This window comes from Arachis ipaensis, chromosome B5 (assembly GCF_059453495.1).
Source record: "Arachis ipaensis isolate K30076 ecotype BB chromosome B5, ASM5945349v1, whole genome shotgun sequence".
Taxonomy (NCBI): Eukaryota; Viridiplantae; Streptophyta; class Magnoliopsida; order Fabales; family Fabaceae; genus Arachis; species Arachis ipaensis.
Window position 1 is genome coordinate 93,266,973 of NC_142440.1, and position 72,089 is coordinate 93,339,061.

General features: G+C 38.7%; 1 protein-coding gene, 1 non-coding gene and 3 pseudogenes across 4 annotated transcripts; 2 read left to right on the top strand and 3 right to left on the bottom strand.

The window, feature by feature from the left end:
- Nucleotides 1-16,541: 16,541 nt before the first annotated feature.
- Nucleotides 16,542-22,023, bottom strand: LOC148565003 (uncharacterized; annotated as a pseudogene).
- Nucleotides 22,024-37,009: 14,986 nt separating this feature from the next.
- LOC107640710 (receptor-like protein kinase FERONIA pseudogene) lies at nt 37,010-39,737 on the bottom strand (annotated as a pseudogene). Its single transcript, XR_015883126.1, has one exon. The product of XR_015883126.1 is annotated as a receptor-like protein kinase FERONIA pseudogene (transcript).
- An 860-nt stretch (nt 39,738-40,597) lies between these two features.
- On the bottom strand, nt 40,598-43,254 carry LOC107640709 (receptor-like protein kinase FERONIA pseudogene; annotated as a pseudogene). Its single transcript, XR_015883635.1, has one exon. The product of XR_015883635.1 is annotated as a receptor-like protein kinase FERONIA pseudogene (transcript).
- Nucleotides 43,255-44,050: 796 nt separating this feature from the next.
- Nucleotides 44,051-48,307, top strand: LOC148565004 (uncharacterized). Its single transcript, XM_088487115.1, has 4 exons — nt 44,051-44,553; nt 44,879-45,803; nt 46,625-47,514; nt 47,608-48,307. Exons 1-4 carry the CDS (start codon nt 44,051-44,053, stop codon nt 48,305-48,307), a joined length of 3,018 nt encoding a protein of 1,005 aa, XP_088343241.1.
- A 14,958-nt stretch (nt 48,308-63,265) lies between these two features.
- LOC148565005 (small nucleolar RNA R71) lies at nt 63,266-63,369 on the top strand. Its single transcript, XR_015884227.1, has one exon. It is a non-coding gene; the product is annotated as a small nucleolar RNA R71 (small nucleolar RNA).
- Nucleotides 63,370-72,089: the final 8,720 nt, after the last annotated feature.

Genomic DNA, 72,089 nt, shown 5'->3' on the forward strand with positions numbered 1-72,089 from the left:
TTATTTTGGGATAAGTGAGCTAAAATTAAATGATGGCCTCAATCATTCTTTTGATATGTATCTATATTCTATATTCTATATTCTATAATTGGACATATAGATTAAAACAAAGTAAAGAACATCAGAATATAAAAGAAGGGTGCAACACACAGGAATAAAAATTATGGTTTAAATGTAACCATACAATTAAGCTCAAAAACTCACAGGCTATGTGTTCTCTAGCTCAAAAATCATTTATCACTTATGTATGTCATGCAGGTTTAGTTAAAAATTCTCATTATTCTCAATGTAAAAATTATATTGAATGGCTTTAAAGTTATAGTGTTTCTCCTTGATGAAGTGTTGTTAACTTAACTACATGATGTAATGCTATATATACAAGGTTTATGGATTTAAATCTGTTATGTTCAAGTTCCTAGCTTACTTCCTTTTTATATTTTCAATTTAAACTAAGCTATCTTATGATAAAAAGGGTAAACTATACTGAATAATCCACTAATAAGTTAGAATTGCAAACTAAACTAAATAACTAAGATATGAACTAAAGTGCAAGATGCAGAAATAGAGTAAAAATACATAAAAGCAATGTATAAGTACTCAGAAAATAAAAATAAAAATAAAGAGAAAAATACAGAAAAATATTCAAAATAAAAGAAAAAGAGTATGTAGTAGTTCTCCAAAATAATATGCCAGAGATGGCGACCTCCCCACACTTAAAATGTAGCGTCGTCCCCGATGCTCACTCAAGGCGGGTGTGAAGGGTGTCATCACTGGAAGGGATGGTAGCTGGTGTCTCTATGGTAGCTGGCTGAATGTCTGGCTGCTGTAGAGGAGGGGCTGTCTGAGTGGTGGCGCGGTGGTGGCTGGGTGGTGGTGGTTGAGGGTTGGGGAAGAAGAGAGAGAGAAGAGGAAGTGGGGGGGCTGCGTGAATGTAGGGTTTCGCATGACTGGGGGGTTATATTTTTGAATCCACGCGGTCGCGTGGGGCACGCGGTCGCGTGGTTGGGGTGAAAATGGGGTTGACGCGATCGCGTGGGGCGCGCGATCGCATGAAGGGGATAAAAGAAGGGATGACGCGATCGCATGGGGCATGCGATCGCGTCGCTGGAATTTGTGCTAAACGCACGAATCCAGCGTCATTCCAGCGCAACTCTCTGTCTCCTATTGGGAATTGTGCAATCCATGCGACGCAATCGCGTCGCTCACGCGGTCGCGTGGGATTGGTTGTGTGCATGTGACGTGATCGCATGGGGCATGCGATCGCATGGGGCATGCGATCGCATGGGCCATTTTGTGCTAGACGCACAACGGCCGCACGATTCCAGCCTAACTTTCTGGACGTTGGATGTTGACGCCGATCTCCAGGTCACGTGGCCGCGTGGATGATGCGGTCGCGTGGGAAGTGTAGTTCGCCGCGCACCCTTTTTTTTTGGCATATGCAGAATGCGGAATGCAATATGCAGAACACAGTGCTTAATGTGAATGCTATGCATGATTCCAGATTCAATAAAATAAAATAAAATTCAAAAATAAACAAAACTAAATAAAATTAAAATTGCAAAAGAAACGATCATACCACGGTGGGTTGTCTCCCACCTAGCACTTTTAGTTAAAGTCCTTAAGTTGGACATTTGAAGAGCTTCCTGTTATGGTGACTTGTGTTTAAATTCATCTAGAAATCTCCACCAGTGCTTGGAATGCCAATAGCCTCCGGGGTCCCAAACTAGGCATGTAAAGCTTCTGAGCAGCTTCAAACAGATTTTCAGGCTTTCGGGGTAACGAATGTCAGAATAGATTCCAGGATCCCAAGCCTTGGATCTAAATTCGCCTCCGTCTTGATCTATATTTTTCCATTCGGGCAATTTAGAAAGTAGATTCTCACCATAGTGACCAAACGTTTTCTGAGATCCATTCAATTGAGCTTGATACCAATCCGTGCACTTCAAGTTGAAGCGTGGAACCTTATTGAACCTTGTACACCAGCTCTGAGCACGAGCCATTTCCCTCTTGCTCTTAAAGCCACAGAGAGCTCTAAGCTGGCCGTCTGTTTCAAGTAAACCATATTCAAGTGAATAAGTAAAGTTAAAAGTTAAGGATTGTACCCACTTGAAACTTGTATTGGGTGGTAATGGCCTTGGGGAAGGTATTTCTGGTGGTTCTGTAAGTTCTGCTCCCTGGTAATCTTCTGTGAGTTCCTCCACTTCCTTGTAAGGGTCTTCAAACGCATCATCACCCTGGTCAAAGTCTTCTACGTCTTCCTCATCACTTGAGTCATAGATTGGAGGTTGAGAGAAATCTACCTCTGCATCATCCTCGTATTCATTTGGGGAAGATTTGTTGATCTCAGAGAACTCACTTGCAGATGCAAGTTCATTACTAAGAGAACTTGACTTGTGACTATCATCATCAAGAGAATTTGTGTCATGGGTTATTCCGTCTAGTTCTTCATAAATGACTTGCCTTGGGGATTGTGCAATATCCTCCTTAGCATCAATTGTAACGTCCTTGACGGAGTTCTCCTCAGCTCTGGATTCCCATGGAGGTTCAGCGTCTCCTAGATCTTCAACCAACTCTTCTTCTTGTACAATGACAGCTTCTTCTACTTGTTCGAGTACGAATTCCTGCTCTGTCTTGTCCACTGGAGTTTCTAGTGTCTCCTTCATGCTACGCTCTTCATTAGATTGTCCACATGGGGCTGTGGTTGGTCCTTGAATGTTCGTGCGTCTAGAAGCTAATTGAATCACTGCTTGCTCCAGTTGTCGAATGGTTGTTTGAAGTTTATTTACTGTTACCTTGAGGTGAACCTCTGATTCTCGGGGTGATGGATTTGGATATGAAACATAGGGAAGTGGTGGTGCTTGGGAATGATTGGATTGGAACTGTGGTGGAAAAGGATCATACGGTGGCGAATGGTGAAAAGAAGCTTATGAGTGGGGCGGTTCGAGGTTATGTTGAGAGGTTGGTCTATGGGCACGGGGTGAGGCTTGTTGGTAGTTAGAAGGTTATCCACCATATCTATCAGCCGGGTATGTATTGTAGAATGGTCGTTGTCCATGATATCTTGGAGGGTGTTGTTGCCTAAAGGGTTGATTAGATCCTCTTGGCTCCATCCATCCTTGATTGGTCTGACCTTGATGCATATTCCTGCTGTAACTTCTATTTCCTTCAACAAAGTTAGAACCAAACTCAAAGCGAGAGGGGTGAGAGTTCATAGTAGCAAATAAAATTAAAAAGGAAAAACAGAAATAAATAGACAAGTAAAAGAAAAATATTTACAATAACTAATAATAAGGCACACGTTAGCAGTTCCCTAGCAACGGCGCCATTTTGAACGAACGACATTCTTGTCAGTAAAGAATGTCATAAAAACAGTCGCGTTGTAGATATAGTCTCTAACTGACAGAAATCCCTTTCGTGAAAACGTTTTGGTTGTCACAAGTAACAAACCCCTTAAAAATTGATAACCGAAGTATTCAAACCTCGGGTCATCTTCTCAAGGAACTGCAGGGAAGTATGTTCTTATTATTGGTTATGGAGATTGTAGAATTGGGAGTTTTAAGAATGAGGGACAAATATGACAATTGATTTAAATAGCAATTAAAATAAATAAACAAATACTGTAAAGCAAGCTTTCGGCAAGGTATGAGAAATTGGAAGTCCAAATTAGTTATCCTTATCAATAGTAATGAAAGCTGAATCTTAATTCCTCTTAGTTAACCCTTGCTAAAGCAAGGGAAGGTCAAGGGACAAATTGGTTTGATCTTCGAATCTTATTTATTTCCTAAGAAAAGATTGGGATTATTGAAGTTCAATTCAATTGGCAAGATAACAATTATCAATTATGCTGTTGAATTGGATAACTCCTGAGTTACTGATTTCTTAACCAGAACCAAAAGGGAAAAAGTAAATCTACTGGAATAAAAATGCCTTCAGATGTAAAACAACAATAACATAAATTAAAGAAACCAATCATGAATTGAAATACCTCAAATAACATTAATAATTGAAATTGTAATCTAACATGAAGAGTTCATAAACTAAATTGGAAGAATAAATAAAAATAAAGAACCTGGGATTGAGAGTTACTCCTAAAACTAAGAGAAGTCCTAAATCCTAATCCTAAGAGAGAGAGAGAGGAGAGAACCTCTCTCAAAACTAGATCTAAAACATGGAAAATAACTAAATTGGCGAGCTCTCTCTGAATGGATGCATTCCCTCACTTCATAACCTCTGGTCTATGCCTTCTGGACTTGGATTTAGGCCAAAAAGGGCTTCAGAAATCGCTGGGAGCATTTTCTGCAATTTCTGGTGCGTGGCCTCTGTCACGCGTCCGCATGGGTCACGCGGTCGCGTCATTCGGAGCTTTTCCTTGCCGCGCGGTCGCGTCGGTCATGCGGCCGCGTCATATGCGTTCTGCTTAAGGCACGCGGTCGCGTCAGTCATGCGGCCGCGTCGCTGCTGATTCGCGCTTGGCACGCGATCGCGTCATCCATGCGATCCCGTGGATATCAGTTTCTTTAAGGACTCCATTTTACGCTTTCCTTCCATTTTTGTATGTTTCCTTTCCATCCTTTGAGTCATTCCTGCCTTAGAAGATCTGAAACTAATCAACACACTAATCACGGCATCGAATGAAATAAAGGTAATTAAAATAATTAATTTAAAAGCATAGGAAACATGTTTTTCACATACATCACATAATAAAGGAAGGAAAAGTAAAACCATGCAATTAACATGAATAAGTGGGTGAAGGATTGAATAAATCACTCAAACTAAGCACAAAATATATCATAAAATATGAGTTTATCAATGATCCTGCATTTGGTACTTTGAAGCACTAGACTTGCAATATTGAGACTGATCACCTTGATATCACTTGTTTAGTATGAACAGGGACCAGATGGCGACTCGTGGACGCGATCGTGGGCAAGAAAACACCTGAACTTGGTGCAAAACTCTTCCTTCCTTAGGATGGTTGATATGATATGATATTTAATACTACCATCCACAGTTATCAAAACCAGACCAGACCGGATGGTTTGACTGAAAAAATGATGAACCGGTAGTCTAGTCAGTTCAATTAGTGAATTGGATCGGACTTGCTGTTGAACTGGCCAACGGTGGTCAAATCCAATGAAAATCAGTCAGTTTGCGCCTTGCGCTGGATAGTATGATATGAGATTTAACATTAGCATCCATAGTTATCAGAATCGGACCGGACTGGCTAGTTTGGTTGGTTCGGATTGTGAACTGGACCGGACTTGCAGTTGAACCAATTAACGGTGGTCAAGCTCGTTAAAAATTGGTCGGTTTGCATTTCAAACAGCTTTGGATCTACGCGGGTCCTCAATGCACCTGCACGCTACTGAGCCACCGAAGGAGCTTCCATAAGTCCACTACTATACTTTCAAAAATTAAGCTAAAAAATGTTGAAAGTAATGTTGAAAAATTAGTGAACTGGAGATCTGGTCGGTTCAGTTAGTGAATTGGACCGAACTTACAGTTGAACTGGTCAATGGTTGTCAAATTCGTTGAAAATCGACCATGTGCCTCCAAACCACCGAAAGAGCTTCTGCAACTCTACTACTACACCAGCAGAAATTAAACTCAAAAATGTTGAAAGTAAGGTTCAAACAGGGACATTATTAATGCAACGTCTCCCGATTGTCACTCTACCATCAAGCTTCTTAATACTATATGTGACAAAAGATTAGTATATAGTAAACCATAAATGCATTTTTATTTTTACTTTATCCTTTTAAGCATGGATTGACATAGATACTAAATTTGATATCAAACAAGTAACAACACATGATTTACGAATATATTGATATCCTGATTGTGTTATCTTTTTTTCTCTCTCTCTTGTTCATTTAAATTGAGAAAATATTTTGTATTAGTGATTAATTTATTATCTCTTTTTGCATAATAAATTCATAAATTATATCTAAGAATTGATACTTGATTATTTTTTTTTTGAAAGAGGAGCTCAACACAACAAGTGGAGCACTGGTGATAACAACATAGGAACCAAGCTAAAGCAAACAGGTAAAACAAATTTAAATATCCCTTTTGTCATCTCCGGCATTGCCATCAACAACAGAAGAGGTCTGCACCTAACCACTCCTTGTAATTTAGGAAGGACATGTTGATAATCTCCTCAACTCCTTTTCCTTTGTTTTTGAAAATCCTCCGGTTTTGTTCCAACCATATATTCCAAATGATCACACAGAAACACACCATCCATCTCTTGCATTCCTCTTTTCTATTTGAGATCTCAGTCCAACTTTGGAAGTGCTCCTTTATCGCACCCGGACAAGCCCATTGCACACCAACGTATGATAACCAAGCACCCACACCTGCCAAGAGAAGCTACAACCAAGAAACAAGTGATGGCCACATTTTACACCATTGTTACATAAAACACATAAATTATCTTCTTGGTGAATGACCCCAAACCGACTGAGCTTCTCCTTCGTGTTGACCTTGCCAATTAGGACAAACCAGACAAACAACTCCACTCTAGGTGGGACAAGACCTTTCCAGATAGTCCTAGTAAAGCTGTAGCTTGATATTTCCTCCGGGATCATTTCCACCTGCAACACCTGCACAAATGAGTTAGTAGAGAAAATTCCTTGTTTATCATATTTGCAGACAACTCTATCCTCTCTCCCAAATTCAATTTTCACCAGTCTCAAATTATGGTGAAGCTGGTTCACTAGATCCAACTCCCATTGGAATAAATCTCTCCTCCACTGGAAGTTCCATACCCACACTAACCCATCCCAAAACCCACAATCCCCTATCACCGATCCTATTTGGTTTGAAACTGAGAAGAGCCTTGGAAAACGATCTTTCAAAGAACCTCCATGAATCCAGACATCCTCCCAAAACCGAGTTCGTCTCCCATCACCCACTTCCATGGACAGCCCAGTAATCATCTTCTGCTTGATTTCTTGATTCTTGAACTGTATCTGACAAATGTCCTTCCACGGACCCCCTCGAGTAGGTAATTCCTGTGAGGACAGGAGCTCATTTGGATTCAGGTTGTTACAGGAACAGACCACCTTTGTCCACAAAGGACACTCCTCTTTAGAGAACCGCCACCACCATTTAAACAGAAGAGCAGTGTTACGTATCAGAGCATTCCCAACTCCCAAACCTCTTATTTTTTCGGAGCTTGAACTACCTCCCACTTAACCAAAGCCATACCATTTCTCCCATCCTCCTTACTCCATAGGAATCTCCTCTACAAGGAGATCAGTTTCTCTGCTACAGCCTTTGGCATCCTATACAAACTCAAGTAATAAATCGGGAGGCTATTCAACACAGATTTGATTAGCACCAGCTTACCAGCCTTATTGAGGACCTTGGCCTTCCAGATGCTGAGCTTCTCCTCAACTTTGTCTATTACTGGCTTCCACGTCTTAACCAACCTTGGGTTTGCTCCTAGAGAGATGCCCAGATATTTGACTGGAAGAGTGGCTTTCTTATACCCCAACACACGGCACATACGTTGTACCCACCGCTCATCACAGTTGATAGGGATCAAGCTCAATTTATAAAAATTAATACTTAAACCTGACATCAACTCAAAGCACCGAAGCAGCCTCCTGTAATTCTTGATCGTCTCTTCCTTGGGAGGGCAGAATAAAACAGTATCATCTACAATATGATCTCTCCCCACTAACAACGGCGATATGCGGCCATTCCCAACAGCCTCTCCAATCATCCGATGTAGGACGTCAACAACAAGTACAAACAGAAATGGGGACAAAGGGTCCCCTTGTCGTAGGCCCCTTTCCATCTTAAACAGCTTGGACGACGAACCATTTATCAATACTGACATAGAGCACGTGCTGACACATTCCATAACCCATCCCCTCCATCGTCTACTAAAACCCAACTTCTGCAGTACAAGGTCTACAAAACTCCACTTGACTCTGTCGTTTGCTTTATGGAAATCTAGTTTTATTATTGCCGCTTTCTTCTTCCTCTGCTTGATCCACTGAACCGTTTCACATGCGATAAAAGCCCCATCATGAATCTTCCGACCCCTTATAAACGCACTCTGTGTCTCACCTACTAATCTTGGCATAACATCTCTCATTCTTCTAACCAGCACCTTCGAGATTACCTTATATACACACCCCACCATGCTAATCGGACGCAAATCTTTGATTTTCGTAGCACCAGTAAACTTAGGGGCCAGCGCCACCCAAGTGACATTAGCTTCAGGAGGCAACCTTGAAGATTGGAAAAAGCCTAGTACCGCAGCCGTGAATTCCGAACCAATATCATTCCAATATTTCTTTATGAAGTTCATGTTATAACCGTCAATTCCTGGAGCCTTGGATGAATCACAATCCCACACTACCTCTTTAACCTCCTTAGGTGATGGTGGCCTCTCTAAAGCAAGAGCATCCTCCTCACTAATCCTTTTCACCAGCCCATCTCTAAAGCCCACCATAGGAGACCTCTCTTGATGATATAAGCCCTTATAAAACTCCCTGATGGCAATCTTTATCCTCGCTTGATTCCTTATCAATCTTCCATTAATAACCAGCGCGTCAATCCTATTATTTCTCCTTCTCGCAGAAGCCAAGTTGTGGAAATATCTCGTGTTTTTATCCATGTCCCTCACATGCCTCGACCTCGACATCTGCTTCCAATGTAACTCTTTCCTCACATACCATTTCTCACAACAGGTAACTAGCACCTTCTGTCTTGCTTCCACTGTCCCATCATAATTCCCATCACTGACCTTGTCATCAATCTTCCGAATCTCTTCCTCAAACTTCAGAATTTTCTTGTCCATATCACCAAAGTTTTCCCTATGCCATCTTCGCAGAGGAACCGTCAACGCCTTCAGTTTATCAGTGAACTGTATCTCTCTCGGCCCTCTCCATTCCTCCTTGACCATTCTTAAAAACCCTTCATGTGTAAACCACGAATTTAGACTTCGAAACGGCCTCGGTCCGTCTCTTAGCCTCTTTTCTTCCACTATGATAGGGCAGTAATCTAACAAACCCCTTGGACCACCCCTCAACCGAGTCTCTGAAAATGCCTCCAGCCATTCTAAGCTAACCAACGCTCTATCAATACAGCTACAAGACTGGCCTCTGAACCATGTAAACTTACGGTCAGTAATCGGCAAGTCCACCAAACCCATGTCATTTATCCAATTCTTAAAGTCTTGCGCCGACAAAGGTAAACTATCTGAGCCTCGCCTTTCTTCCACCTGTGCAATCTCGTTGAAGTCTCCCAAGAAACAACAGGCGCCTGGGCACAAACCAGCCATGTAACTCAACTCTTCCCACACAACAAGTTTCTCATCTCTAGTATGAGCACCATAAATCAAGAAAACAACACAGTTGATAGAATTCTCCAAGAGGATCCCTTCAACACATAACCATCGCTCACCTTTATAGCAATTTCTTATTTTAAAGAAGCCATCATCCCACATTAACAACAACCCGCCAGATGCACCATCAGACCCCACATACTCCCACCCTGCACAACCATTCCCCCATATTTGCATAACATCGAACTTTGTCACTAACTGTCTTTTAGTCTCTACCAAACCTAACATATTCAACTTATGCCTCCTCTTAAGTTCTTTAACCATTCTCAACTTTCCATCACCCCTTAACCCCCTAACATTCCAAGAGCTAATAATCATTTTAAATTATTACTACACACCTTGTTTTGATTTTTGGGTTTGCTTCGTCTTGCTTTAGCCTTCTGTTTTGCCAATCTTCTTTTCCGCGCAATTTCTTCATTCTGTTCTTGTAGTATAGCCATAATATCCTCTTCTTCGTTGACCAACATTGCTCCTGATTCTTTTGCTAACTTCCAGGTCTTTTGGTTTTCCAACATTTGCTCATCCAAATTTCCACCATCACTACTACTGTCCTTTTCATCATCAGCATGCCCTTGTTCCTCTTTATGGTTGTCTTTGTCAGTGTATCCCTCCTCTACATTCTGAGCCCTCAATCTTCTGTCACTGGACAGACCAATTCCCCGGTCTGCCTTTTTTAAACCAGCATTCACATCACCGAGAAATTGCTCATCGGCATTTTTGTTGTAGGCTTCAGCAGCCTCTGTATCTTTGTGACCTTGCGTGTGCGCGTTCCTTTGGACCTCCTCCAATGACATCACAGCCCCCTGTACCATATCAACATATTTTCCCATCCCATAAACCCCCACCGTCTCCGATTCAGGTCGTCTTCCAGCCCTCCTCGCATCAGCCGCGGCGCCTGACCCCGATGCACTGCCAGCAGGGCATGGGTCACCATTGGTTAATCTCCTCCTCGGGTTATCTCCACTGTCGGGCACATCACAGCCTACTACGACTCGCCTGGCACCATTATTACGTTCCAATTCCACAGCCTCGAACCTGCACAAGTGGCGCCGAGCTTCATCACATGCACCACGCCCGACTCGGTTAGCTCCCCCTTCTTCCTTGTCGGACTTGGTTCCATGAACCTCCAAGACACATGGCCTCCGTAACAGCACTGATTGGGGTGCGCCCAACATTCCTTTCCTTTGCAAAAGTCCAACCCGGCCCACATACTCTCGGTTCAGCCCATGATGGTAAGGAACGGAGCTCCTATTTTCGTTAGGCATTGTACTTGGGCCTTGGTCCATCAGCCTGTTATTGAGGATATTAGCATTTGTGGGCCTATTAGTACCTCCCATGCAGTTTCTAATGTTTTTCTCTCTCATCAGCCCATTATGACTATAGCTATAGCACCAAGGAATGGTAAGTTCCGAGTCCCCCTCATTGCTCTCTTCCAGTCCCACAGAATCCGTCACTCCTTCATTATCAACATTAAATTGCTGATACATTACTAATTTCATTAGATTGAGCTTTAAATTTTCATTACACCATTCGTTTAAAATTGTTTCTGAAATTACTAATCTGTCCTCATCTTCAACCTCCTGTCGAATCATCCCCGTAGCTATTAACGTTGCCTGATCTTCGTTTCCGATTAAATTTGTAGGAGTAGTCACCGTTGCAACATCAGCATCAGAACTTTCAGTTGTTTGATTATTTTGGTGAACGCACTCCACTACTTCAGCCGCCCCTTTTTCCAAATTACATTGTGAACTATAGACCTCTTGCCCCACCTCTTTTACCAATACGTCGAAACCACTTGTACCTAGTGTGATATGAATCCATTCATTGATCTTATCCATCAAACAAGTATCAATTAGTACACGGACAACACTAAAAGAGGCGCACGATTTTGTCCCCTTATCACAACCAACCACCTCTCCCCATTAGCTACCTATCTTCGTGAAAGTTTCCACTGTCCAAACATGTAACGGAATCCCGAAGCACTCTAGCCATACTCTTCGGGATTCACTTCTCTCCGATTCGTCCAACCTCCTTACACTATGAAATATCTGTAGTAAACTATTCACTTTAAACATGTATGTCTCTTCAGCATTCAAAAGGCTGTCAAAAGTCAACAGAGCTTTATATGCTCCCATCTCACGTACTTGAATGACTTGTGGAAAATTCTTAGCAATCATATCCTGTAAAGATCTCAAGTCAATAGCCGTTGTTGTTCCACCTATTAGACTTCTTTGCAACAAGTCCAAATTTTCTTTCGCCATTGCCACTTTCAGTTTCTTCGTCCACCCATTCCCATGTGGATCTTGGATCTTCTTGTCTTTTCTCACATCCTTAGAACTACTAGTTGGAATGACTGGGACAATCTCACATTCCCGTTGTGGCTGATGTGCATTTTCATTTCGGATGTCGCCTCCTTGCTATATCTTCTCTGTGGTATTAACGACCGCTAGTCTCCTGTATTTTGTTTCTCTAACAGACACAATCTTACCTCTCAGTCTCATACGATTTATCTCTGTTATGGCCTTCGAAGCACCTCCCCTCGTAGTGTACCGTATGAACGCAAAGATGTATAAGCTCCCATTTTTTTGCTTACGAGATAGGTAGATGTCGTTAATGCGTCTAGTCCAACTGAAAAGCTGGAACAGTTCTCTCTTTGAAATGTCCTCTGGAAGGTTATCTAAGAAGATCGAGAATGACTCATTCTCCAATCGATGATACTCTTCTCGGTTCCAAACTCTAGGATCTCGGATCTGATTCCTAAAACTACCCCCTCACCGCGTTTCCCACCCACACTCGCTCTCTCTCTCTCTCATTCTCTCAGCAAAAAATAATTGTAATATTATAAACTATTATAATTTTAAAATTGATACTTGATTGTTATTAATATATTTGTGAAGACATGTATTTTAAGTTTTAAGTTTAAATTTTATTTTTATAATTTTATATTTTTTTAATTATGAATGGATTAACCAGGTGAATCAGCGACTCACCGGTTGATCCAATAACCCGTTGTATGAGTGTATGACCGAATCAATTACCGGTTCAGTTAAGATAACTATGCTACCATCCTTTGAAGGTTGTAGTAGGCTTAGAGAAGGGGGGTTGAATCTATGCCTTCCTTTTAAGTTGCTGTTATTACCCTTTTAAAATGAACTTTCAATTCAGGTTCTGTTTGAACTCAGCAGCGAAAATTTATGAGACAATTTATTTTTGTCTCATGAATATCAGAAAACAGAACTCAACAGAGAAGAGAAAAGCTAACACCAGCATGTATCCTGGTTCGGTTGCCTTGTGCTATGCAACCTACGTCCAGTCTCCTCCACAACTATGGAAGAATTTCACTATAGTTAACAGTATTACATATACCAATTTCACAGGATTGACCCAATCCTTTCACACTCAAGTTTTAACCTAACTTGACGTTGGCTATGCTAATACCTAACTATTCCTCTTAGTGCTAACCCAACTAAGAAAGGCATACCTTACAGGTACAAGACACAAGACACTTAACTAACCTAAAGAAATCAGAAAATAAATCTAGGGTTTTCTCTTAAGTGTATCTCTCAGCCTTTTTCCACTCATGGCTTTTTCTTAAGCTTTCTCACAATGCCTTTTCTCTCAAGAAATTATAGAAAGATAAACATAGAAATATACATTACAATCAGTAAAACATGAAGGAGATTGACTTTATCAGCAGCCTCTTTGCTATGTGCAAAACCAGATTCGCAAACCTCAGATGCAGTTCTTCAGTATTGACCGAATACTTCTTTGAAAGAAAGCATTATCTAAGTAGAGGAACTTCTAAACATAACACTGTTCACACACTCTGGTTTTCTCTCCTTGCCTTCTGAATGAGCAGCAAGCTTCTTTTATCTCCTTGCATGTTGCTTGGTTCTTCTTCCAAGGTCAACACCTTGAGCCTTGAGCTTCACCAACCCACATAATCACTTTTTCACCTTAATCCTTAGAGAGGAAACTTTCCTTCTGACTTCCTCATCTTGACCGAAATCCACGAAATAGCAACCATAGAAATCTTCCAAAGGTCAACCTGATCTGAGCCCTTGAAAACCAACTTGGTCCCCAAGTCTTGTTTAAGACCGTAGATACACAGCAGGGAAGAACATAAATCCTCTTTCCCTTGTATCCCATTTCGGATAGAGCAGAGTGTTGGGAAGAAGAGATGTAACCAAGTTGCATGTATGAGGAAAAGATTTACCTATAACCTAAGCTTGATTTGGTTTGGATTTGTTGAGATGACTTCTGCCATTCAAGCTTAGTTTCTCTTTCTTGCTTCTTTGGTGACTATCTTGGTGAAGAAGCTCTTTCTCTCTTTCTCTTTCTTACTTTTCTGAAGCTGATTTGACTTGGCCATAGAGAGATGAACGTTGCACTTTGAAAGAGAGAAGACTTCAATCTTACAAGAGAAGCTTTGTGGGATGGATATGGGCTTGAATTGGTTTTCCATTAAACAACCCGTTGGTGCCTTGCCTTGCTTCTTTGAAGAATTTTTGCTTGAGATGAATGACTTGGGCTTCTCTTTATTTTCACTTACCATTCAGCCCATTAGCATAAATCTTTTGTTTGATGTTGGGCTGCTGTAACACTTGTTTTTAGCCTGCATCACTTATCAAGAATAATCAAAACTAATTGGGTGATTAGCCCACTAATCAAATGTTTGTCATCATCAATTCTATTAATTAATTTCTTAACTCAACAATCTCCCCCTAGATGACAAACATAATCAAGCAATGATCAAAGAAATTAAAGTTTTGATAAAGTTAGAAAACTTCCCTTTGATGTTTCTTGCTTTAGTATTGCTCCCCCTTTCCTTTTCAAGATTAGCTCCCCCTGGATTTATGCTTTCTTCTTTATTCCTTTTTTACATTGTACTTAAAGATAACACAATTTGAGAGCTGTACACAATTATCTTGGCTAAGGGATATCAAACAAACAGCACTATATAATCAGCCCAACATTAAGCTAATATCATCAGCAAGTGAAATCAAGTATTAATGCAGCAAACAGAAAAATGCTAGTAAAAAAAACATCATCCTATTGCTTTTACTCCTCCTTTTGTCATCAAGGGTGGACAATAAGCATGAACAACAAAAACATCACCATAAACCCTGCAAGAAAGGTTAGTGTATAGTCCAAAATACTAACTAAACTACCATAAGTGCATTAGTATTCAAAGTTATTACAGTTATCCAAGACATGAAAAGTAGGGTAAACAGTAGCAAAATAAAACAGAGTTTATGAGACAAAAAATGAGTAGCAGCAGCAGTTTTTATGAGACAAATCCTAGACATCAGAACCATTCCCCTCCGAAGCAGCTTCCTCTTCAACATCAGTGGCAATGTCTTCATCATTGTGAAGGTTATCAATGAAGGTCATGAGCACAGCCACCCTGTCCCTTGATTTTCTCATAAAGTTCTCATGCTTGCTAGCTAGCTTCCTTTGTTCCTTGCTCATGGCAATCATGTGATTTGATTGGGAAATAAACTCTTGAGCGACATCCTTGACCACATTCAGCAGAGCAGATTTCTTCCCAGTGGAGATGGAAGTACCCTCGGTGGAAGGAGGAGGAGAGTCATTTGGAATGAACTCTTCATCATCATCATCTAGAACCACTCTCTCAGATCTAGTTGGTCCTTTTTGCTTTTTCAATGAACCACCCCCTTTTAGGTATGAATGTCTGTTTTCATAAGCCTCATTTGACAGATCAACACCAAAATTCTCAAATATGCAAGTTAAAAACATGCCATAAGGTAGTGCTTTATCTTTCACACTTCTAACAGAATCAAACATGTATCTAGCCATCAAATAGGCAAAAGAGATTTCTGTTTTAGTGATTAGGACATACAAAACAAGTGTGTCCGTGTAAGAGACCCTTTGATATGAACCACTTTGAGGAATCAAGATGTGATTAACAATTCGGTGCAACTAAGCACGTTCATATCCTAGGGCTTTGTGAGTGGGTGTGATGCCATCAATTAGGGAAACATATTCACAAATGTGAGCTAAAGCATCATGGTAAGAGATACCAACCCCATCATCCCACTTTACAGATGTATAAGCACACGGCCCACTATCAGTGTACTTCAAGGAGTCACTGATGGTTTCATTATTCAAGATAATATCTCTACCCTTAACATACGAATACACACTTCCTTCATGGTAAGTCATGTTTGCATAAAATTCTTTGACCAACTGAGGATATACATGTTTTTTGATTTTGAAAAGGTGATTCCAGTCTAAAAATTCCAAATTTTCAACAAAAGGAAAACCTTTCTTTTTCAAATCAGGTAAATCAGCCAGAAAAGATGGACATAGAGTACGATCCTGAATAACTCCCTCATAAAAATCATGGTTCATGGCAGATTTGAAACGATGGGGGTTAAAGTCTGAGTGAGATGTCATGTAGTGTGATTTGTGAGCAAAATGATCAATGTCTGGTTCTCTAACAGATTTGAGAGGGCGATGAGGGTTACCTCTTTGTGATCGAACAGAGACAGACCTTGACTTAGGTTTTGCTGTCTCAGGAACAGGTTCTTCAACAGCAGGACGCTTCCCCTTGGATGAGCCAGGTTTCGAAGAGCTTGGTTTGGAGGGCGTCGTCTTAGGTGGTGGCGTCGGCTTGGCAGGAGCAGGGTACCTTAGATTGGTTTTGGTTCGCACCATGGGAACAGAGCGAGGAGGAGAGGTAGGAGGAGATGGTGAAGATGTGAAGGTTCGGTCTTGGGAGCGAGTGAAGGGTTTGGATGGAAGTTTATACACCTTTTCACGAGGAGGTTTGTGTGCTATGGTTTTCTTCCTCATTTGGTGGTTTTTTTTTATTTAAGAAGAAAAGAGAAATGAGGGTAGTGGTGAAAACCGAAGGGATAGAAAAGGAGTTATGGAGGGAAGAGAGGGAGTGTTGGTAACCGTACCCAAAAAGAAGATTCCAAAACCATGCAACTGCATCACCATTTGAAAAGACTTGAAAAGACATGACCTCATACAAGAAATATTTTATTTGATTTAAAAATTAAAACAGGAAATTAATTTTAAATTTTGAAAAACAACAAAATTAACCTGAAACACTTTTTGGGCAAAAAAAATTAAATCCACTTGAAAACCTTTTGGGCCACAAAACATTAAATGAAAACCTTTCATGAAAACTTAATCACACAAGCCATCAAAAACAATAAACAAAATTGTAACATTCATGTTTGGCCCCAGAGATGGTTGGACTTAAGGAAACACATTTGAGCCACTCATGATCTGAATTTTGAAGTTGGCCCAGATTGATGTTCACTTGAAACAGGCTCAGATCACGCTGATTAAGGGGGAATGCTCTTCTTCTGCCCAGAATTGTCTCATACCTGTTTATGAGACAAAAGGCTCCAGCAAATACATCAGCATTTTTCAAATAAAGAATCATAGCTCAAAATTCCTAGACAAGTCCTAAGCATGCAGAATCTATCCTCAGCTAATGGTTTTGTAAAAATATCTGCTAATTGCTCCTCTGATTTAACAAATTGAATACTAATATCCCCCTTTTGGATATGTTCTCTTATTGAGTGAAATTTCACTTCAATATGCTTAGTCCTAGAGTGCAAAACTGAATTTTTAGAAATATTAATGGCACTCATATTATCACACATTAAGGGAATATTTTCAGCATTTAATTTGTAATCAGCAATCTGTGTTTTTAACCATAAAATCTGAGAACAACAAGAAGAAGTAGCTATATACTCAGCCTCTGCAGTGGATAAGGCCACTGTTGGTTGCTTCTTACTTGACCAAACATTTAAGGACTTCCCAAGGAAGCAACATAAACCAGAAGTGCTCCTTCTATCAACTCTATCACCAGCAAAATCTGCATCACAATAACCAACTGCAGAAAAATCATCAATCTTAGGATACCAAAGACCAAAATTGGATGTGCCATGAACATATCTAATGATCCTCTTAACTGCAGAAATATGTGACTCTTTTGGTTTGGATTGGAACCTAGAACACAATCCAACACTTTGCACAATATCGGGTCTTGAGGAAGTTAAGTACATAAGAGAACTAATCATTCCTCTATACCTAGTCTCATCAACATCTTTCTCAGTTTCTCCCTTATCTAATTTAGAACTAGGATGCATGGGAGTTCCCATGGGTTTGGCATTTTCCATACCAAATTTCTTAACTAATTCCTTGGCATACTTTTCCTGATGAATGAAAATACCTTTTTCAGTTTGTTTAATTTGTAGCCCAAGGAAGAAATTAAGTTCACCCATCATACTCATGTCAAATTCACTTGTCATGAGTTTTCCAAATTCAGAACAAAGGGATTCATTGGCTGATCCAAAAATAATGTCATCAACATATATTTGGACTAGAATAAAAGAATCATTAGAGTTCTTAATAAATAGAGTTGTGTCAGTGGTGCCTCTTTGAAAACCATTTTTCAAAAGAAAAGAGCTAAGTCTCTCATACCAAGCTCTAGGAGCTTGTCTTAAACCATAGAGAGCTTTAGATAATTTGAAAACCTAATCAAAATGCTCTTTATTTTCAAAACTAGGAAGCTGCTCCACATACACTTCTCAATCTATTACTCCATTCAAAAATGCACATTTCGCATCCATTTGATATAATTTAAAACCACAAAATGCAGCATAAGCTAAGAGAAGTCTTATGGCTTCCATTCGGGCAACAGGGGCAAAGGATTCATCAAAGTCTATTCCTTCTTCTTGGTAATATCCTTGTGCCACTAGCCTTGCCTTGTTTCTTGCAATGCTATCATCTTCTCCCAACTTGTTCCGAAAAATCCACTTGGTGCCGGTCACTTTCTTTCCACTTGGCCTTGGAACCAAAGTCCATACTTGGTTCTTTTCAAACTCAAGAAGCTCATCCTCCATAGCTTTAATCCAAGAAGGGTCACTAAGTGCTTCCTTGACGTTTTGAGGCTCTATTTGTGAAAGAAGGGCAATGTTTGATCCTTCATTTGCCTTTCTAGTGGAAGACCTTGTTTGCACTCCATGAGATACACCCCAATGACAAATTTCTCAGGATAATTCTTCAAGAATCTCCATTCACGAGGTCTGGTGGACTTGGAGGCAGATTCAGTCACTAAGGGATTCTGAACGCTGCTGGCTGCAAGATTTCCTTCAGATTCATGAGACAAAATGGAATTGTCTCTTGAATTTTCAGCATTAGCAGTTTCTGGTTCAGCTTGTCCAGAATTTTCTTTTTCATGATTTTGAGCAGCTTCATCTTCCTTTTGATATTGATTTCCTGCATCACAATCTTCCAAAATGCTTTGTACCAAGTTAGTATCACAAAATGTAACATGTATGGACTCCTCAATAATCCTAGCATTTTGATGATAAACCCTATATGCTTTACTAGTTGTAGAATATCCTACAAACAAACACTCATAAGCCTTTGGATCAAATTTACCCAAATTTTCTTTGTTATTTAAGACAAAATATTTACATCCAAAGATGTGTAAGTAATCTAAGTTTGGTGGGTTTTCCAAAGTTCATAAGGGGTTTTCTTCAAAAATTTTCTTATGATTGTTCTATTCAAAATGTGGCAAGCCGTGTTGACCGCTTCAGCCCAAAGGAATTTTGGAACATTACTCTCACAAAGCATAGCTCTTGTCATCTCTTGTATGCTTCTATTTCTTCTTTCCACAACACCATTTTGTTGTGGTGTTCTTGGACAAGAGAAGTTGTGAGATATTCCAAATTCCTCACAAATGGATTCCAACAAATTATTTTCAAATTCAGTTCCATGATCGCTTCTTATAGAGGAGATTTTCAAATCCTTTTTATTTTGAATTTTCTTGCAAAAAGGTTCAAAGACCGAAAATGCTTCATTTTTGTGTGCAAGAAATAAAACCCAACCAAACCTAGTGTAGTCATCCACAATTACTAAACCATAATGTTTACCACCTAGGCTTTGAGTTCTTGTTGGACCAAATAAATCAATGTGTAGCAACTCAAGTGGTCTTTTAGTAGAGATGTCTTCTTTCGGTTTAAAAGAACTTTTTGTTTGTTTTCCAATTTGGCAAGCATCACAAGTAATGTCTTTGTCAAACTTTATCAAGGGAAGACCTCTTACTAATTCTTTCTTTACAAGTTTGTTTATTTGAAACATACTTGCATGGCCCAATCTCTTGTGCCATAACCACTTTTCAGATTCTTTAGAGTGAAGACAAGCTACATTTTGATCCTTTAGTTCATCAAGAGTAAGTCCATACATATTATTGAAATGCTTGGCAACAAACATCACTTCATTTGTCTTTTCATTAACAACATAGCATTCAAGCCTTTTGAAAACAACTAAATATCCTAAATCACACAGCTGACTTATACTCAAAAGATTGTGCTTTAAACCACATACCAAAAGTACATCATCAATGAAAGTAGATTGCTCATTACCTACTTTTCCAACAGCAATGATTTTACCTTTACCATCATCTCCAAAGGTCACAAAACCTCCATCATACTTGTTTAGTTTGATGAAGTAGGTTGACCTTCTAGTCATGTGCATTGAACATCCACTATCCATGTACCACACGTCCTTTTTATTCTTGGATGCTAGGCAAATCTGCATGATGAGTTTCAAGTAGCCTTAGGTATCCAAATTAATTGGGATCCTTTGAAGTTAATCCATCTTGGTTGCCCAAGTGCATTGAAATCACAAACAACATTGTAGACTTTGTTTCCCACAACTCTTTTTTCAATGAAGCATTGTTCATATGAGTGATCAACTTTCTTGCAATTAACACAATGATTTTCTTATGTGTGTCGCTGAAACTTAGGTGAGTTAAATTGCTTGAAGTGATTAAATGGTTGAAATTTTCTGGTTTTTGGAGGAGACGCATTTCCTTTAACAAACTGATTTTTGTTATAATTGTTCTTCTTTGCAAAAATGTTTTCACCAGAATTTTTAAAACTCTTTGGATTTTTCGAAAATGAGGTTTTGTTATAGAAAAATGGTTTCTTGAAAGCAGCCTCATTTTTTGAAATATAACCCAAACCTGGCCGGTTTGAACTCAGATCAGTTCTTGGTGAAGGCTCAGTTTCACTTGTGTATACTTCATCAAATTTTTCTTCAAAAGTTGAAGCATATCCAATACACGATTTGTTTGGTATAGGTTTGGTATTTGATGAAGAAGCCACAAATTTAATAGAGGAAGTGTTGGAAACTGCATCTTCCTTGGCTATGTAGCCTAAACCAGATTTTTCAAACAATGGTCTTTGACTTGCAAGTAATTTGTCCAAGTTACTAGAACCTTGAGTAAATTTTGCTAAGTCACCATTCAGCCTTTTAATCATATCATTTAATCTTTAATTTTTAGCAATTAACTCATGAGAAGGATCCATAATGTGCTTTCCTTTTAATTTTTCAAGTTCAGATTTTAGAAATCTATTTTCTTCAATGATGTCCAAAGCACATTCAGTTTCCTTCACCTTTTCTTTTAAAAAATCATTTTCAGCTCTTAACACATCTCTTTCAGATCTGCATTCATTGTATTTATCAAGCAGTTTTGATGTGTTTAAAGTGAGATCATCAATAATAGCATGCAAGTCCTCAATGGTCAAATCATAATAGTTTACCTCATCAAGATTGTTGTTTCCAGCCATGAAGCAGTCTTTGTCATCTCCTTCAGATTCTTCTTCTTCATTTGAGTCATTCTCAAGATCCTCCCAAGCTGCCATGAGTACTCTCTTCCTTTCCTTCTTTCCTTTGTCCTCCTTTTTGAGCTTTGGACAGTTTAGCTTGAAGTGTCCAGCCTTCTTGCAGTGATGGCACGTCACTTTGCTCAAGTCGATCTTGTGCTCCTTTGAATTTGAACCTTTGTATTTGTCCTTGTTCTTCATCATTCTTCTAAATCTCCTAGCAAAAAGCAAAAGCTCGTCATCTGAAATACCATTACTAGACTCACTCTCTTTTGGTTCTATTTGTGACTTGAGGGCTATTCCCTTTTTCTTTGAGTCTGTGTTTGTGTGTGTGGCTTCATAGGTAAGGAGTTTTCCTCTCAGCTCACCATAGGTTATGGGACTTAGGTTGTTACTTTCAGTTAGGACAGTGGCAGTGGTTTCCCATTCTTTTGTGAGGCTTCTAAGGAGTTTTCTCACCAAGGTTTGTTCTGCATAGTTTGTACCCATAGCATCAAGGTTGTTGATTATGATTGAGAATCTCTCAAACGCTTCATCAATGCTTTCTCCATCCTTCATGCTAAACATCTCGTACTCTTTTCACAGCATATCAATCCTCGTTTCTTTTACTTGTTTGGTGCCTTCGTGTGTAACCTGGAGTTTTTCCCAGATTTCTTTGGCTGTCTTGTATCTAGACACCTTCCGGTACTCTTCAAAGCTGATAGCACAGTGAAGAAGGTTGATTGCTTTGGCATTCAGCTCTATCTTCTTCTTATCATCTTCATTCCATTCAGCTTCTTCTTTTGGAGTCACCACTCCATCAGCACTTGTTTTTGTTGGGATCTTGGGACCGCTCACAACAATCTTCCATATGTTGTAGTCAATAGATTGGATGAAAATCCTTATCCTTTCTTTCCAGTAGGAGTAGTTCTTCCCGTTGAAGAAAGGTGGCCGGTTGTTTGACTGGCCTTCAGTGAGGGTGTAGGCAACTGTGGTTGTGCCCAAGTTGTTCGCCATTGGATCTTTGCTCCAAGCGGTTAAGGTTGATTCTTGAGACCTTAGCTCTGATACCAATTGAAGGTTGTAGTAGGCTTAGAGAAGGGGGGTTGAATCTATGCCTTCCTTTTAAGTTGCTGTTATTACCCTTTTAAAATGAACTTTCAATTCAGGTTCTGTTTGAACTCAGCAGCGGAAATTTATGAGACAATTTATTTTTGTCTCATGAATATCAGAAAACAGAACTCAGCAGAGAAGAGAAAAGCTAACACCAGCATGTATCCTGGTTCGGTTGCCTTGTGCTATGCAACCTACGTCCAGTCTCCTCCACAACTATGGAAGAATTTCACTATAGTTAACAGTATTACATACACCAATTTTACAGGATTGACCCAACCTTCCACACTCAAGTTCTAACCTAACTTGACGTTGGCTATGCTAATACCTAACTATTCCTCTTAGTGCTAACCCAACTAAGAAAGGGATACCTTACAGGTACAAGATACAAGACACTTAACCAACCTAAAGAAATCAGAAAATAACTCTAAGCTTTTCTCTTAAGTGTATCTCTCAGCCTTTTTCCACTCATGGCTTTTTCTTAAGCTTTCTCACAATGCCTTTTCTCTCAAGAAATTACAGAAAGATAAACTTAGAAAAGTACATTACAATCAATAAAACATGAAGGAGATTGACTTCATCAGCAGCCTCTTTGCTATGTGCAAAACCAGATTCGCAAACCTCAGATGCAGTTCTTTAGTATTGGCCGAATGCTTCTTTGAAAGAAAGCATTATCCAAGTAGAGTAACTTCTAAACATAACACTGTTCACACACTCTGGTTTTCTCTCCTTGCCTTCTGAATGAGCAGCAAGCTTCTTTTATCTCCTTGCATGTTGCTTGGTTCTTCTTCCAAGGTCAACACCTTGAGCCTTGAGCTTCACCAACCCACAGAATCACTTTTTCACCTTAATCCTTAGAGAGGAAACTTTCCTTCTAACTTCCTCATCTTGACCGAAATCCATGAAACAGCAACCATAGAAATCTTCCAAAGGTCAACCTGATCTGAGCCCTTGAAAACCAACTTGGTCCCCAAGTCTTGTTTAAGACCGTAGATACACAGCAGGGAAGAACAGAAATTCTCTTTCCCTTGTATCCCATTTTGGATAGAGCAGAGAGTTGGGAAGAAGAGATGTAACCAAGTTGCATGTATGAGGAAAAGATTTACCTATAACCTAAGCTTGATTTGGTTTGGATTTGTTGAGATGACTTTTGCCTTTCAAGCTTAGTTTTTCTTTCTTGCTTCTTTGGTGACTATCTTGGTGAAGAAGCTCTTTCTCTCTTTCTCTTTCTTACTTTTCTGAAGCTGATTTGACTTGGTCATAGAGAGATGAACGTTGCACTTTGAAAGAGAGAAGACTTCAATCTTACAAAAGAAGCTTTGTGGGATGGATACGGGCTTGGATTGGTTTTCCATTAAACAACCCGTTGGTGCCTTGCCTTGCTTCTTTGAAGAATTTTTGCTTGAGATGAATGGCTTGGGCTTCTCTTTATTTTCACTTACCATTCAGCCCATTAGCATAAATCTTTTGTTTGATGTTGGGCTGCGGTAACACTTGTTTTTAGCATGCATCACTTATCAAGAATAATCAAAACTAATTGGTGATTAGCCCACTAATCAAATGTTTGTCATCATCAATTCTATTAATTAATTTCTTAACTCAACAATCTCCCCCTTGATGACAAACATATCAAGCAATGATCAAAGAAATTAAAATTTTGATAAAGTTAGAAAACTTCCCTTTGATGTTTCTTGCTTTAGTGTTGCTCCCCCTGGATTTATGCTTTCTTCTTTATTCCTGTTTTACATTGTACTTAAAGATAACACAATTTGAGAGCTGTACACAATTATCTTGGCTAAGGGATATCAAACAAACAGTACTATATAATCAGCCCAACATTAAGCTAATATCATCAGCAAGTGAAATCAAGTATTAATGTAGCAAACAGAAAAATGCTAGTAAAAAAAACATCATCCTATTGCTTTTACTCCCCCTTTTGTCATCAAGGTGGACAATAAACATGAACAACAAAAACATCACCATAAACCCTGCAAGAAAGGTTAGTGTATAGTCCAAAATACTAACTAAACTACCATAAGTGCATTAGTATTCAAAGTTATTACAGTTATCCAAGACATGAAAAGTAGGGTAAACAGTAGCAAAATAAAACAGAGTTTATGAGACAAAAAATGAGCAGCAGCAGCAGTTTTTATTAGACAAATCCTAGGCATCAGAACCATTCCCCTCCGAAGCAGCTTCCTCTTCAACATCAGTGGCAATGTCTTCATCATTGTGAAGGTTATCAATGAAGGTCATGAGCACAGCCACCCTGTCCCTTGATTTTCTCAGAAGTTCTCATGCTTGCTAGCTAGCTTCCTTTGTTCCTTGCTCATGGCAATCATGTGATTTGATTGGGAAATAAACTCTTGAGTGACATCCTTGACCATATTCAGCAGAGCAGATTTCTTCCCAGTGGAGATGGAAGTACCCTCGGTGGAAGGATGAGGAGAGTCATCTGGAATGAACTCTTCATCATCATCATCTAGAACCACTCTCTCAGATCTAGTTGGTCCTTTTTGCTGTTTCACTGAACCACTGATGCCAAGGCATCTTAGGCTAGTTTCACTAGCATTTTTCTGTTAGTTTTAGTTGTTTTATGCATTTTCTTGAGCTTAAAGTAACCAAGAATGGTTAAAAGAAGAACAAAGCAATGAACCATCCAAACAATATGATTTTGATGCAAATTCCATGAGTTTTAGTTATATTACTTGAATGCTATGAATGGAAGATTTCTCATGAAATTTTGCAAGACTTTGATGCAATTGTTTGGATGATTTCAGGGAAGAAGAGGCTAGGCAAGGAAGCAACAAAGTCAATAAAGGAAGCTTGAATATCACATGTGGAGTTTAAGTTCCAGTTTAAGCCTAAACTGGAGCTTAAACGCCAGAATCATGAAGGCTAAGAAATGCTGAAACTGAAGTTTAACCTCCAGTTTAACCTTAAACTGGAGGTTAAACGCCAGAATGAAAGTCTCACCAAAGAAGCATTTCCACGTTTAACCTCCAGTTTAACCTTAAACTGGAGGTTAAACGCCAGAAGTGAGAAGGGCACCAAGGGGGGCAGTTCCACGTTTAACCTCCAGTTTAACCTTAAACTGGAGGTTAAACGCCAGAAAGGGGAAAAGCACCAGGGAGCCATTTCCACGTTTAAGCTCCAGTTTGACCTTAAACTGGAGCTTAAACGTGTTCGACCAAGTTTCTCCTCCAGGGTTGCTTTCTCCATTTCCACGTTTAAGCTCCAGTTTAACCTTAAACTGGAGCTTAAACGTGTTCGACACCTCCAGGGCTACCTTTCTCAGCTTCCACGTTTAAGCTCCAGTTTAACCTTAAACTGGAGCTTAAACGTGTTCGACCTCCAGGGCTACCTTTCTCAGCTTCCACGTTTAAGCTCCAGTTTAACCTTAAACTGGAGCTTAAACGTGTTCGACCTCCAGGATGGCTTTCTCTATTTCCACGTTTAAGCTCCAGTTTAACCTTAAACTGGAGCTTAAACGTGTTCGACCTCCAGGGCTGCCTTTTCTACCTCCACGTTTAAGCTTCAGTTTAACCTTAAACTGAAGCTTAAACGTGTTCGACTAAGTTACCCTCCAGGGCTGCCTTCTTCCATTTTCACGTTTAAGCTTCAGTTTAACCTTAAACTGAAGCTTAAACGTGCTACCACAAAAGGCATCACTGGAAGTGTCTGGCGTTTAAGCTGCAGTTTAAGCTTAAACTGCAACTTAAACGCCACTCTTGGAAAAGGTTTCTGGGCCAAAAATATTGCGGTTTAAGTTAGTATTTGAGCACAAACATTAACTTAAACTTACTCTGGTATGAAACCCAATTGAATATCATGGTTTATGGGATTGGGCCTGAAGGATTGATGAGTCTGAAATTTCAATTTATTGAGTCATGTGTCATTATTTGATTATCACTAAGTTGGCTCAATGAATGTTACAGAATTTGGATCAACAGCCTCATCAAGATTATGGATCATAAACCCAAGGCAAAAGGAAAGTAGGGAGAGGCCTCAAAGCCCAAGAAACACAACAGAAGCTCAATATAGAAAGTGTATAAATAGGATAGAATTTAAGTTAGGAAGAACTTGGACTTTTTCATTTAGCTAGTTTTCATATCTTTGTAATTGAATTCAGAGCTATGACTCACTAAACCCCCTTTCATTGGGTTAGGGAGCTCTATTGTAATTCAATGAATCAATAATAGTTTATCTTCTTCTTCAATCTTTTCTCTTGAATTTTGTTAGAAAGCTTCTCGATCTAATTCCATTGGGTAGTTGTCTTGGGAAAGAAACTACCCATAATTGGAATCCTTCGGAACCTTGGGAAAGGAATGGAGGATTCATGCTAGAGAAGCTTTCTCACAGTGAATTGGATTGGGGTTTGGATGGATATTGTGACATGTAATCCTACCAAATTGTGGTTCATGAAACTGTGTGGTATAATCAGTGATCGAGCATCATCTCTTCTTATGAACATTTAAACCAAGGGATTGGGAATTTGTTTGTTTTTAGAGAGAATTGGTGAGCCAAGGGATTGGGATCCAATCATATAAGATTGCCAAGCAAAATTCAATGAACGCATTGGTTGAGGAAGAGATAAACATGTTTTGATTCGGAGATCTCAATATCTCCTAACACCCAATGAATTCCCCATTTCTGATTTCCACTTTCTCTTTACATTCTGCAACTCAATTCATGCAATCACACCCATTCCCTTTTAATTTCAGCAATTTAGCTTCTGCTCTTTAATTCATGCAATTTAAGATTCCGCCATTTAAATTTCTTGTCATTTACGTTTCCCGCCAATTTTACATTCCGCAAGTCTCATCTAAATCTTGATTCTGCTCAACTAGAACATACTTCTAATCCGAATTGCTCACTCAACCAATCCTTGTGGGATTCGACCTCACTCTATTGTGAGTTTTTACTTGACGATAACCGGTGCACTTGCCGGAAGGAATTTTGCCGATCGTGCAATTTCCTAAATCGTAGCATAACAAGTTTATGCGCATCAACCACCCCCTTTTAGGTATGAATGTCTGTTTTCATAAGCCTCATTTGACAGATCAACACCAAAATTCTCAAATATGCAAGTTAAAAACATGCCATAAGGTAGTGCTTTATCTTTCACACTTCTAATAGAATCAAACATGTATCTAGCCATCAAATAGGCAAAAGAGATTTCTGTTTTAGTGATTAGGACATACAAAACAAGTGTGTCCGTGTAAGAGACCCTTTGATATGAACCACTTTGAGGAATCAAGATGTGATTAACAATTCGGTGCAACTGAGCACGTTCATATCCTAGGGCTTTGTGAGTGGGTATGATGCCATCAATTAGGGAAACATGTTCACAAATGTGAGCTAAAGCATCATGGTAAGAGATACCAACCCCATCATCCCACTTTACAGATGTATAAGTACACGGCCCAACATCAGTGTACTTCAAGGAGTCACTGATGGTTTCATTATTCAAGATAATATCGCTGCCCTTAACATACGAATGCACACTTCCTTCATCGTAAGTCATGTTTGCATAAAATTCTTTGACCAACTGAGGATATACAGGTTTTTTGATTTTGAAAAGGTGATTCCAGTCTAAAAATTCCAAATTTTCAACAAAAGGAAAACCTTTCTTTTTCAAATTAGGTAAATCAGCCAGAAAAGATGGACATAGAGTACGATCCTGAATAACTCCCTCATAAAAATCGTGATTCATGGCAGATTTGAAACGATGGGGGTTAAAGTCTGAGTGAGATGTCATGTAGTGTGATTTGTGAGCAAAAGGATCAATGTCTGGTTCTCTAACAGATTTGAGAGGGCGATGAGGGTTACCTCTTTGTGATTGAACAGGGACAGACCTTGACTTAGGTTTTGCTATCTCAGGAACAGGTTCTTCAACAGCAGGACGATTCCCCTTGGATGAGCCAGGTTTCGAAGAGCTTGGTTTGGAAGGCGTCGTCTTAGGGGGTGGCGTCGGCTTGGCAGGAGCAAGGTACCTTGGAGTGGTTTTGGTTCGCGCCATGGGAACAGAGCGAGGAGGAAAGGTAGGAGGAGATGGTGAAGGTGTTAAGGTTCGGTCTTGGGAGCGAGTGGAGGGTTTGGATGGAAGTTTATACACCTTTTCACGAGGAGGTTTGTGTGCTATGGTTTTCTTCCTCATTTGGTGGTTTTTTTTTATTTAAGAAGAAAAGAGAAACGAGGGTAGTGGTGAAAACCGAAGGGATAGAGAAGGAGTTATGGAGGGAAGAGAGGGAGTGTTGGTAACCGTACCCAAAAAGAAGATTTCCAAAACCATGCAACTGCATCACCATTTGAAAAGACTTGAAAAGACATGACCTTATACAAGAAAGATTTTATTTAATTTAAAAATTAAAATAGGAAATTAATTTTAAATTTTGAAAAACAACAAAATTAACCTGAAACACTTTTTGGGCAAAAAAAATTAAATCCACTTGAAAACCTTTTGGGCCACAAAACATTAAATGAAAACCTTTCATGAAAACTTAAACACACAAGCCATCAAAAACAATAAACAAAATTGTAACATTCATGTTTGGGCCCCAGAGATGGTTGGACTTAAGGAAACACATTTGAGCCACTCATGATCTAAATTTTGAAGTTGGCCCAGATTGATGTTCACTTGAAACAGGCTCAGATCACACTGATTAAGGGGGAATGCTCTTCTTTTGCCCAGAATTGTGTCATGCCTGTTTATGAGACAAAAGGCTCCAGCAAATACATCAGCATTTTTCAAATAAAGAATCATAGCTCAAAATTCCTAGACAAGTCCTAAGCATGCAGAATCTATCCTCAGCTAATGGTTTTGTAAAAATATCTGCTAATTGCTCCTCTGATTTAACAAATTGAATACTAATATCCCCCTTTTGGACATGTTCTCTTATTGAGTGAAATTTCACTTCAATATGCTTAGTCCTAGAGTGCAAAACTGAATTTTTAGAAATATTAATGGCACTCATATTATCACACATTAAGGGAATATTTTCAGCATTTAATTTGTAATCAGCAAGCTGTGTTTTTAACCATAAAATCTGAGAACAACAAGAAGAAGTAGCTATATACTCAGCCTCTGCAGTGGATAAGGCCACTGTTGGTTGCTTCTTACTTGACCAAACATTTAAAGACTTCCCAAGGAAGCAACATAAACCAGAAGTGCTCCTTCTATCAACTCTATCACCAGCAAAATCTGCATCACAATAACCAACTGCAGAAAAATCATCAATCTTAGGATACCAAAGACCAAAATTGGATGTGCCATGAACATATCTAATGATCCTCTTAACTGCAGAAAGATGTGACTCTTTTGGTTTGGATTGGAACCTAGAACACAATCCAACACTTTGCCCAATATCGGGTTTAGAGGAAGTTAAGTACATAAGAGAACCAATCATTCCTCTATACCTAGTCTCATCAACATCTTTCTCAGTTTCTCCCTTATCTAATTTAGAACTAGGATGCATGGGAGTTCCCATGGGTTTGGCATTTTCCATACCAAATTTCTTAACTAATTCCTTGGCATACTTTTCTTGATGAATGAAAATACCTTTTTCAGTTTGTTTAATTTGTAGCCCAAGGAAGAAATTAAGTTCACCCATCATACTCATGTCAAATTCACTTGTCATGAGTTTTCCAAATTCAGAACAAAGGGATTCATTGGCTGATCCAAAAATAATGTCATCAACATATATTTGGACTAGAATAAAAGAATCATTAGAGTTCTTAATAAATAGAGTTGTGTCAGTGGTGCCTCTTTGAAAACCATTTTTCAAAAGAAAAGAGCTAAGTCTCTCATACCAAGCTCTAGGAGCTTGTCTTAAACCATAGAGAGCTTTAGATAATTTGAAAACATAATCAAAATGCTCTTTATTTTCAAAACTAGGAGGCTGCTCCACATACACTTCTCAATCTATTACTCCATTCAAAAATGCACATTTCGCATCCATTTGATATAATTTAAAACCACAAAATGCAGCATAAGCTAAGAGAAGTCTTATGGCTTCCATTCGGGCAACAGGGGCAAAGGATTCATCAAAGTCTATTCCTTCTTCTTGGTCATATCCTTGTGCCACTAGCCTTGCCTTGTTTCTTGCAATGCTACCATCTTCTCCCAACTTGTTCCGAAAAATCCACTTGGTGCCGGTCACTTTCTTTCCACTTGGCCTTGGAACCAAAGTCCATACTTGGTTCTTTTCAAACTCAAGAAGCTCATCCTCCATAGCTTTAACCCAAGAAGGGTCACTAAGTACTTCCTTGACGTTTGAGGCTCTATTTGTGAAAGAAGGGCAATGTTTGATCCTTCATTTGCCTTTCTAGTGGAAGATCTTGTTTTCACTCCATGAGATACGTCCCCAATGACAAATTTTTCAGGATAATTCTTCAAGAATCTCCATTCACGAGGTCTGGTGGACTTAGAGGCAGATTCAGTCACTAAGGGATTCTGAACACTGCTGGCTACAGGATTTCCTTCAGATTCATGAGACAAAATGGAATTGTCTCTTGAATTTTCAGCATTAGCAGTTTCTGGTTCAGCTTGTCCAGAATTTTCTTTTTCATGATTTTGAGCAGCTTCATCTTCCTTTTGAGATTGATTTCCTGAATCACAATCTTCCAAAATGCTTTGTACCAAGTTAGTATCACAAAATATAACATGTATGGACTCCTCAATAATCCTAGCATCTTGATGATAAACCCTATATGCTTTACTAGTTGTGGAATATCCTACAAACAAACACTCATAAGCCTTTTGATCAAATTTACCCAATTTTTCTTTGTTATTTAAGACAAAACATTTGCATCCAAAGATGTGTAAGTAATCTAACTTTGGTGGGTAGCCTTTCTAAAGTTCATAAGGGGTTTTCTTCAAAAATTTTCTTATGATTGTTCTATTCAAAATGTGGCAAGCCGTGTTGACCGCTTTAGCCCAAAGGAATTTTGGGACATTACTCTCACAAAGCATAGCTCTTGTCATCTCTTGTATGCTTCTATTTCTTCTTTCCACAACACCATTTTGTTGTGGTGTTCTTGGACAAGAGAAATTGTCAGATATTCCAAATTCCTCACAAAAGGATTCAAACAAATTATTTTCAAATTCAGTTCCATGATCGCTTCTTATAGAGGAGATTTTCAAATCCTTTTCATTTTGAATTTTCTTGCAAAAAGGTTCAAAGACCGAAAATGCTTCATTTTTGTGTGCAAGAAATAAAACCCAACCAAACCTAGTGTAGTCATCCACAATTACTAAACCATAATGTTTACCACCTAGGCTTTGAGTTCTTGTTGGACCAAATAAATCAATGTGTAGCAACTCAAGTGGTCTTTTGGTAGAAATGTCTTCTTTTGATTTAAAAGAACTTTTTGTTTGTTTTCCCATTTGGCAAGCATCACAAGTAATGTCTTTGTCAAACTTTATCAAGGGATGACCTCTTACTAATTCTTTTTTTACAAGTTTGTTTATTTGAAACATACTTGCATGGCCCAATCTATTGTGCCATAACCACTTTTCAGATTCTTTAGAGTGAAGACAAGCTACATTTTGATCCTTTAGTTCATCAAGAGTAAGTCCATACATATTATTGAAACGCTTGGCAACAAACATCACTTTATTTGTCTTTTCATTAACAACACAGCATTTAAGCCTTTTTGAAAACAACTAAATATCCTAAATCACACAGCTGACTTATACTCAAAAGATTGAACTTTAAACCACATACCAAAAGTACATCATCAATGAAAGTAGATTGCTCATTACCTACTTTTCCAACAGCAATGATTTTACCTTTACCATCATCTCCAAAGGTCACAAAACCTCCATCATACTTGTTTAGTTTGATGAAGTAGGTTGACCTTCCAGTCATGTGTCTTGAACATCCACTATCCATGTACCACATGTTCTTTTTGTTCTTGGATGCTAGGAAAATCTGCATGATGAGTTTCAAGTAGCCTTAGATATCCAAATTAATTTGGATCCTTTGAAGTTAATCCATCTTGGTTGCCCAAGTGCATTGAAATCACAAACAACATTGTAGACTTTGTTTCCTACAACTCTCTTTTCAATGAAGCATTGTTCATATGAGTGACCAACTTTCTTGCAATTAACACAATTATTTTCTGATGTGTGTCACTGAAACTTAGGTGAGTTAAATTGCTTGAAGTGATTAAATGGTTGAAATTTTCTGATTTTTGGAGGAGACGCATTTCCTTTAACAAACTGATTTTTGTTATAATTGTTCCTCTTTGCAAAAATGTTTTCACCAGAATTTTTAAAACTCTTTGGATTTTTCGAAAATGAGGTTTTGTTATAGAAAAATGGTTTCTTGAAAGCAGCCTCATTTTTTGAAATATAACCCAAACCTGGTCGGTTTGAACTCAGATCAGTTCTTGGTGAAGGCTCAGTTTCACTTGTGTATACTTCATCAAATTTTTCTTCAAAAGTTGAAGCATATCCAATACCCGATTTGTTTTGTATAGGTTTGGTATTTGATGAAGAAGCCACAAATTTTATAGAGGAAGTGTTGGAAACTGCGTCTTCCTTGGCTATGTAGCCTAAACCAGATTTTTCAAACAATGGTCTTTGACTTGCAAGTAATTTGTCCAAGTTACTAGAACCTTGAGCAAATTTTGCTAAGTCACCATTCAGCCTTTTAATCATATCATTTAATCTTTTATTTTCAGCAATTAACTCATGAGAAGGATCCATAATGTGCTTTCCTTTTAATTTTTCAAGTTCAGATTTTTGAAATCTGTTTTCTTCAATGATGTCCAAAGCACATTCAGTTTCCTTCACCTTTTCTTTTAAAAAATCATTTTCAGCTCTTAACACATCTCTTTCAGATCTGTATTCATTGTATTTATCAAGCAGTTTTGATGTGTTTAAAGTGAGATCATCAATAATAGCATGCAAGTCCTCAATGGTCAAATCATAATAGTTTACCTCATCAAGATTGTTGTTTCCAGCCATGAAGCAGTCTTTGTCATCTCCTTCAGATTCTTCTTCTTCATTTGAGTCATTCTCAAGATCCTCCCAAGCTGCCATGAGTACTCTCTTCCTTTCCTTCTTTCCTTTGTCCTCCTTTTTGAGCTTTGGACAGTTTAGCTTGAAGTGTCCAGCCTCCTTGCAGTGATGGCACGTCACTTTCCTCAAGTCGATCTTGTGCTCCTTTGAACTTGAACCTTTGTATTTGCCCTTGTTCTTCATCATCCTTCTAAATCTCCTAGCAAAAAACAAAAGCTCGTCATCTGAAATACCATCACTAGACTCACTCTCTTTCAGTTCTATTTGTGACTTGAGGGCTATTCCCTTTTTCTTTGAGTCTGTGTTTGTGTGTGTGGCTTCATAGGCAAGGAGTTTTCCTCTCAGCTCATCATAGGTTATGGGACTTAGGTTGTTACTTTCGGTTAGGACAGTGGAAATGGTTTTTCATTCTTTTGTGAGGCTTCTAAGGAGTTTTCTCACCAAGGTTTGTTCTGCATAGTTTGTATCCATAGCATCAAGGTTGTTGATTATGATTGAGAATCTCTCAAACGCTTCATCAATGCTTTCTCCATCCTTCATGCTAAACATCTCGTACTCTTTTCGCAGCATATCAATCCTCGTTTATTTTACTTGTTTGGTGCCTTCGTGTGTAACCTAGAGTTTTTCCCAGATTTCTTTGGCTGTCTTGCATCTAGACACCTTCCGGTACTCTTCAAAGCTGATAACACACTGAAGAAGGTTGATTGCTTTGGCATTCAGCTCTATCTTCTTCTTATCATCTTCATTCCATTCAGCTTCTTCTTTTGGAGTCACCACTCCATCAGCACTTGTTTTTGTTGGGATCTTGGGACCGCTCACAACAATCTTCCATATGTTGTAGTCAATGGATTGGAAGAAAATCCTTATCCTTTCTTTCCAGTAGGACTAGTTCTTCCCGTTGAAGAAAGGTGGTCGGTTGTTTGACTGGCCTTTAGTGAGGGTGTAGGCAACTGTGGTTGTGCCCATGTTATTCGTCATTGGATCTTTGCTCCAAGCGGTTAAGGTTGATTCTTGAGACCTTAGCTCTGATACCAATTGAAGGTTGTAGTAGGCTTAGAGAAGGGGGGTTGAATCTATGTCTTCCTTTTAAGTTGCTGTTATTACCCTTTTAAAATGAACTTTCAACTCAGGTTCTGTTTGAACTCAGCAGCGGAAATTTATGAGACAATTTATTTTTGTCTCATGAATATCAGAAAACAGAACTCAGCAGAGAAGAAAAAAGCTAACACCAGTATGTATCCTGGTTCGGTTGCCTTGTGCTATGCAACCTACGTCCAGTCTCCTCCACAACTATGGAAGAATTTCACTATAGTTAACAGTATTACATACACCAATTTCACAGGATTGACCCAATCCTTTCACACTCAAGTTCTAACCTAACTTGACGTTGGCTATGCTAATACCTAACTATTCCTCTTAGTGCTAACCCAACTAAGAAAGGGATACCTTACAGGTACAAGATACAAGACACTTAACCAACCTAAAGAAATCAGAAAATAACTCTAGGCTTTTCTCTTAAGTGTATCTCTCAGCCTTTTTCCACTCATGGCTTTTTCTTAAGCTTTCTCACAATGCCTTTTCTCTCAAGAAATTACAGAAAGATAAACTTAGAAAAGTACATTACAATCAGTAAAACATGAAGGAGATTGACTTCATCAGCAGCCTCTTTGCTATGTGCAAAACCAGATTCGCAAACCTCAGATGCAGTTCTTCAGTATTGGCCGAATGCTTCTTTGAAAGATAGCATTATCCAAGTAGAGGAACTTCTAAACATAACACTGTTCACACACTCTGGTTTTCTCTCCTTGCCTTCTGAATGAGCAGCAAGCTTCTTTTATCTCCTTGCATGTTGCTTGGTTCTTCTTCCAAGGTCAACACCTTGATCCTTGAGCTTCACCAACCCACAGAATCACTTTTTCACCTTAATCCTTAGAGAGGAAACTTTCCTTCTGACTTCCTCATCTTGATCGAAATCCATGAAACAGCAACCATAGAAATCTTCCAAAGGTCAACTTGATCTGAGCCCTTGAAAACCAACTTGGTCCCCAAGTCTTGTTTAAGACCGTAGATACACAGCAGGGAAGAACAGAAATCCTCTTTCCCTTGTATCCCATTTCGGATAGAGCAGAGAGTTGGAAAGAAGAGATGTAACTAAGTTGCATGTATGAGAAAAAGATTTACCTATAACCTAAGCTTGATTTGGTTTGGATTTGTTGAGATGACTTCTGCCTTTCAAGCTTAGTTTCTCTTTCTTGCTTCTTTGGTGACTATCTTGATGAAGAAGCTCTTTCTCTCTTTCTCTTTCTTACTTTTCTGAAGCTGATTTAACTTGGTCATAGAGAGATGAGCGTTGCACTTTGAAAGAGAGAAGACTTCAATCTTACAAGAGAAGCTTTGTGGGATGGATACGGGCTTGGATTAGTTTTCCATTAAACAACCCGTTGGTGCCTTGCCTTGCTTCTTTGAAGAATTTTTGCTTGAGATGAATGACTTAGGCTTCTCTTTGTTTTCACTTACTATTCAGCCCATTAGCATAAATCTTTTGTTTGATGTTGGGCTGCTGTAACACTTGTTTTTAGCCTGCATCACTTATCAAGAATAATCAAAACTAATTGGGTGATTAGCCCACTAATCAAATGTTTGTCATCATCAATTCTATTAATTAATTTCTTAACTCAACATCCTTCTTTTTTAGAGCTTTCAAATTACTTTTTTGTTTCTCATGTAGTTATCATTTATGTAGTTCCATTGCACATGTGGCTTAACTTTGATGTTCACCTGTGTTGACAGGGTTAACGTGTGGCGTGCACCTTCTTGATTCTACTTGGCATTTTTAATGCTTGCACTGAAATCACAAGGTTTACAAGAGTTGCAGGGTAGTTGTTCAACACGCTAATTACTGTTCTTTTCTTTCAACAAGCTATTAAGGTATTGTATCCTCTCTTCCTTGGATGATAATATATGATGAATTTGGCACCCGAGAGATAGATGTTACAATTGTTTTCTTTGTTATGATAGTAAGTTTTTTATAAGTGGCTTAGTGTTGCTTTTCTATAATGTTGAGATAGATTTTTTCTGTAAGTAGATACGAAAATTTTCGTTTCAATGTATTGCTATGGGCTATGGGTAGCTGCTGGCCTACTGTGTGCCCCTGGCAGTATAATTGGCTTTTCTATATCTATATTTATTGATTTTCATTCACTTCAGAGACTCTTTGTCACCATATATCATGCTGAGACAATGTCTGGTTTATTGTCCTAGTCTGCCTTGATCTTTGGTTTATTGTGTGATTGCTCATACTTGTATTTATTGCTAACAAAAGGGTATCTTCCAGTTTTGGATGCCTTAGGAGAACTGTCTTAGATGAGAGGATAAAATGCAATGAGTATTGTCTTGCAGCATTGATTGGAAATTTGGAACCTTGCTTCACCAAAATTTTCAGGTCTCCTAAATTCGTACTGTATCCTTTTCATCCATATGTAATAATTAAGTTATAGGGGTTCTGGTACATTATTTTCTTCTTTACAATTATATTTCTTTCTTCGGGTGATGCTATTTGGTTCATTGGTATAGGTTGGGCTTAGTGGCTTACAAAAGACAATATCTATTGACTTCTTTGAAGGTTACACAGAAGTGGTACCATTGAGGAACATTGAAAGTCTGTATACTTGTGGAGATGTGAATTTGTAGTATTGTGTCTATATACATTATGCACCTCATTTTAAGTGTGGAATTTATCAAAAAAAAAAAAAAAAAAAAAATTTCTTTGATGTAATTATTGGGATTTGCCACTAGAATATTTCGTGGCTAGTTACTATTGTTCGAGCGAAATTGTATTTCCAGAATTGAGACTGAACAAGATTTGTAACAATATTTGTTATTATGAATGTAATGAAATGCTTCATTTTGTTAGATTTATGGATAAGTAATAATATATAAGGAACTATATATATAGTTCATCTACCAGCAGGCATTATGAGATCAGAAAACTCAATCCCAGGAGTCAAATCTGAATTGCCCTGTAGAGCATGATTACTATTCCTTTGCGTATTTCCATCACGAGTAACACCACCATTTCTCTGCAATCGCTTTGCGAGTTCAAGATTCTGCAGAACATCACCGGTAGATGGCCTCTCCACACCTCTTTCAGCCAAACACTTCATTGCAACTCCTAAATATACCTCAAAGCACTCTTTTACTATCTCTCCTTCTATTTTGGGATCTACTATCTGCTCCAAATTGCCATTCTCAAAGCATAACTTAGCAAATTCAGCCAACATCAGAGGCTCGTCATTGTTGTTGTCCACGTCACCTTGACTCACAGCAGGCCTTGCGCTTAGAACTTCCAGCAGCACAACCCCGAGTGAGTATAAATCCGACTTCTCGGTCAACTTGTGGAATTTATAATACTCTGGATCAAGATAACCAGCAGTTCCCTTCACATTGGTGGTGCTAAAGGATGGGTAACTTGACTTTGACAACCCAAAATCAGAAATTTTTGCCACCCAATTATGGTCTAAGAGTATGTTGGTTGTCTTGATGTCGCGGTGTATGATCCTCTGCTGTGTCCCTGTGTGCAGATAGTGCAAACCTTTTGCAACTCCAATGCATATATCGAGACGTTGAATCCACGATAAGGGGGTATGATCTCTCTGTCTCAAATGGAGATGATCATGGAGCGTTCCACTGGCCATGAAGTTATATACAAGTATGATCTCCTCATCTTCATTGCAGTAGCCCAAAAGAGACACAAGGTTGTGATGCCGCAGCTTCGAGAGAAATTCGATCTCAGTCTTGTATTCTAGAGCACCTTGTTCTGACAATGAATCACCACGCTTTACGGCTACATAAGTATCCCCACCATCAAAACTACCCTTGTAAACCTTTCCAAATCCGCCTATGCCGATGATTAGAGCCTCGTCGAAGTTGCCTGTTGCTGCCTTTATCTCTTGCAATGAAATATGAGCGCCAAACGGTATCTTGTTTACTTCTTTGACATCGTTAGTTTTGATGGAAAAGCGATCAAACCATGATATGATCCTCCTTGGCATAATGATCTTGCACAGAATTAGACACAGGAGAACTAGTATAACCACTGCAGCAGTTCCACATACGATGAGGATGAACGTGAGTTTCTTTGAGTTTTTAACAATAGCATGGGAAGCTTTTACACCTGAGCGTAAATTGCTATCGAGAGGGGAAGGATTAAGCGCAGAAAGATTCTTCTCATCGGTACTGCTTAGTTTAAAGATCTCTACACCATTCAAGTATGAATTGTAGTACAGAGGTTTGGAATACTTGTTTGGGTGGAGATCTAGCCACAAATCCTGCTTTGCCTCGCTAGCTCTGGAAACCATCACCACATAATCTTGGTATACACCAACTCCGGGGCCCCCACTCACGCTTATTGGATCAAAACCTGCATCAGCTGTTTGATTATTTAAGTATATAGAAAACACAACTTCATTCACCTTCGTGATTTGGCTATAAATTTCACAGAAGTGAAGCCTTACAAGATACTTGAATCCAGAATCAACAGGGAAAAACCACGTCATGTTGAAGTTTAAGTTGATCAAGCCTGCCTTAAAGGTTTCCATTGAACGGGAAGTGCGGTAGACATCTTTTGGGGCAGCATAAGGAGGAACACCATTTGCGTACGAAATCGGCATGCTCATGTTGATGGGTTCAATACCTTTATCACCCCCAAATATGAAAGGATCAATCTTCCTCCCATGTGCGAAACATCGTCCCTGTATCATATTTTGGTGTAATTTGATCACCTCCTACATTTAATCTGTATAAGGTTTCCATGGCAGTATCATTACAAATGTAATAAAGTGCAGGATAGTGACCAACTAACGGTAGAGGAGCATTGAGACAACGAAAGTATAAGCTAAATGGCATTGAAACAACTTCAATCCCATTCACAAATGCAAAGGCAGCAGTGGCATTAGACGATGGGGAGAATGTGAGTTCCAAAGTGCTTCCACTTACATGGATGATGAATTCTTTCATCAAATATGCTACGTGGAAGTAATCCGTGTTTAAGGAAACACTCAAGTTGTGGAGTAGAGTGAAGTTACCAGCGGTAACGGACAAAAACGCTTTGGAGACATCCATGTCCAAGTAAGAAGCTGGATAGAAGTGAAGCCGGACGAATTTCGGACCTGGTGTTACATTGAATGTGTATGTGAACTGTGACCGAAATATCCTAGCAGTCTTATATGGAACTCGAGGAACAGAAACAGGAATGCCAGGGGCTTCGGCTATTTGAGACGACTTGGTGGTGCTTGCATCACCAGTCCAGTTCCTACCATCATATTCTGTAACTTCTGATGCACTTGAGCCACAGTTAATAACAATGTTCTCTGAAGGCACATAAGTGCCTCTATCAGCAAGAGTAAATACTTGTAATTGCAAAAGATTAAAAATTGTAACAAAAATGTGCATACTCCATGTCACTGTGTGCATATTTTTCTCCATTGTGCTTGTGTTTTATGAAGATATCATGGATTCTAATAAGAGTGATTACTGATTAGCCCTAAAGCTTCTTGTAGTTGGGCACCTTCCGCATTGTCCTAATAACGTGGTTTGATTTTTCAATACAATCAATTAAATGACTACAGTTGGCACGTGAATGATAACAAATATCAGCTATTTGAATACTCTGCCGACAACGATGACTTTCTCTGTCGGAGAAGAAAAAAAACAAAGTGTGCTTATCAACTTGCTGTTCATATATCATATATCATATTAATATTTAATATGGAGTATAGGATAGGATGAGGAATTCAAGACATAAACAGTGGAACGCACAATATGGTTTCCAACTTGAAATATCCAATCATCATAAAAGACTAATGGACTATCCAAAGTCCACATTTGAATGAAAATATATATATATATTATTTTTAACGTTATTACTAGAGAATAACAATGGAGGGTCCAACGAAATCACATTGCAGATTTGCCAATCACAATGAATAAATTACTCGCTTTGGTTCCAAACAACTGTAGAATCATCTCATTCTCTTGGATAAGGCACACATTTGTTTAGCATCATAGACAATTTAGGTTCTTACACATATTTGAATAAGCACAAAAGCCAATTTATGATATCCAAATCAGCTGTTGCTATTTATTTTCATAAGCAGAAAGAAAAATGATCAAAAAACACGTTGATATTCAAATATAATTAAATTTGTCTATTAAAATGAAGAAAAACGTTGTTCTTACAGCAAAATACGTTACTAACCTCTTGCTCTTCATATCGTAATAAATTTCCTTAATATGAGATAAATCATATAAGCGGATTGTCCTCATTGGAAGTTCAAATTATGAACTTAAACTATATGCACCTGATTCAGGTTTAACAATCGAAGTTCAAGTCTAAACTACAATGCCTATTTCCGCAGTTAAGGAATTTCAAGAATAAGAGAAAGAGAGAAGTAAAGAAAATGTACCCTGTGAATCAAGTTATATACTGAACAATAGATATCCCAAAAAATGAATGAATTAGATGTAATACTAATTGCATATACTATGGTATTACATGTAAGTATGTAACTGTTCTTTTTCACCAGATATTTTATTTCACATGGTTATTTCTTGATCCTCAGAACTCTCCTGCAAAGACAAGATATCCTCCAATTTACTAAGAACATCTCCCATTGTTGGCCTTTCTACACTCCTATGACTCAAACATTGGATGCCAATTTCTACAAATGCCACCAAGCATTCTGATCTGATCTTTCCTTCTAATTTCGCATCAACTAGATGTTCAATGCTTCTACATTGGTGGCAATGCAAGGCCCATTCCGCCAAACCAACCTTCTCACTTTGCTCTTCTACTTCGACACGTTTCACTGCTGGTCTTCCACACAACACTTCAAACAAAACCACGCCGAACGAATAGACGTCAGATTTTTCAGTCAATTTTCTCCTCTTGTAGTACTCTGGATCTAAGTATCCAAAAGTACCCTTCACCTCAGTGGTAACATGGGTGTGGGAGGAGAAGGGAATGATTCTTGATAACCCGAAATCAGAAATCTTAGGCACCAAGTGATCATCCAGCAATATGTTGGCTGACTTGATATCGCGATGAATGATTGGCTGCCTTGTGCCAGTATGCAAATAATGTAGTCCTCGTGCCGCGCCAACACAAATCTTCAGTCTCTGATTCCATGAAAGTGGCTGGTTCTGTTTCTTGTATAAATGATCACAAAGACTGCCATTAGCCATGTATTCATACACAAGTATCAATTCATTCTCCTCTTGGCAGAAGCCTACGAGTGACACCACATTCAAGTGACAAAATGTGAAAAGGCTTATCTCATTTTGAAACTCCTTAAATCCTTGATGCGAACCTTTTTTGCATCGCTTTATAGCGCAAGGAGTGACTCCATCATTTATTATGCCTTTGTACACCTTTCCAAAGCCTCCCTCCCCAATCACTTGATCTTCCTTGAAGTTGTCAGTGGCTATGATAATCTCTGCTAATGTGAATTGGTAGCACTGATGACCTGAGGTCATTTTTACTTGCATATTTTTGTAATTTTCTCTAGTAGCATTCAAAGAGAGTACTTGAAGATTTTCCCTGTTTTGTTTCTTACAAGATTGATGGATAAGAACATAAATAGCAATAAACAACGCAAAAGTAACGGCTGAAGTACAAGCAAGAACAATCACAAGTGGAGCTTTCTTCTTCTTCTTTTGGTGTTCCTCTTTCAATGGGAAACTAACTGCAAGATTAAAATTACTGTCACTTAACTTGATGATCTCTATGCCATTCAAGATGGCATCAGCAAACTTGGGTTTTGATGCTATGTTTGGGTGAAGCGCAATCGACATATTTCTCCTCCTCTCGCTTTCCCTAGGAACCATAACAACATAGTCTTTGTAGAAGGCAACAAATGGTGCACCAACCAAAGCAACCAAATCCATTCTCTCCTCTGCTGTTTGGTTGTTGATATACACGTTGAACACCCTTTGGTTGACCTTAGTTACCTCCATGGAGATCTCGCAGAAATGAAGCCTAACAAGGTATTTGAATCCAGAATCAACAGGAAACGACCATGTTAAATTGTACTCCATGTTGGCATCTTGGTTGCTTCCCATTGTTCTGGCAATCCAATATAGTTCTTCTGGAGCCAAATAATTGAAATCAAATGAAGTGGAAGTGTTGTAAGTAATCGGAAGAGGTCGAATTCTACTGTCAAGAACACTTCCATGAAGTGAACTATATAAGTAGCCTGAATCTTCTACCCATGCCCCAAATACATTTTCAACTTCATTGATAGAAACCCGGTAGAGCATTTCAAGAGCATATTGATGATCACTTATATTTAATTCTTGGTGCCCAAGGTAAGGAACATGAAAATTGGAAACTGGAAAATATATAGTAGAGGGCACTGAGAATATCTCAATGCCATTTACAAAAGCAAATGCATTGGAAATTAGAGAAGAAGGAATGATGGTTATGTTTAGTTTCTCTTCCACAACATTGACCAAGAAATCCTTAGTGAAATAAGCTAAGTTGAGTTCTTGTGAAGCAACAAAAGGACTAAAACTACTTAAAAGAGTGTAACAACCTGCTTTGACCGAAAAATAGGCTTTAGAAGGATTCATATTTAAATATGAAGCTGATAGAAAGTATATACGAATGAATTTGAGGCTCGGGGTGAAGGAGAAAGTGTAGTTGAGAGGTGAATGAATTATTCTTGTTGTTGAGTATGGTATTTTTGGCACTCTGTTGTGATATTGGTTCAAAACCGAGAGAGTAGAAGAACTTTTGCTATATTTTGGAAGCAAGAAACTAGACCCAATGTCACCTATCCATCGTGCTCCGTTATATGATGATTCTCCAGAGGAACCGCAATCAAGGAGGATTGTATCTGAAGGGGCACTAATCGAATCACAAATGGTTAAATTGATGGAGTACATGAAGACAATGATGATGATGATGGGATGCACTACAAAGATGGAAATATGATTCCATGATTCTGTTACTTGGGTTTCCTTCATGGTTTGCTTGGCTCCTAGAAGTGGTTAAGGAAAAAAAAGTCAAGGGCTGGTTTAGTTCTTTTATGCTTTTAGCTTCTACTTTTAGCTTTAAGGAGTGATGTTTTCATATTTGATCTTTATATCAAAGGCTTTTTCAACTGCAGAAGATTTTCTGTTATCATTATATTATTTTATAATTAGAAGCATCTAATATGAGTCAACATCTTTGTGGTGATTAGTGTATGGTAACTCATTCACCGGTAGGAAGCTAGTATTTCTCGATCTTGTAGGTACATGTTTGACTTAAATGCATTTGTGAACCAACTCTATGCCTTGAGATCTCACCCTCTTCTACTCACACCTTACACTCCTCTATATAAAATTAGTTGGGCAGTTATCTCTTCCTGTTAAGTAACTGCTTGTTGTTGTATTTATACCAAGTAGGATAGTTAGTTAGTGACATTCACTCTATATATAGCTGAACCTGTAACATTTGCAATTGAGATTCACTAATCAAGTTTTCACTCTCTGCAATTCACATCAAGAATTCAGAGTTCAGAAACTCTCTTCCCTTGTTCTTGAATGTTCAGTGTTCATTCCTTATTGCTCATAGCTTGAACCGCTTTACACATGGTGCGGTGAGCATGGAGTAAGGTTGAAGAACTTGAACTGTTGGTGAAGAGTTAGTGAATCCATACCTCATCGATCTCTTCCTCCTTTTCAATCACGGTGATCTTTCTCTTCTTGATTCGATTTGATCGATCTCTTTCTTCTTTTCAATCACGGTGATTCTTTCTCTTCTTGATTCGATTTGATTATCTGTTCGATTTGATCATCTGTTCGATTTCTGGCACTCAAAATCTTGATTAAGAACTCCTCTCTCCTTTCAATTCTCGATCAATGGCTAATCGTCCACCAAATCCGGTTTCCGATGCGACAATTTCCGGAATCGATCTTCAAACCCTAGCGAGTCTGGTTAGTCAACAAATCAATCAGACTCAATCACCAAGAACTCGTGCCTCTTCAATCGTAGATCCGACAAGTCCCTATTATCTGCATCCAGGTGAGAGTCCTGGTTCACCGTTAATCTCCATGGTTTTAGGCTCAAACAACTATCACAGTTGGGAGAGGGCCATGTTGCGTGCACTAAGCTCAAAGAACAAGATCAAATTTGTGAATGAAAGCATCAGTAAACCAGAACCAACAGATCCTTTGTTTGAAGTGTGGGAACGATGCAACGACTACGTCATCTCCTGGATCACCCTCTCACTTAGTCCAGATATAGCACAAAGCGTGATGTGGCACAATGTCACTTCAGATCTGTGGAAAGATTTGAAACACAGATATTTTCAGGGAGATGTATTCAAGGTAGCAGGATTGGAAGAAGAAATGTTCACTCTGAGGCAAGATGATTTAAACATGACCGACTATTTCACTAGGCTGAAAAGTATTTAAGAAAAGCTGGAGAACTTTAGGACCCTACCTAACTGCATACATTGCAAGAACGGGAATTGTACGTGTGGAACTGTTATGAGAGGATACAGAGATGAGACCTATATCGTTCGCTTTCTCAGAGGCTTGAACGAACAATATGCGATAGTGAGGTCACAAATAATGCTGATGCAACCTTTACCAAGCATTGAACAAGCCTTTTTCACTGCTTTTGCAACAAGAAAGACAGTTTCAATGTGGTGAACCCCTCACTGAAAACAAAATTTTGATGAATAGTACTGCTCCATATCAACCCTCAACACAAGGAGGAAGGGGCCGAGGTAGGGGAGGAAGAACTGCTGGCAGAGGAAGAGGACGAACAAAAGTATGTACCTATTGTGGGAAAACTGGCCATCTAATCGACACATGCTACAAAAAGCATGGTTTACCTCCTCACCTCAAACAAGAAAGCAGTGCAATCAACAATGCTATTACTGATGACGAGAATTTTGCAAGAATCGGTGATGACCAGCTAGTAGAGGACAGTGGTACAGAACTGGAATTCACAAGGGAACAGAAGCATGCCTTGCTTGCTCTCTTGAAACAGTCGTCTTTGGATACACACAAGCCTCAACATGCCATAAACCAAATTGTCACATTACCCTCTCATCAAGGTATTGCTCATACCATGTCTGTTTCAACCTTTAAACCTAGCTCCTGGGTGATTGATTCAGGAGCGAGCGATCATGTAGCATACTGTTTAGAGTCCTTTCACTCATTACATAAAATAGAACCCATACTTGTTAGGATGCCAGATGGAACCAATACCGTTACTTCAACAGCTGGGACTATAATTTTTTCCAAAACTTTTTTTCTCACAAAGGTCTTGTACATTCCAAGTTTCAAGTTTAATCTCATATCAGTTTCCAAAACGACTAACTTGCTCAAATGTGAATTTTTCTTTGATGAAAAATGTTACAAGATCCAGGACTGCCTTTCCTTGAAGATGATTGGTGTAGCTGAGCAAAGGAAGGGGCTTTATGCATTTGAAGACCTAAAACCTATAAGGAACTTTCAACTAAGACCAGCAATTGCAGTAGCATTCTTCACACCACAAACACAACATCTTAGCAATAGTAATAAGCTGCATGACAATAAGAATAGAAGTACCTCAAACTTATGGCATCTTAGACTAGGTCACTTACCAAATGACAGAATTCTTGTATTGCAACAAAATTACAATTTCATCAATAAATTTGATCTTTGTACCAGTCCTTGTGAGTCTTGTCATTATGCTAAGTAAAAGCATTTTCCATTTCCAATAAGCATGTCTATGTCAGAAGAAATATTTGATTTAGTACACATAGACATATGGGGACCAATTAATATTAATTCCACTACTGGACACAAATACTTTCTCACAATAGTGGAAGATAAAAGTAGATTTTGTTGGCTATTTTTCATGAAACATAAATCTGAAGCTGCCACACTGCTCAAAAATTTTATTCAGTTAGTTCAAACTCAGTTTAACAAAGCTGTTAAACAAGTTAGATCAGATAATGGAGCTGAGTTCAAACTAACTGAATTCTATGCAGAAAAGGGTATTATACACCAAAACACATGTGTTGAAACCCTCAACAAAATGGCATAGTTAAGAGGAAACACCAACACATTTTGGCAGTAACCCGAGCAATTATGTTTCATGTAAACTTACCAAAGAAACTATGGCATTATGCTGCCGCTCATGCCATATATATCATCAATAGAATTCCCAGCAACATTTTGAAAAATAAATCCCCTTATGAAATTCTTCACAAAAAACTACCTGACATACACAATTTCAAGGTCTTTGGATGTTTAGCATTTGCTGCAACCATTCATGCTAATAGAAAAAAGCTCGACCCAAGAGCTAGAAAATGCATTTTCTTAGGCTACAAACAATGAGTAAAAGGGTACATTTTATATGATCTATATTCCAAAGAATTTTTTCTCTCAAGAGATGTAGTTTTCTATGAGAACACTTTACCTTTGTGCAATACACAGAATTCAGAACTCTCCCAAAAGTGCCATGCATCATCAACTCAATTATCAGACCCTCTTCTTTTTGACACCATTCCTTTTAATGCACCATCAACACACTCTGCATCTCATTATCACAGCATCACAAATCCAGACACAGCACCACAAGGCCAAGTGGCCAATTCACCACAAATCAGTGCACCAAACATACCATACAATCAACAGGATACTGCTGCACCTTACATTCCTCAGAATGTTGGCCCGATTGTTGAAAGACCTCACAGAGAAAGAAAACGCCCCTCCTACTTAAAAGATTATCATTGTTTTCTAACTACTAGCTCAACTACACCACCAACTTCAAGTAGGTACCCTCTTTCTCATGTTCTGTCCTATCATGGTCTATCCGAAAACAAAAGAAAATTCTCCATTGCCTTGATCACCAACACAGATCCCAAAACTTATGAGGAGGCTGTGATGTATCCCTGTTGGCAAGAAGCTATCAAATCAAAACTTGCTGCTCTTGATGAAAACCGAACCTGGTCACTCACTACTTTACCAGCTGGCAAGCTTGCAATTGGATGCAAATGCGTTTTTAAGACCAAACTTAAGGTTGATGGAAGTGTTGAAAGATGCAAAGCCCGACTGGTAGCAAAGGGATTCACCCAAATTCCAGGGCAAGACTATTCTGACACTTTTAGTCCCATAGTGAAAATGAACACTTTGAGGATTCTTCTAGCCGTTACAGCTGCCAAAGATTGGTTCATCCACCAGTTAGATGTGAACACATCTTTTCTACATGGAGATCTTGAAGAGAAAGTCTACATGAAACCACCCCCTGGCTTGAATGTGTCCAATCCGAAGCTGATATGCAAATTAGAGAAGTCACTCTATGGCTTAAAGCAAGCCAGCAGACAGTGAAACTCAAAATTAGCTCACACCTTGATCAAATTTGGCTACACTCAGTCAAAACATGATTACAGTTTGTTCACAAAGGTTGCTGGTTCTAGATTCACAGCTGTGATAGTCTATGTCGATGACTTGGTGCTTGCGGGAAACTGTATCAAAGAAATCACACCTTTGAAGCAACATCTTCATGACCTCTTCAAATTTAAAGATACTGGAGAATTGAAGTTCTTTCTCGGTTTTGAGTTTGCTCGAAGCAAGAGAGGAATAACAATGTATCAAAGAAAATATTGCCTAGATTTACTGGAAGAATATGGGATGCTTGGATCCAGGAGTTGTTCAACTCCTATGGATTACATTTCTCATCTCTCTAAAGAGTTTGGAGACCCAATGCCAAATGCTAGTGAATATAGAAGACTGCTAGGAAGACTCTTATACCTAACCAATACAAGACCTGAAATTAGCTTTGTCGTTGGAAAGCTAAGTGAATTTCTTGATTGCCCCACTAATAAACGCTTCCAAGCCGCTCTAAGAGTCCTGAAGTATCTGAAATCAGCTCCTGCCCAGGGCCTTTTATTCAAAACCAAATCAGACTTACAGCTCACCGGCTTCTCAGACAGTGACTGGGCCACCTGCCCTGACACGAGGAGGTCCATATCCGGTTATTGTTTTTTTCTGGGCACTACGTTGATCACATGGAAGAGCAAGAAACAGGTTACTGTTGCTTGCTCTTTCGCTGAAGCCGAGTATAGAGCCTTGGCTGCCTCAACATGTGAAGCTCAATGGATCGTCTTCATCCTTTAGGATCTCACAGTTCCAATCCTCAAACCAGCAGCTATCTACTGTGATAGTCAGTCCGCATTGCACATTGCGGCGAATCCGGTGTTTCACGAACGTACCAAACACATAGAAGCTGACTGCCATATAGTGCGCGACAAGGCTCAAGCACAAGTTATCAAGCTCCTTCCCATCTCCACATTACACCAAACTGCAGATATCTTCACTAAAGTCCTCTCCCCTGCACCTTTCTCATCCTGTCACTCCAAGCTTGGCTTATGTGATCTTCATAAGCCCAACCTTGAGGGGGGGGGTGTGAACCAACTCTATGCCTTCAGATCTCACCCTCTTCTACTCACACCTTACACTCCTCTATATAAAATTAGTTAGGCAGTTATCTCTTCCTGTTAAGTAACTGCTTGTTGTTGTATTTATGCCAAGTAGGATAGTTAGTTAGTGACATTCACTCTATATATAGCTGAACCTGTAACATTTGCAATTGAGATTCACTAATCAAGTTTTCACTCTTTGCAATTCACATCAAGAATTCAGAGTTCAGAAGCTCTCTTCCCTTGTTCTTGAATGTTCAATGTTCATTCCTTATTGCTCATTGCTCGAACCGCTTTTCACAGCATTCGAGGTGGGGAATGTTTAAAATTTTAAATGTACCAATAGTGAGATGATACAATAGTGCAGATTTAAAGAATTATTGACATAAAATTATGCTAAGATCTATATTAGTGAATTATCTTGGTAGACCATTTGAAGTGGATATAACTCAAAGCACTCTTGCTGGCTCCTTCTTAGAACCATGGATTACATAATTTTAAAAGTTCTTTTTAAGGCTATTCCACACGGAAAGCACTAGTATATGCAGTTGTACATTTACTGTCACAAAGAAAATTGACAAAATTAGTCAATATCCCATTTAAAGTGACAATTCAAGAAGAAAAGTTCCAATAGAAAAAATGAGTTACTTTGTTATTTGATTTATTAGCAAAAGCCGTTATCAAACAATGTGACAATATAACGACCTACAAATACTTCTATAATAACTCTATTTCAAAAGCCGATATGCTTGACTAAGTCATAATTCATAATTTAGCAAATTAATTTTGAATTTTATAAGCTAGTGTCAGATAGACAAAGTGACAGATACTTATTTTTTTTTTTTTTTTTCGGTGTACTTGGGATTTTATATACAAGTGACAAACATTTTGTGAGCTTGATTACAGCTATTGTAACCAAAATCGAGACTAAGAAAAGGGTGTCAAACTCATACATGAAACATAAGATTCCAGTTGTAAATGCTCAACTTCTGAGGGCCAATCACCGTATCTCGCTCTGAAAAGTTGCGATGGCAATAGAAGGTTGAGGATATTTACAAATTTAATAAATTAATATTAATTTTAATTTTAGAGGAGTGATAAGGGTTAGCAACTTTTTGTGTTTTATAGTCATCAAGTAGTCATCAATAATATTTTTAATGGTGTGAGATTTCATCCAATAGTGTGAAATTACTCACTTTTATTTTACTAGTTACATGCTGGCCAGAATGTAATAAAATTGCTGTTTCCCTAGATTTTTTCTTAATTTTATTAATATTAAATAGAACGTGTTTCGGACCTAATCTCCGGGTCTTCCAAATGGTCGAGTAACGACCTGGTTTTCCGGGTCCAGGCCCTCACCACGGCCCAAAAGTTGCGTTTGTTTTGTGTATTCTTTAATACATAAACACAGAGACATAGACACTGAAGACACATACAATAAGACACAAATTTTTTAAAGTTGTTTGGTATAGAAATACAAAACAGAAGACAAAAATCACAATCTTGATAAATTTCAATATTACCCTTATTGCAAACTGTTATAAGTACCACCACTACACAACCACTATCTCAACCAAACTACCACCATTAACAATTAGTCACCATCCCAACAAAAAATAACTACTAATAACAATCTAAAACTAAATAACAAATTTAATCCAACAAATATCAACAAAAAAATTCAATCTAACAAAATTAATACAAAATTATTTTAACAAAATTTAACAAAAATTTAAATAAATAAAAAATTAAATTATACAAAAAAATAGTGCCAGAAGGGAGAACGGATCTAGAACATGGTAATAAAGTACGAATCTAGAAACACAGTGCACAGAAGAACAGTACGCGGAAGAATGGAGAACGGATCTAAAAAGATAGTGAAAGATGAGAAAACAGTGCAAGCAGAGGCAACAACTGCAAAAGGTGACGGCGGCGAAAAGACAACCATGAAGAGACAAAAAAAAGTAAGGGAGGAGAAAAGGGAGGAAGGGATAGGGTGGTAGCGGTGGTCTGGGTGGAAGAAAGGGAGGAGAGACGGTGGTCTGGGTGGAAGAGAGGCGGTAGGGATTTGGGTGGAAGGAAAGGAGGAAGAGACGCGGCGGCAGACTAGTGGTACGACGGGAGGAGAGACGGTGGTGGTCGGAGTGACAAGAAGAGAAGATGAGAGGTTAAACTCTCTGTATTTTGGAAGTAGAAGGAAAAATGGATGAAAGGAGACTGAGGAAGGAGAAGAATTTGAAGGGTAATTATGAAAATTAAATGTTAAAAATAGTATGCCTATGTCTCAAGTTTAGTCTTCCACCCCTCCCCTGTTATACACAAATTTTGTGTTTTTGTGTGCCTTTGTGTCTTCCCGTGTCTATCAAAATTTTTTGTCTTACTAACCAAATGAAGAACGTATGCTTCCGTGTCTATGTCTTGGGTAGACACACCCACCAACCAAACGCAAGCAAATTGATCAGGAGATTGCAAATTTCTAACAAATATAAATATAAATACTTCTCTTATCTTAGCCAATAAGAAAAGATAAGATAACAATACAAACTATATGACTCTCTCAGGTACGTTTGATAAACCACAATTTTATGGTTTATTTTGTATTAAATTAGGTGGATTTTATCAACTTTTCTCACATTTATTCAATGAAATAGCATGGTTTTGTAATTCTCCCTAAATTGTGCTTAATGATTAAAAACATGCTTTTTAGGCCCTAAATTGATAAATTTAATTCACTTTAATTCCATTCGATGCCTTGATATATTTGTTGAGTATTTCAGGTTTAGAAGGCAAAGATTGGGTTGAAGGAATGAAGAAAAAGCATGCAAAGTGGAGAACTCATGAAGAAATGAGCATTTAGAGGATTCATAGCAACGCGCACGCGTGACCGACGCATACGCGTGACCCATGTGTACGCATGACAAGCGGCACGTCACCAACTTAAAGACATTACACTGGGAGCGATTTCTAAGCCATCCAGGCCCAAATCCAACTCATTTCTGAAGCTATTAGGGGCTGAATTTAAGAGGATCAAATGGATAGCAATTAGGATAGATTAGAAACATGTTTTACGTCATATTCTAGAGAGAGAAGCTATCTATTCTCTCTAGAATTAGGGTAAATTAGGTTAGATTTCCCTTAGATTTAGGTTTAATTCTTGTTTTATGTTAGTTTTTCCTTCAATTTCTTGTTCTTACATCCTTACTCTCTTAGTTTTATTTGTTATTTCTTTCATTTTGTTGCCTTTATGTTTATAACACTTTGTTACTTTTAATTTCAATTAATACAATTTATGTTTTATGTTTGTTTATGTTTAATTGAATTGTTATTATTATTTTTCTTGCATTGGTAGTTGTTTGATTTTATATTTCTTATCATTTTACCATGCTTTTCTTTCATGCCTTCCAAGTATTTGATAAAATGTTTGGTTGGATTTTAGTTTTGATTTTTGTGTTCTTGGCTTGGGTTGGTAACTTGGGTCAACTAGAGTTACTAATATCCAAGTAATTGATAATTTGTTGCTATTGACTCTAGTCTTTCACTAAATCAATTAGTGAGGTGGCTAGGACTTATGGACTAGGATCCATTAAGCTCACTTGACTTTCCTCTAATTTTGGGGATGACAAAGTGGGAGTGATCCTTGCAATTATCATATTGTGATTAGTAACAAGGATAGTGATCCTTAACCATCAATCCTTGCCAGGACCTTTTTACCATTTGATTTTCTTTTACTTTCTTGTCATTTACATTTCTTGTTATTAAACCCAAAACCCAAAAAGGATACATCATAACCAATAATATGCACACTTCCCTGGAATTTCTTGAGAGACGACCCGAGGTTTGAATACTTCGGTTTATTTTTATTGGGTTTGTACTTGTGACAAACAAATTAAACTTTGATTGAGGATTAATTGTTGGTTTGGAACTATACTTGCAACGAAACTATTTTGTGAAATTGTTAACCGACATTTATCCTCCGTCAAGTTTTTTGCACCATTGCCGGAGAATTGCAAATGTGTGCCTTGTTATTGGTTATTGTATATATGTGAATATTGTGAATATGTTTTCCTTTTGCTTCTTTGTTAGTTTTTGCTAGTTTTAGGAGTTGTTTTCTTTATTTCTTATTAGTATTTTTTTTCTCTTTTCACTATGAATTCTCACCCTTTTGGCTATGAGTTTAGTTCAAACTATGTTGTAAGAAATAGGAATTATAATGAGAATATGCATCAAGGATGGAACAATCAAAGGTGGGAGGAGCCCCAAGCTTATGGACAATCCTCTTGGCAACAACCTCCACCAATGTACTATGAGCAAGAACTATTCCATGATGCATACAAATCTAATGGTTATGGTGGACCTTGATGGAGCTAGAGGATTACGTTGAAATAGAATTTCTCAATAAAGTTGCGTTGCAAGTATAGCTCTACCAACAACAATCCTCGAGTATCAAATTTAGAAAGGGATTTGGTTGTCACAAGTTCAACCCCAATAGAAATAATAGAAGTATTCAAACCTCGGGTCGTCTCACAAGGAATGGGAAAACATGTGCTTCAACATTGGTTAGAAATCCGGGGTTGTGAGTCATGAGCAAGAATTTAAAATAGGAATCTTAACAAGCAAGTAATCTTAGAATGCACGAAACTAATTCAAATAACTAAGCAAGATATGAGCAATTCTAAACTAATGAGATAACATCCAATGTAATTCTATTCTAAACTAAACAAGTAACTATAACTAAGACAATTAATCAAGAATTTGGGTTTTCAAATATGAATGATAAAAGCAACTCTTGGCTAGGCATGGGAATTGGGGTCACCATCCTTGTCTAATAACCATATCTTGACAATTATGAGGAACCAAACTCATTAAGTCTACTTCTATACTTGAAGTATGTCAAATGGTTTGGTCAACATCAACCTATAAGTTCTAACCTCACTACTAATTGACTTAGTAGTAGCTTAGTGTCAATGGCTATCAAATTGACCACTAAGGGTTCTCAAATCATCAAATCCATTAGACCCAATGACTCAAGTTTACCCAATCCCCTTAGCCTAGGCCAAGAGTAAAGAGAACTACTCCATAATCAAAGTAAACAATTCATCAAACACATGGTAGGCATTAATAAAAGACATGTTCAAATTGCAATTAAATTGAAATTAACAAGTACCCACTAACAATTATCAACATACAATCACTCAAACAACACAATTAATCATAGAAATCATCAATGTAACATCAACAAGTCAAGATTCACAACATTCATGAAATGGGTATAAAATGACAATTGACAAGAATTCATAAACTAACACAAGATCTAAGCAAAATTATACTAAGGAATTCAAATTAAATAATTAAAACTAGTAATTAACAAGATCCAACTCAGAATTTAACAAGAGAAGATCAAATTAAAGCTAGATCTAGAGAGGAACAAGGGTTTCTCTCTCTAGAAGAACAAAGAACCAAAAACTAGCTAAAAATTGTGTCTAGTGTAAAATGAATGATCCCCCCCTTTCCCCCTAGCATCCTTGGTATTTTCCATGCAGAAACAGCTTGAATTTGGGCCTGATTAGCCTCAAAAATTGCCAGGCACGATTTCCTTTAATGAGGTCACGTGCAGCTTTCCGCGCGTGCTCGCCATGAGTGCTTGCGCGCCGATTGCTTTTGAGATCCACGCGTGCGCGCCAAGTGCGCGTGCGCGTCGATGGGAATCCTTTTATCCATGCGGATGCGTCCATCCTTGTGCGCCACTTGTAGCTATCCTCATCCACGCGTGTGCGTGGAGTGCACGTGCGCGCCAATGTTGAATTTCCCAAAATCCAAATCTTCATGTTCCTTCCTCTTGTGCATGCTTTCTTTCTCTCTTCTAGGCCATTCTTGCCCTATTAATTCTGAAATCACTCAACAAATACATCACGGTATCGAATGGCAATAAAAGAGAATCAAAATATAGCAATTCTAAGGCAATTTGAACACATATGAGCATACGGGGTGAAAATGCTATGTAGTTCATGAATCCTACCAATTTGAACATCAACATGAAGTGCATATAACTTGCTAGATGAACACTTGTGAAAGCCGGGAACAAGGAGTTGAGCATCGAACCCTCACCGGAAGTGTATCCGCTCTATTCGCTCGAGTGCATAGGGTTCGTCACTCAATCCTCTCCTAATCATGCTTTCCAAGATTTGTCTTTCATCTAACAATCAACAATTACTTAATGCATGCTTACAAGTATCATGAGGTCTTCTTCATAGGTTGTAATGGGGCTAGGGTGAAGGTAGGGATGTATATGGTCAAGTGAGCATAAAATTTGAGTCCTTGATTAACCTAAGATCCCACTAGACACATAGGACAACCCATACAACTATAATACATTACCTAGCTACCCTTGAGTTTCACTTTTTGCATACTCATGCATTCTTTTCAATTCACATCCCATATGCATTGTTTTTATTACTTTGTCTTGGAGCTTCTTTGTCCCCTTTTATTGCTTTTTTTTTCTTTTTTGGGTCCCCTTTTTCTTGGGGCTTTATGTACAAAAGTTTCAATGAATATGGTTCAATCATTCAATACATGAGTATATTCCCAAATCCTAGAATTTTCAATTACAACTTCAATTACACACCTCTATATCTACCCAAATTTCCCAAGTATACCCTCACAATTGAATGATACACACCTCCACTTACCTAAGCTAATTAAGGATCCAAATTTAGGGACATTCATTGTTTTTCGCTTAGGGTTGTTGATGCGCATAAACTAGTTATGCCACGATTTAGGAAATTGCACGATCGGCAAAATTCCTTCCGACAAGTGCACCGGTTATCGTCAAGTAAAAACTCACAATAGAGTGAGGTCGAATCCCACAAGGATTGGTTGAATGAGCAATTCGGATTAGAAGTATGTTTAGTTGAACGGAATCAAGAATTAGATGAGAATTGCGGAATGTAAAATTGGCGGGAAACGTAAATGACAAGAAATTAAAATGGCGGAATCTTAAATTGCATGAATTAAAGAGCAGAAGCTAAATTGCTAAAATTAAAAGGGAATGGGGGTGATTGCATGAATTGAGTTGCAGAATGTAAAGAGAAAGTGGAAATCGGAGATGGGGAATTCATTGGGTTATAGGAGATATTGAGATCTCCGAATCAAAACATGTTTATCTCTTCCTCAACCAATGCATTCATTGAATTTTGCTTGGCAATCTTATATGATTGGATCCCAATCCCTTGGCTCACCAATTCTCTCTAAAAACAAACAAATTCCCAATCCCTTGGTTTAAATGTTCATAAGAAGAGATGATGCTCGATCACTGATTATACCACACAGTTTCATGAACCACAATTTGGTAGGATTACATGTCACAATATCCATCCAAACCCCAATCCAATTCACTGTGAGAAAGTTTCTCTAGCATGAATCCTCCATTCCTTTCCCAAGGTTCCGAAGGATTCCAATTATGGGTAGTTTCTTTCCCAAGACAACTACCCAATGGAATTAGATCGAGAAGCTTTCTAACAAAATTCAAGAGAAAAGATTGAAGAAGAAGATAAACTATTATTGATTCATTGAATTACAATAGAGCTCCCTAACCCAATGAAAGGGGGTTTAGTGAGTCATAGCTCTGAATTCAATTACCAAGATATGTAAACTAGCAAAATGAAAAGGTAAAAAGTCCCTCCTAACTTAAATTCTATCCTATTTATACACTTTCTATATTGAGCTTCTGTTGTGTTTCTTGGGCTTTGAGGCCTCTCCCTGCTTTCCTTTTGCTTTGGGTTTATGATCCATAATCTTGATGAGGCTGCTGATCCAAATTCTGTAACATTCATTGAGCCAACTTAGTGATAATCAAGTAATGACACATGACTCAACAAATTGAAATTCCAGACTCATCAATCCTTCAGGCCCAATCCCATAAACCATGATATTCAATTGGGTTTCATACCAGAGTAAGTTTAAGTTAATATTTGTGTTCAAAAGCTAACTTAAACTGCAATATTTTTGGCCCATAAACCTTTTCCAATGGTGGCGTTTAAGTTGCAGTTTAAGCTTAAACTGCAGCTTAAACGCCAGACACTTCCAGTGATGCCTTTTGTGGAAGCACGTTTAAGCTTCAGTTTAAGGTTAAACTGAAGCTTAAACGTGGAAATGGAAGAAGGCAGCCCTGGAGGGTAACGTAGTCGAACACGTTTAAGCTTCAGTTTAAGGTTAAACTGAAGCTTAAACGTGGAGATAGGAAAGGCAGCCCTGGAGGTCGAACACGTTTAAGCTCCAGTTTAAGGTTAAACTGGAGCTTAAACGTGGGAATAGAGAAAGCCATCCTGGAGGTCGAACACGTTTAAGCTCCAGTTTAAGGTTAAACTGGAGCTTAAACGTGGAAGCTGAGAAAGGTAGCCCTGGAGGTGTCGAACACGTTTAAGCTCCAGTTTAAGGTTAAACTGGAGCTTAAACGTGGAAATGGAGAAAGCAACCTTGGAGGAGAAAACTTGGTCGAACACGTTTAAGCTCCAGTTTAAGGTTAAACTGGAGCTTAAACGTGGAAATGGCTCCCTGGTGCATTTCCCATTTCTGGCGTTTAACTTCCAGTTTAAGGTTAAACTGGAGGTTAAACGCCACTTTCAGCATTTCCTTAGCTCTCATGGTTTTGGCGTTTAAGCTCCAGTTTAAGCTTAAACTGGAGCTTAAACTCCACATGTGATATTCAAGCTTCCTTTATTGATTTTGTTGCTTCCTTGCCTAGCCTCTTCTTCCCTGAAATCATCCAAACAACTGCATCAAAGTCTTGCAAAATTTCATGAGAAATCTTTCATTCATAGCATTCAAGGAATATAACTAAAAACTCATGGAATTTGCATCAAAATCTTCATGTTTGAATGATTTAAGACAAGCATGACTATTTGGCCCAAATGATTACTTAAGGCTCAAGAAAATGCATAAAACAACTAAAAATAACAGAAAAATGCTAGTGAAACTAGCCTAAGATGCCTTGGCATCACAACACCAAACTTAATACTTGCTTGTCCCTAAGCAAGTCCTGAGTTATTTGAGAAGAAAGTATGAAACAGAAAGCAATTACATTGGCTATATTAGCAAGCACTTGAAGTTCATCAGAAGGGTTTTATGCAGAAAGTTGCAGCATCACTTTTTCATTCTTATCAAGTAAGATTATCACTTTTTCATTGCATCCATCAAACACTGCTATGGCCCCTTGTTATTCTTATGTCCTTGGCACTTTTCTCTTCTTTGTTTTTCTTTTTCTTAGAGCTCCTTTGCTCCTTGTTTGCTCAGTGTCATGTGTTGCACAAGCCTTTGGCATTTTCTTTTTCTTATCAGTGCACTACACATATCCACTACAGGCATTTTAGTTCACATTTCTTCTTGAGACATTGGTGCCCAGCACCTCTTTGTGTGACTAAATGTTTTGTATTTAGGTTGCTCTTGATAATGGACTTTTGGTTGATAATCCCGGGTTAGTTAACCCAAGTTACCAAGTGTTGAAACACTCCTCAGAACCTATTCATCCAAGCATATCCTTAATACATAAACACCACAGACATTTGTCTCAGAAGTTCAAACCATTGGTGCCTAGCTTATTTTCTCAATTTTTTTGCTTTTTTTTGTTGCCCTTTTTCAGTGGCTTTTTCTTCTTCTTTTTCTTTCTTTTTTTTTTCATGGCCAAAGACATTTATTCATCAAGATCCATAGACAGTTTTCAATTTCTACACAAAAAATGATAATTTTACACTCTATTTCCAGTGATCTGACTAAACAATCAAGCATGCATACCACCACTTAATTCTACTTGATTTGTCACTAATTGAGCCAAGTTACTTTTGTTCAAACTTTTCTTTTATTTTTGGAAACAGAACAAGCATGGCAAGCACTTGTTTAAGAAGGTGAAGTTATATCCAAACATCTAGGCATTCACTTTATTCAAAGCAATAAACAGACAAACATACTAGAGACTTCACATTAAAACTCAAATGACTTATAATGAAAGAAAGCTCATAAAGACAATTCACCAATTATCATTTGATTATTAAGGAGAGAGACCACCTCTCATTTATTGCTTGGTTCTTCTTGATTCTTGGGATCCTGCTTCTTCTTGCTTCCTACCCCTTTTTGACCACTTGAACTTCCTTTGTCTTTTCTTATGAGCTTTTTCCAAAATCCAGCCTTTTTCATTGTTTCTTCCACTCCTTTTTCAAGGATCATTGCCTTGTTTATTTCTCCTTCTTTCCTCCCTTTGAAATACTCATCAAAAGCTGGGAATGCTGGGTCCATCTTGTGTAAATGTTCCCCTATGTAGTTAAGCTTGATTTGCGAACTGATGTTGTAATCAGCTTGGACTGAGTATCTTGCATTCTGTAAAGTGGTGGCTTCCTTGATTGCCAAGACATTGGCATCTTGGTGTTGGCATATGTGGCTGAAGGATTCCTGTAAGTGTAAATTCTGTTCCCTTTGCAGATCTAAGAATCTTGATTCAAAGTTCCTTTGCATATCCATCATTTTTAGGTGAAAGTCCTCTTGTCTCTCCTGAGACCTCATGTATTGTTGAGACATTCCTTCTATGATTTCCTGCATTCTGCTCATATCCATGGGGTCTCTGGGAATTCGTTGTCTTCTTTCTGGAATTCCTTGCTCTTCTTGCTCTTCTTCTCCGTCTTCTCCTTCCTGTCCTTCTTGTTCCGCTTCTTGCTCTGCTTCTGCTTGTTGCCCTTCTTCATTTCTTCTTTTTGTATGTCTTGGAGCAATTGGGCCAAGAGTCATTCTGTACGCAGTTATAGCCAATCCAGGATATAGCCAATTAGGTCTTTCGTCTTCAAGTGGTACTTGGGCATCGATGCATAGTCTAATGATGGTGCTAGGGAAGTGGAGCCAGGATTCAGGGTCACTTTTCTCACTAAGCTCTTGTATCTGTTCAGCAATGAGTTTATGAACTTTAATCTCCCCTCCCACCATAATGCAATGTAGCAAGATGGCTCTTTTAGGGACTATTTCTGAAGAGTTTGCAGTGGGTAGGATGGATCTCCTAACTATTGCATACCACCCTTTAGCTTCAGGTGTTAGGTCTCCCCTTCTCAAGACTCTTGGAGCCCCTCTTGTTTTTCTCACCCATTCAGCTCTGATGGCACAAAGGTCTTCAGCAATAGTTGTATAGTCAGGTTCTCCTATCATCCTTTCTTCATAACTTGCTTGGCTGAAACGTATGTTTTTCAAGCCAAGAGTTTTCATGATTGCTTTGGGACTGAAGTCAACTTCCACCCCTCTCACATAGCTTTTGTATGTGGGTTTCTTGGTTGAGTCTTCCCTCACTGCATTTGCATAGAACTCCTTCACCAAGTTGATGTTGATTTTAGTGATTGGCTTAGTCAGGAGCTCCCACTTCCTCTTTTTGATCTTCTCCCAAACACCTGGGAACTCATCCTTTTCAAGGTCAAAGGGAACCTCAGCTAGTACCATTTTAGGTCTCATCCATTCGGCTTGAATCTCATGGAAAACTGATTTGTATCTCCATGCATCGAATTCCCTGTTCTCCTCCATTGGTTGCTTGTCTTTTCTTCTTTTGTGGCTAGATGAGGCTACCATTGGTTCTTTAGTTTTGGTAAGTGACAAGCTAAAGTTGACAAGGTGAAGCAAGAAGTGTTGTTGGAAGTGTGGTGAGGTTGTTTTCGGCAAGAGATAGTTATGCTATGATGAAAGAAAATGTGCATGAAGGAGATTTGGTGGTGTGGAACTCGTTCCCCAAGTGGTTCTTTATAGTGCCTGTAAGTGAAAAATGGACGGCTAGGGTGATTTGTGAAGGGTGGCCTGATGGTAAATATATGAATTAGGGAGAAGGACGAATTGCTTTTCATTTTCTTGGACGTATTCTGAGTGCATTAGGTTGTACATGTAGCTATCTTTTCATGCAGAACTTCCTTTTCCCATGTGTTAGTTTCAAAGACTTGTGAACTTCCTTTTTGACCAAGCACCGTACCTCCCCCTTGTCTTTTTCCTCTATTCTTATCTTTCCTTTTGTACCTTTGTATGTATGCACACTTATTACTGGACACCAAACTTAGTGTTTGGTAATGTCTCCTGATGACATGGAATCCATGTTGGTTGTCCTTAATGAATGTGCATAATTCTAATAAATCCTAGTCACTTTGGCGCTTTGATCCTAAACAATTTTACTACCTAGAGTAATTGAAATCAAAGTATTAAAACATGCAAATGGTATACTTGTCATGAATTTCTAAATCCAGAGGAACTTCTTGCTTTTCATTAACTGTGTTCAAAAGGAACACCAAACTTAATGTTTGGTCGTGCACCTTGAATGAAAGATTGAATACAATTGGAATAAGATTTGGGAGTGCCTTCAGGCACACCAAACTTAGAGACCAATTGTAATTTACATGCAATGTTTAGTGCACTTTATCAACAGTTGTCCTGAGGATTCAAGTTCATGCATAAGAAACCATGCTTTATTAGATGTAAAACAAAACAATAAAGAGTAAGGATACTAAAACATGGGTTGCCTCCCATGAAGCGCTTCTTTAACGTCACTAGCTTGACGGTTGTCCCTTGTTAGGGTGGATTGTAGTGCTTGATGTCTTCTCCTCTCACTATGAAAACATCCCCATTTGATTCCTTCATGACCTCTAAATGTTCCATAGAAAGAACTTTCCTGATTGTGAACACTTGAGGGAGCTGGGAAGGAATGGTTTTGAGGCCAGGTGGGATTGGCAGATAATGACTTGATATCACTTTATCTCCCGGAGAAAAACCTTCAGTGGGAATTTTCTTGTTTCTCCACCCTCTTGGCAATTTCCCTACCATTCTTCCCTTTCTCTTGAGGATTTCTTCATTGACCCTTATGCCAGGAGGATCCTTCTGATCTGTTTCCATTGATTCTTGTGGCTTTAACTCTTGCAACTCTTGTTTGCCTTCCAAGGACTGTTTTAGAGTTTCAGCTGCTGGATTATTTTCCTCCAAACACAGATGGCTACTATCATCCTTAGGCTTTTCAGGTTCTGGTTCAGGCTCAGATGCAGGTTTGAAAACTTTGAAAATGAGCTGTTCATCATGTATTCTCAGAATTAGCTCTCCTTGTTCTACATCTATGAGCGCTCTAGTAGTGGCTAGGAAAGGCCTGCCCAAAATGATAAGGTGTAAGTAGCTTTCCTCCATGTCCAAAATGACAAAGTCTGTGGGGAAGTAATAATCTCCCACTTTCACCAGCACATTCTCAACTACCCCTTCAGCTTGCTTCTGAGTTTTGTCAGCCAGTTGTATGATTACATCAGTGGATCTCACCTCATTCAGTTGTAGCCTCTTCATAAGAGTTAGAGGCATCACATTTATGCTAGCTCCTAGATCACAGAATTCTCTGTCAATTTTTGTTTCCCCTATGATGCAGGGGATATGAAAACTTCCTGGGTCTGTTTTCTTAGAGACTGTGTCCTTCTTGATGAGGGCACTGCATTCTTTGTTCATTGTTACCGTTTGTCCTCCCTTCAAAACTCTTTTCTTGCTCAACAATTCCTTTAAATACTTGATATGTGTAGGCATTTGCTGGAGAATCTCAAGAAAGGGAATATTGATATGGAGAGACTTAAATGTCTCTAAAAACCTTGAATAGGTTTTCCCTTTTTCACCTCCTCCTAACCTCTGAGGAAATGGTGCTTTTGGTTGGTATGTTTCCATCGTGCCTTTTTGCAGTTCCTTAGCTTGCTCAGTTTCACTTTCCTGCTTAGCTTCCTTCACACCTTCCTTCAAGATTTCTGGCTCCTGTTCTGAGGGTCTAATTCCTTCTTCTTCTGAGACTTCCTTCAATATGGTGATGGCCTTGCATTCTTCCCATCTTACTCTCTTTTGTTCCCCTTTAGGATTCTTTTCTGTGTCACTAGGGAACACTGCAGTTGATTTGGGGGCCTGTTGAGATAGCTCTCCTACTTGAGACTCCATCCTCTTGAGTTTTTCACCATGGTTTCTTAAGGTAGATCTCACATCATCCCTGAAGCTTTTCAACTCAATTATGTCCTGACCCATGTGTGCCATCATTCCTTCTATCCTGTTTAATTGATCTTGAAATTGTTGGTTCGGGTTAGGTTGGGCAGGTTGATTATTTTGGCTATGATATGGTGGTTGAGAGTAAGTGTTTTGTGTGGCTTGGTATGATCTTTGGTTGGAGTTTTGGTATGTGGACTTGTTATGTTGGTTTTGCTGGTTTCCCCACCCAAAGTTTGGGTGGTTTTTCCAGCCTGGGTTGTAAGTGTTGGAATGTGGATCATATGGTTGCCTTTGTTGATTTCCTACATAATTGGCCTCTTCCCAATCACCTCCTTCAGTGCTTTCTTCCTCTTGATCTTGTGTGTGTATTGCAGCCACTTGTTTTGTTTCTAATTTCCTGGTGAGCTCTGCTAGTTGCTTGGCAAACACCTTGTTTTGGGCTAGAATTGTATCAACATGGTTCAGCTCCATGACTCCCTTAGTGTTGTGTCTCTATGATGCATAGTAGTACTCATTCTCAGCCACTGTCTCAATCACTTCAATGGCTTCTTCCACAGTCTTTTTCCTGTTCAATGAACCTCCTGATGAATGGTCTACAGCCTTCCTTGATTCATAAGAGAGTCCATCATAGAAAATATGCAATTGCACCCAGTCATGGAACATGTCTGGTGGGCATTTCCTTGTCAAATCCTTGAATCTCTCCCATGCCTCGTAGAGAGTTTCACCATCTTGTTGTCTAAAAGTCTGAACCTCAGATCGAAGCCTATTGACCTTTTGTGGGGGGTAGAAACGTGCCAGAAACTTGCTTTCCACCTCGTCCCATGTTGTTAGGCTCCCCCTTGGGAATGATTCCAGCCACTTAGCTGCCTTGTCCCTAAGTGAAAACGGGAACAAAAGCAGTTTATAGGCATCTTCCTGGACTCCATTGGACTTCACAGTGTCGCAAATTCTCAGGAATTTTGTGAGATGTTGGTTTGGGTCTTCATTAGCACTCCCACCAAATGAACAATGATTCTCCACAAGTGATATTAGCTGTGGTTTGAGCTCAAAATTGTTGGCCTGAATGGGTGGTTTCTGAATGCTGCTACCACAATTCCCAGAGGTTGGGTTTATGTATGAACTAAGAACCCTCCTCTCAGGAATGGCATTGTTTCCATCAGCTCTCTCATGGTTGTGAACTTCTCTATCCATGTTGAGATCTAAAGCTTCCTCAAAATTGTCCTTAGATTCTCCTTCAGATTCTTCTTCTCCCAGTACTCTCTTCCCTCTTGCTTCCCTTCTAAGTCTATGAAGGGTCCTCTCTGGTTCGGTATATGGAGGAGTTGATGTCTCTCCTCTCCTACCTGTCATACAAGAACACAGCACATGCAACAAACAAGTGAAATACTCTTGGTTAATGGAAGAGTATGGTTAGAGCAGTTGAGGAATTAATTCAAACAGTTAGTGAGTCAGTGAGTTAGTTGCTTGAATTTAAAGGCATAAAGAAAGAAAGCATGTAACAGAGTGCAGAAATTAAAATTCAACAAGTAACTTGTACTGAATTAATCAAAACAAAAAAAATGCTCAATCTAGTTAACTTCCAATTTGAGAATTGTCAATCGAAAACCAATCCCCGGCAACGGCGCCATAAACTTGATGCGCATAAACTAGTTATGCCACGATTTAGGAAATTGCACGATCGGCAAAATTCCTTCCGGCAAGTGCACTGGTTATCATCAAGTAAAAACTCACAATAGAGTGAGGTTGAATCCCACAAGGATTGGTTGAATGAGCAATTCGGATTAGAAGTATGTTTAGTTGAGCGGAATCAAGAATTAGATGAGAATTGCGGAATGTAAAATTAGCGGGAAACGTAAATGACAAGAAATTAAAATGGCGGAATCTTAAATTGCATGAATTAAAGAGCAGAAGCTAAATTGCTAAAATTAAAAGGGAATGGGGGTGATTGCATGAATTGAGTTGCAGAATGTAAAGAGAAAGTGGAAATCGGAGATGGGGAATTCATTGGGTTATAGGAGATATTGAGATCTCCGAATCAAAACATGTTTATCTCTTCCTCAACCAATGCGTTCATTGAATTTTGCTTGGCAATCTTATATGATTGGATCCCAATCCCTTGGCTCACCAATTCTCTCTAAAAACAAACAAATTCCCAATCCCTTGGTTTAAATGTTCATAAGAAGAGATGATGCTCGATCACTGATTATACCACACAGTTTCATGAACCACAATTTGGTAGGATTACATGTCACAATATCCATCCAAACCCCAATCCAATTCACTGTGAGAAAGTTTCTCTAGCATGAATCCTCCATTCCTTTCCCAAGGTTCCGAAGGATTCCAATTATGGGTAGTTTCTTTCCCAAGACAACTACCCAATGGAATTAGATCGAGAAGCTTTCTAACAAAATTCAAGAGAAAAGATTGAAGAAGAAGATAAACTATTATTGATTCATTGAATTACAATAGAGCTCCCTAACCCAATGAAAGGGGGTTTAGTGAGTCATAGCTCTGAATTCAATTACCAAGATATGTAAACTAGCAAAATGAAAAGGTAAAAAGTCCCTCCTAACTTAAATTCTATCCTATTTATACACTTTCTATATTGAGCTTCTGTTGTGTTTCTTGGGCTTTGAGGCCTCTCCCTGCTTTCCTTTTGCTTTGGGTTTATGATCCATAATCTTGATGAGGCTGCTGATCCAAATTCTGTAACATTCATTGAGCCAACTTAGTGATAATCAAGTAATGACACATGACTCAACAAATTGAAATTCCAGACTCATCAATCCTTCAAGCCCAATCCCATAAACCATGATATTCAATTGGGTTTCATACCAGAGTAAGTTTAAGTTAATATTTGTGTTCAAAAGCTAACTTAAACTGCAATATTTTTGGCCCATAAACCTTTTCCAATGGTGGAGTTTAAGTTGCAGTTTAAGCTTAAACTGCAGCTTAAACGCCAGACACTTCCAGTGATGCCTTTTGTGGAAGCACGTTTAAGCTTCAGTTTAAGGTTAAACTGAAGCTTAAACGTGAAAATGGAAGAAGGCAGCCCTGGAGGGTAACGTAGTCAAACACGTTTAAGCTTCAGTTTAAGGTTAAACTGAAGCTTAAACGTGGAGATAGGAAAGGCAGCCCTGGAGGTCGAACACGTTTAAGCTCCAGTTTAAGGTTAAACTGGAGCTTAAACGTGGGAATAGAGAAAGCCATCCTGGAGGTCGAACACGTTTAAGCTCCAGTTTAAGGTTAAACTGGAGCTTAAACGTGGAAATGGAGAAAGCAACCCTGGAGGAGAAAACTTGGTCGAACACGTTTAAGCTCCAGTTTAAGGTTAAACTGGAGCTTAAACGTGGAAATGGCTCCCTGGTGCATTTCCCATTTCTGGCGTTTAACTTCCAGTTTAAGGTTAAACTGGAGGTTAAACGCCACTTTCAGCATTTCCTTAGCTCTCATGGTTTTGGCGTTTAAGCTCCAGTTTAAGCTTAAACTGGAGCTTAAACTCCACATGTGATATTCAAGCTTCCTTTATTGATTTTGTTGCTTCCTTGCCTAGCCTCTTCTTCCCTGAAATCATCCAAACAACTGCATCAAAGTCTTGCAAAATTTCATGAGAAATCTTTCATTCATAGCATTCAAGGAATATAACTAAAAACTCATGGAATTTGCATCAAAATCTTCATGTTTGAATGATTTAAGACAAGCATGACTATTTGGCCCAAATGATTACTTAAGGCTCAAGAAAATGCATAAAACAACTAAAAATAACAGAAAAATGCTAGTGAAACTAGCCTAAGATGCCTTGGCATCAGTTGTTGATGTGCTCTTTTTTTAAGAACAAAGAGGGTTTATCATAGGCTCAAAATTGGTTAGCAATGGTAGATAAAAGGGTTAAGGCCATTTGGAAAAAGTAACTATTGAAATGACGGCCTCAATCATGTAAATGCATTCATACACAAAGTAATGGACATATAGAATTAGACAAAGCAAGGATTACAATCATAGAGAGAGATATGCACAAAAGAATGAGAATTAATGGTTAGAAGATGTAACCATGCAATAGGCTCAAAACTTACATGCTTGTGTTCTTACCTCAATCACTATGTTCCAAAATACATTCTTAAAGCAAGTTAACTGCAAAATTTTTTTTTTCAAAAATTTGGTAGGGTACCCAGAACATAGTTTTTTGGGAAAGAAGTTATTATTTTGACCAAGCAACTCTATAGAAACTAACTATCATGCAAGGAGTATTTACAAGCAAGACTAACTACACATGCAATGTACTAACTACTAAGCAAAAGATAAATCCATGGGTATTGAAAGGAAGAGATTGTTACCCATGGAGATCGGTCGAACGACCTCCCCACACTTATAATTTAGCACGGTCCTCCGTGCTACGAGCAATGCACAAAGGGCAGTCGGGACCGGAATCCTCACTATTCTCTCCTTCAGAGCTCCCATCACTTGGGTTTGAGGTGGATGTAAATATTTCGGGTTCCTCCATGCTAGGGGTAACACAATGCAGAAGCTTCTTGATGTAAGTGTATCGGCGTTGGTTGCGCCGCTCATATCTATCAAGCTTTTGATATAGATCTTCTATCCTTTGATGTGTGGATCTTTGCTGTGGTGGTGATGATGAGGTGGAAGGGATAGTAGATGGAAGGGCTATGTTAAGGCTTGGGTTGTTCATGGGAAGGTGTAAGTATTTTTCGCTTGGGACCATAATCTTCGTGTCCTTGGCTTCCCAAGGAACACCCGCAGCAGCAACTAAGTCAGATACCAATGCTGGAAATGGCAAATTACCCCGGACGTGGACTTGACTCATCGCTTGCTTGACAAGAAACGGAATGTTCACCGGTCTCTCCGTGAGAACACACCAAACAAGCAAGGTGAGATCCGCCGTGAAGGACGACTTGTGGGTGCTAGGTAGCACATAGTGAGATAGGATCTGGGCCTAAGCTCTAGCTTCCATAGTGAGAAAGCGAGCGTCAATGCACTTGGGCCTCATCTGGAGTCGACCATTGGTCCAAAATGTCCCTGGCTCAGCAATTACTCGGAGGATCGAGTCCCAATCAAATCCAAACTTTTCTCGCTGACGTAAGACTTCTTGGTAGCCATCCATGTCACTTGGTACCGGTAGGACATTAAGCACTTGATGAATAGCCTTTTCTAAAACCGAGACTTGCTTCCGGCGCATGTATACCGATTGAAGGGAGGAAAGATGGTAGTTAGTGTAAAATTCTTCCACCCAAGAGAGGTTGATCTCCCTTGTTTTTTCTCATAAGAAACTCCCATCCTCACCGTTCAATGCGGGGTAGAATATAAGGAGCAACCTTGTCCGACGAAGCGAGTAGATGCTCAGGATGATAGTTCCTCACAGCATTGGAGGGGAATATAAGTTCACAGAAGCGGTTAGGAAACCTTGAAGAATCTTTGCCGGTTTGCTCTTTTCATTCTCATCAATAGGAGAGGGTGTCTTTGCCTTCATAGATAGGGGTTTGGCTCCTAATGAAGAGTGCGCCTTAGAGTTTGGCCTTTGGGGTGCCCTTCTTGCGGCCGGTTTCCTTGGAGCTTTCTCCTTGCCTTTCTTGGTGGCCATCCTGAGAAAGGAAGGGAAATAGGAAAACATTAAACCCAAAGAATCATTTTAACAAAAAAACATTCCAGTGAAAGATAGTGCCTATAAGAAGTAGTGCAACAAAGTGATTATAGAGGCAATGGTCACAACACTTGGCATGGGATGCAAGAGGTAATAGAGCATGCAATAGGGCATGAGAAGAATGATCTCAAGCATCCATAATAAAAAGAAAGTCATGTTCAATGAGTATCTAATTAGCAAGCAAAATAGACTCAATGCGTATAGAAGACAACAAGTGAATGAGGAGAAGCACCAAATTCAAAGTACATTATTAAAATAAACCAAAATGGCATTCATGCATTTTCTCGAACACTTGGCGTGCAATGATCAAGCAATGAGCAATTATGAGATACTCAACCAATTTGAGCCCCAAAATGAAATATCAATCATCACATAAACATCACATATTGGCAAAGATAAGGAAAAAAGACAAAAGATCTATTAAAGCAAATTAAGCTCAAATTCAACATCCATGGAAAAATAAGGAAAAGGAAAAGTAAGCAAATGAAAAGTAAGTAATATAATCATGTAACTAAAAGAGAAACTAAGTAAATAAACAAGAAGAATCTTACTAAAAGGAGAAATAATGCAAAGAACAAGGTAAAAGAACAAGGTTGAATTTTCTTTTGTGAAAATGAGAAAGAAATAGAAGAGATGTAGTGCCACCGGAAGAGGTGGTTGTCGTCGGTGAGTGGCCGGAGACGGTGGTGGTGGATTGTTGATAAACCACAATTTCATGGTTTATCTTATGCTCAATTGAGTGGTTTTTATAAACTCTTTACCCACTTATTCATACTATTTGCATGGTTTTACTTTTTCCTTCCGGATTTTGTGCTATGATTGAAAATATACTTTTTTGGGCTTTAAATTTGCTATTCTTAATTCTCTCTTATTACCATTCGATGCCGTGATATGTGCGTTAAGTGATTTCAGGGATTACAGGGCAGGAATGGCTTAGAGAATGGAAAGGAAGCATACAAAAATGGAAGGAATACAAGAAGTTGAAGAAATTGCTAAGTTGTCCAGCCTGACCTCTACGCACTCAAATGGTCACAACTTGAGCTACAAAGGTCCAACTGATGCGGTTTCAGTTGCGTTGGAAAGCTAACGTCCGAGACTTCGATTTGATATATAATTTGCCATAGTAACCGTACAGATAGGCAACGCGAACGCGTCCTCAACGCGGATGTGTCGTAGTGACGAAAATCAGCGTGACAGATTTCGCCCCCAGCGATTTTTGAGTTGTTTCTGGCCCAGTTTTTGGCCCAGAAAACACAGATTAGAGGTATAAAGTGGGGGAATCCATTCATTTATCAATCAAGATTTAATATACACAATTTTAGGATTAGATGTAGTTTTAGGGAGAGAGGTCCTCTCCTCTCTCTGAGGATTAGGATTAGGATTTCTATTATGACTAGGCTACTTCTCTTCGATCACAGGTTCAATATTCCTTTAATTTATTTTCTACTTTTATTTACTCTATTACTTTAATTGTTATTTATCTTTTAAATTTAGCTTATGAACCTTTCCATGTTAGGATTTGAATTTATGTTTAAATGCAATTTGAGGTATTTCAGATTAATAACTGGTTTACTCTATTTATGATGCTTTCAATTTAATTTAAGATTTATTTCTCCTTTTGGCTTTGGTTAAGTGATTGGTAACACTTGAGTTATCAAACTCAGTTGTTGATTAAAATTGGAGTTGGTGATTGATTTGGATCACTCTAAAGCTAGTCTTTCCACAGGAGTTGACTAGGACTTGAGGATCAATTTAATTAGTCCACTTGACTTTCCTTTGTTTAGTAAGGGTTAACTAAGTGGGATTTAAACCCAATTCTCATCACACCTGATAAGGATAACTAGGATAGAACTTCCAATTCTTATACCCTGCCAAGAGATTTCTTAATTATTAATTTATTTTTCTTGCCATTTAAAATTACTTGTTCCTTATTTCAAAAACCCAAAAATATACAATTTTTCATAACCAATAATAAATCATACTCCCTGCAATTCCTTGAGAAGACGACCCGAGATTTAAATACTTCGGTTATAAATTTTATTGGGTTTTGTTACTTGTGACAAATAAACTTTTGTACGAAAGGATTATTGCTTGGTTTAGAAACTATACTTGCAACGATAAAGTGACATTTTTCAAAATTTAATACCAGGTTTGTACTGACACATCTATCTAATACTCTAGATAATCCATCTAAGCAAAGGCTAAAGGAATCGCCATATACACTAAAATCATCCATAAAAACCTCCATACAGCCCTCAATAAGATAAGAGAAAAGACTCATCATGCACCTCTTAAAATTAGCTGGTGCATTGCACAAGCCAAAGGGCATTCTCTTGTAAGCATAAGTCCCAAAAGGACATGTAAAAGTGGTCTTTTCCTGATCCTCAGGAGCTATATGAATCTGGAAATAACCTGTGTAACCATCTAAAAAACAATAATGCAATTAACCTGACAGGCGATCCAGCATTTGATCAATAAATGGAAGAGGATAGTGATCCTTACGGGTTGCTTGGTTGAGGCGTCTATAGTCAATACAGACCCTCCAGGCGTTCTGAACTCTGGTTGTTAGGAGCTCTCCATGCTCATTTTTCACTGCAGTGATTCCAGACTTCTTTGGCACCACTTGTACTGGGCTTACCCATTCACTGTCTGAGATGGGATAGATGATATCTGCCTCTAGTAGTCTGGTCACTTCCTTTTTGACAACCTCTAGGATAGTAGGGTTCAGTCTTCTCTGGGGTTGACGGACAGGTCTTGCTCCCTCTTCTAAAAATATCCTATGCTCACAGACTTGAGGATTGATGCCTACTATGTTTGCCAAACTCCAACCAATTGCCTTCTCGTGCCTCTTCAGCACACCAAGTAGCTGCTCTTCCTGTTGAGAAGTGAGTTCCCTTGCAATGATAACCGAAAACTTCTGCCCGTCTTCAAGGTAAGCATATTTGAGGTGTGGAGGAAGGGATTTTAATTCTAACTTCTGATCATGTTCAGGCTTTGGGTTGTCTGGAGCTGGTAACAGTGGTAAGGCACTGTCATTGCCCTCTGAGAATGTCCCCACACTTGGGCCTTATCCTGTGTGCTTCTCTTCAAATTCCTCCTGGTGAACTTCAGCCACGGTTTCATCTATAATGTCACACTGGAGGATAGAATGATCCTCCGGAGGATGCGTCATAACTCCATTCAGATTGAAGATCACTACTCGGCCATCTATTTCAAAAGAGTATGTTCCTGAAAAAGCATCTAATTTAAACTTTGAGGTCTTCAGAAATGGTCTTCCGAGTATGATTGATGATGGCTTGTCTGAGTCATTTTGGGGCATTTCCAGGATATAAAAATCAGTGGGGAACGTGAGTCCCTTAATGCCCACTAAGACATCTTCAGCAACTCCAACCACTGTAATAATGCTTTTATCTGCTAACACAAAACGAGCTACCGACCTTTTTAAGGGAGGGAGCCTCAAAACATCATATATAGACAAAGGCATTATACTCACACATGCTCCTAAATCACACATGCAGTCAGAAATTATCACACCACCAATAGTACAATTAACTATACAAGGACCTGGGTCACTACACTTTTCAGGTAAACCTCCCATTAAAGCAGATATGGAGCTTCCTAAAGGAATAATTTCTAATTCATTAATTTTGTCTTTATGGATACATAAATATTTTAGAAACTTTGCATATTTAGGTATCTATTGAATAACATCAAAAAGGGGAATAGTTACCTCAATATTTTTGAATATCTCTACCATTTTGGGATCAGGTTCCAGCTGCTTCCTGGGCTTCCTTGTAAGTTGTGGAAATGGAATGGGAGTGGTGTTTTC

Coding starts and splice junctions, on each gene's coding strand:
- LOC148565004 (XM_088487115.1), top strand. CDS start 44,051: ATGGCTAATCGTCCACCAAATCCGGTTTCCGATGCGACAATTTCCGGA. Junction 44,554..44,878: donor GAAGAAATGTTCACTCTGAG/GCAAGATGATTT, acceptor TTTGATGAATAG/TACTGCTCCATATCAACCCT. Junction 47,515..47,607: donor TTAAAGCAAGCCAGCAGACA/GTGAAACTCAAA, acceptor TGCTGGTTCTAG/ATTCACAGCTGTGATAGTCT.